The 72,089-nt window shown below is 36.5% G+C and overlaps 1 protein-coding gene and 1 long non-coding RNA gene across 2 annotated transcripts in view; both read right to left on the bottom strand.

Annotated features, from left to right (window-relative positions):
• The window catches only part of LOC149796802 (uncharacterized), a 6,930-nt gene extending 5,204 nt beyond the window's left edge, over positions 1-1,726 (bottom strand). Inside the window, exons 1-2 of the long non-coding RNA XR_016421461.1 lie at positions 1,705-1,726; positions 985-1,080 (exon numbers count right to left, since the gene is read on the bottom strand). This is a non-coding gene — a long non-coding RNA (uncharacterized LOC149796802). The remainder of the gene's footprint in view (positions 1-984; positions 1,081-1,704) is intronic.
• Positions 1,727-23,532: 21,806 nt separating this feature from the next.
• LOC149796801 (cyclic nucleotide-gated channel alpha-3-like) lies at positions 23,533-62,844 on the bottom strand. The gene is made up of 4 exons (XM_089960280.1): positions 62,626-62,844; positions 43,981-44,123; positions 43,054-43,265; positions 23,533-25,013 (listed from the first exon to the last, which is right to left on the bottom strand). Exons 1-4 carry the CDS (start codon positions 62,842-62,844, stop codon positions 23,629-23,631), a joined length of 1,959 nt encoding a protein of 652 aa, XP_089816406.1. The 3' UTR covers positions 23,533-23,628.
• Between the last annotated feature and the right edge of the window lie 9,245 nt (positions 62,845-72,089).

Raw genomic sequence — 72,089 nt, 5'->3', positions numbered from 1 at the left:
AATATCAATATATTAAACAATTATTTCAATATAAATGTGGATAATCATGTTTCACTAGCTTTAATATTTGCAAAGTTAATAGAGTCAGATACAGATACAGAGAAAATATTGCTATATTCTCAAAATAAATACATTTCATGCATATAAAAAATTGGTGTGCATATAACGAGGTAGAAAGATTGAAGACTGGATTTATCCCATTCCAGAATGGTACATATAAATAAGGGATATAGCTTTCGCTTGATGTCTACTTTTCTAATCTTTTCTTGCATAAAACGTGCATGTGGAATCAAGAATAAGAAATTAAATAATCAAATCAGTGAATACGATCTTTATGAAAAAGATTATATGTGTTTGGGAAACATATTCCATGTAGAAACAATTCTTCTCCTAGAACAATACTGTATGAAAATGATGAATAATATATACATATCTATTCAATACTTGTATTGTTCGTATTGGAGAAAGAAAAAACTGAATCGATAAAATAGAGTTAGCAATCATACGGGATCTATATGCTGACATTTCGAAAGTCAATTTCACAAATAGCAGTTTTGTCTTCTTTTTGTTGATTTGTTTCGTAAACTTCTTTCTTAAAACGGAGCAATGTGGTTATTTATACTTATATGCACCGCTCTGGTGGCCTAGTGGTTAGAGCGTCTACCATGGATGCGTGAGGTCGCTGGTTCAAACCCCGGCCGAGTCATACCAAAGACAAAAATGGTACCAGCAGCTGCCTCGCTAGGCGCTCAGCGTTAAGAGGTTAGTGTTAAGACTGGTCGGCCTGGCATCAGGAAAATATGACTGGGTGGTATATCATGCTACATGTCTGCGGCATGATGCCTGACCACTAGACGTAGCTACAAACTGCCCTACTGCAGACATTGTAGCTATATGCCTGAAAACTTGTCAAAGATACGTTAAAATTCCAAATCACACACAAACAGAGAATTATATGCATAACATATGTTTCAACCGACTTACCAGATATGATTCCAAATCCTTGACCACCGAGGGAAGACACACAATCAAACGCACAGACAATCATGAGGATGAAGACTGCTAGCAGTTTGTACATGGCTTAAATAAAAACAAATATCTTAATTAATGAAACTCCATAATACAGACTTCCCGATGACTAATTCTTCAAGTTCTTTCTTGAGGAAAAATGTATTTTCTGTGAAACAAAACATAATTCCAGTGATTTCGTTAAATGCAAATTAACCCTTCAAACATATTTGTATAGGGGCGTGGTGTATACGTGTTGCACCGCGTTAACAGTTGCTAAACTTGGGTATCTCTATCCATGACTATGTGAATTATCTCAAGTTTACAATGATTAAAGAATAAGATAAAAATAGATCATGTACGTTTGTTTCCTTAACTCATATAACTGCTAATAATTACTGAGGTCCGAAAATAAGAAATAAAAAGGAGGATATATTATATTGTTATTTTAAAAAGCAATATTTTCCTTAGAGATAAAAAAGGAAATTTCATTCCAATCTGATAAGAAGCTCCAAATCTATAAAAGAACGTGATAAAATCTGTTGAATGTGTTACTTGTCTAATCTTCTAAATGTCGCAATAAGTTAGCCAATAAGCTTCAAAACATTTATCAAATTATTCGTGAGGCATTTTTATGTTTGGAACTCCAGAGCGGTTTAATCGATGTATAACCTCTCACATTTGTATTAAACTTACCTGTTAATTATCTAAGACCTTGAAGAGTACCAAGCAACTGTAAGAAACCGCGACAAAATCGAGTATTTATAGACAAAGACAACACACCTTGTTCAAACACGCGCCAATCAAATAAATTATATCTTCGGTCTCCTCCTTTTCCCTGTACTGACACATGACTCTCTAGTCTAGACTTATTTACGAAACTGACCTTATCATACCACGTTATATACAATTTCATAAATAAAAAACCGATGCATATTAGTTTGATAATTTGCTTGTTTGTCTTTAATGTAAAGCAGGTACCTAATCTAATATCCCGCCTTTTATATTGCAATTTTACCTGTGTCTTTATAGATGTGGTAGTTGGAGAAATTCACATTGCAAATGATCCCACTTACAAAATGGAAACTGCCGAAAAGATTTTTAACTGGTGAATACTACAAAGTACAAGTGATACATATACAGACGTACAAAACATTCTGCATTACGTTGCTACACCATACAAAAAAGTTTTTTTTTAATGATAGTATCATGTCATAAACCAGATGATAAAATAGTTATTACTGAGGCTTTACATTCAATATTATTAGTTTGTGATGAGTATCGTCACTGTGAAAACAAACAATACCTTTCTAAAATATTGAAGTATGTGGGTTTCTATTTTCAAACATTTTATTCCATATATTAGAAAAGCAAAATGGTTAGGCAAAATATCTTCGATTTTAGAATAGGCCTTCCACTAACAAGTACAAAACTCGTGATATTTCACTCATCAGGAGAAACAAAGGAAAATTGAAATCATCCTTGATTGAATGAAAGAAATTAAAGTGCGCTAAAACAATTGTAATTTGAGGAGCGAATATTTAAAGGAATAACGGCAAAACTGGAGTATGGATCGCCCACAAACATATATCTGAATGGTTCTTACGTTGTTGGAACATTTCGTTGATATTTCTGGACTAATAAATTTAAAAATATTTCAACTCTTTCATAGTAGCTTCGAATAAATGTAAATATTTACATCATGCATTCATATATAAAAGCATTTACAGACTCAAACACAGGCACACGCCGACCCGCATATACACACGCACACATACAGGCACATGCGCACATACATATACACACATACATGGATATTAGTATATTGCTTAGTCAAAAAATGCTCCGAGGATTTAAAATAATATTAGTGTTCACGATTTAATATCCTTGACAAGAATATTCGAAATTTTGTTTTGATTTAGCTTTCTTGAAATCTTTTGCTAGCTGTTTATAGTACGTCGGAGATAAAGGTGAACCTGCTCTACAGTCATAAATATATCATTAAAAGTATCGTTTTCAAGCAAAAACATGTATAGATCTATATGAAATGGAAGGTTGAGTAGGTTCTTAAACAGGATAATTCGTTGATTATCGTATAGTACATTCAAACAAAAACGTGTTTTGTTGTTTCTTTTGTTTCAGAGCAATTTTCACAATGGATTGGAAACGATGTAGTTAAAATCTAGATCAGCCTTAATCACTGAATTGCTTATTCCTCATTGTAGCATGTAGAAAGATGGCACTTTCTTGCTCTCTTATCCTAGTTGTGCATACTGTAGATGATGCGAGAAAGCAGCTTAGATATAGAAAAGGCGCCCAAACATACATTTATATCTTTCTATCATTCTGTTTGGTTTTAGTCCATACATTTATGCATTTGTTGAGGTCTTCTTCTTGTGTCAAGCCGTCCTTTATTTGTTTTAAGTACTAAATTATGTTTTTTCATTGATCTTTTGCAACATAGCATATCATTGTTTAATTGTTTTTATTTCCTAGAGTATGCCTTACAAACTCAATAGACATGATATTGAAGCCTTGCCTACTGTTCGTTTTCTTTCTGATTTGGCAGGACCATACTCGACAATATATTTAAACTCTAGTTTTTAATTTTTATAAGTGCTTATTTTTTCGTCTGTTGTAGGCTTTGCTGTTTTAAATGCTTTGAATTCTTTTCGTTGGTGAGGATGTTTGCTTTTGAATTGTCCGGAAAGATTCAACACGCCCTTTAAAACTGAGAACAATAAAGGAACTGTTCAGGAATCTAATTTATTAAGGCAGGCGAAATTAAGTACCCCATACTAACTGATGGATGCTGACTAAACATTCTTTATAGCTACAATATGTCGCTAGGAAAAATCATTGAAAAGCGTATTGAAATTAAAAAGCACCGACATATATCTTAGGCTTGTCTTAGTAAAAAAGTTTCTAAGTTTCATCGGCAAAACAATTTATTTATAAATTTAGATATTAGAAAGAATGATCTAAGATATTAATGTAAGAGCTACTTGTATTTAATTTCTTCAGCCGTATTCTTTATTTTCACGTTTTTCTTTCTTCCATTTTCTGCAGTATTTAATTTAAAAGAAATTATGCTAACATGTTTGTGTCGCCATTTGATTTATTGCGTCATCAGCCTGACACAAGTCAGAACAGTTGAAAGAAAACACATTTTATACTGATTTATATTATGTTCCCTTTGACATTCATTTTCTAATTTTAAAAATAAATTGTTTAAATTAAAGTCTACGATGGCTTTAATTTGGTTACACAGCGGACATTTTTGTTCAAAAAGATTACAACAAAACACGCCTCAGCTGAGCCGAAGCGCAATGAAACTTTGCCATAAAGCAAATACGTAACACGAGATATGTAAAATCTCTACCCCCTGAAACAGAAGTGTTTATTTCATTGTCTTCCGGTGTCTCGCTAAAGCGCCATAAGTGAAAAGAACTTCCAAAGAGGAGTAATAACAATCGTAGGCTGCTTGTTTGGTCATGGGACTTATTCACCGTAAAAATCATATGATCTGTACACTTGTTTCCATTCCACGCCTGTATGAAAAGGAACATTACTCTACACAGGAAACGATCGTGCTCAAAATGCAATAGCGTTGTAACTTGTCACACCTACACTCCAGATACAAACAAACCTGTCACCCCAAACATCCCCAAATCTAACACACCCCAACACAGAATTAATACAGGAAGTAATGAACCTAGCAACACGAACCATAATGCAAGATCTCAGTAGCACAAGACTAACAGATAAAGACAACGTCAAAAATGAATAGTACAAAAAATAATAAAATCACCATCTGGCAATGGAACTGCAGAGGAATCTTTAAAAACCTATGAGAACTGCAGAACAAACTGAATAATACGGCCATAAAACCAGACGTAATCTGCATACAGGAAACCCTCATAACACAAGAACACAAACGCCTGCCCAAACTACAAGGCTATATCCAGGGACTCTTTAAAAACAGACCCATGGGGCAGAAAGGGGGTGGACTAGCAATTTTTTTAATAGATACACTAATCTACTATGAAGTAATAGAAGTACCCCCTAACCTAAACATCAATAATAGCATCGAAATAATATCAGTAATGATAAATATAGGAACCACAAACATTCAAATAATAAATGCATACGACCCAGGGGGTACCTTCTGCCCTACCAAACTAATCTCACTAAAGGCAATCACTAATAACAACAACAACAATCTAATGATCTGTGGCGACTTCAACGCACACAGTGAATTATGGGGAGGTAAAAAAAAAGATCAAAGAGGAAAAATGGTTGAAAAATGGATAACTGAGAACAATCTGGTCATCTTAAATGACGGGTCGAACACTAAATTAAACCCTAAGGATGGCACTCTCTCAGCCATAGACCTAACCATCACTACCCCAAAATTGGCTCAAATCACAAATTGGTGGGTGGATCAGGAAGATACGTTAGGAAGTGACCATTTTCCCATCACAATCAATATTCAAACAAAAACTCAACACATTCCCAACGAAACCCCACCTAAATGGAGGCACCAACAGGCAGACTGGGACCAATTCCAATTATTACTAGCTAGAGTAAATCCAGATAACTTAGAAAGCCCAAGTATTGACATGTATTATGATAACATAACAGACACAATTATAGAACCAGCTAACCGATGCATACCAAAGACAACTAATATCCAAAATAAAAACCCTGTACCATGGTGGACTAAACAGTGCACTATAGCACATAAAGACAAAAAAGGGCCTTAAATAAATATAAACGCACCAAAAATTCTATCTACTTCCAGCAATATAAAGATAAAGAAAAAGCACTAAAACAAACTATAAAAACTGCTAAAATTAATCTATGACAAAGCTTTTGCTCTAAACTGAGTCTAAAATCAAACTCAAAACAGATATGGGACAAGATAAAAGCCATAAAAGGGAAAGCAACTACCTCAGCCCCAAAAATTAAAAATGCCATAACAAATAAAGATAAGGCAGACCTCCTAGCGAAGCATTTTTCGAACATGAGTACAACAATAATCACACCAAAAACTTTCAAGAACACAAAAAATCTAATGGAGGGAACCCAGCCTCAAATGTTTCAAGACCAAGGAACAAAAGAATCTCACCTAAATAGCGACATCACAATACATGAATGGAAGATAGCCCTACGATCCAAAAACGAAACATCCCTTGGTAAGGATAGGTTAGGTTACATTATCTACAAAAAACTACCTATCAATATAACAATAGCCATAATCAAACTCTTTAATAGGATATGGGATAAAGGCCAACTACCCACCAAATGGAAACAGGCCATAGTAATACCAATCCCCAAGCTAGGTAAAGATCCCAACAACATAAATTCGTACCGACCCATCTCCCTTACAAACAATAATTGCAAAATAATGGAGACAATAATCGCAAATAGGTTAAAACACTACCTAGAAACCAATAACCTACTCTCCATAAATCAATGTGGCTTTCGGAACAAACGGTCCACAACTGACTAGCTTCTCAGATTGGAAACAGACATCAAACTCGCTTTTAACGCACATAGGAAAACCGATCGCAACCTCATAGCGGTTTTTTTAGACCTAGAAAAAGCGTTCGACCTAGCATGGACAAATGGACTAATGGCCAAATTAAACGAATTTGGAATAACTGGACGCTTGTTCAACTGGATTGGCGATTTCCTCACAGGCCGGAAAATTACCACAAGAATAGGCAACACCCATTCGGAAGAATTTTCACTTGAAAATGGAACACCGCAAGGCAGTGTAATAAGTCCGTTACTATTTAACCTAATGGTAAACGACCTCAATGTAGCCTCCACAAAAATAAACTTGTCACAATTTGCAGATGATAGTGGCATATGGAGGAATGGAAATCCTGCCAATAACACAGTAGTTAAAGAAATCCAGCATAGCCTAGACAACATAGGGAGATGGGCGGACAAATGGGGTTTCAAAATATCTCATGAAAAAACTCTGGCAATCATATTCACCCCCAAACGAAATAACAACCTAGTCTATCCAAACTTCTATATACAAAATCAATTAATCAAATACGTAACAGTAGTAAAATTCCTAGGAATGTTCTTTGACAACCACCTCACATGGAAACAGCACATTGAACAGCTCACCCAGAATTGTAACAAAGGTCTCAATTTACTCAGGAACATCACAGGGGCTGACTGGGGATCCAACCAGGAAACCCTCCTCACGATATATAAAAGCCTAATTAGATCAAAACTGGATTACGGTTGCCAACCATATAACTCGGCTAAGCAGCCTGTACTACAAAAACTTGACACTATCCAGAGAAAAGCCTTGCTATTATGCACAGGAACACTCCCCTCAACATCATTAGAAGAACTACAAACACTAACAGGAGAACTACCCTTAAAATTACTTAGGCAAGAACTGCTCCTCCGATACTCCATTCGATTAGACACCCACCCAGCCAACCATCTCACCAAAATAGCTATAAATAAGTGTAAAGTTTTCTTCAAACACAAAATCATACCTATCACACCAAGTGGCAAAGTAATCCTTGAACTAAGAGAAAAGATACCTCTACTAAAAAAACTGGTAACAAACAATACAGACCAGAACAAATCACCATGGTTACAAAAACCACCAAGGATTAACATTGAAGCTACCAAATTAGGCAATAAAGAAGGACAAGAAAACTTACTAAAACCTGTACTGGTAAACGAAATCAACCAAAAATACCCGGACTATGTTAAAATATATACCGATGGATCAAAAATAAACAACCCACCAAGAACAGCAGCAGCAATAGTCATCCCTGAATTCAATATACAAACGGGATCCAGATTACCTGACTATTGCTCCATTTACGCCACTGAATTCTGGGCTATACTTGAATCACTACAATGGATAAAAGACAACCAAATACCTAAACCAGTCATTATAAGCGATTCCCTAAGCGTTATCAAATGGATCCAAAATCGCAATACACACTCTAGGGAACAATTCCTCGACACAGCATGCCAATTAATCGACGATATCACCACAGCACATCAATTAGTCGAGCTCATGTGGATACCGTCGCACATTGGAATCTCTGGCAACGAAACAGCAGACAAAGTTGCAGAAACCAAACTAGGAGATCGAAACTCTATCAAGCTTAACTATAGCTCTACAGAAGCAATAAGTTTAGCACAAACATATATAGACCAAATATGGCAAGATTTTTGGAACTCCTCCACAAAAGGTAAAAAGCATCATGAAACCAAAAAAAAAAAAAAAAACGTAGATAGGAACATACAGCTACCTAAGGGTATCTATTTAGAACAGAAAACCATAAACAGGATAATAACTGGAAAAACTAAACTAGCAAGCAGTTTTGGAAGGTTTACAGGACCCAAACCAGCAACCATTAACTGCTTTAACTGCCACACCACCGAAGATCTACACCACGTATTCAATATATGCCCAAAATATCAACCCGCTCGGAAAATATTTATCAAAAACCAAAAAGAGATTGGATCACCACACACATACCCAGAGTTACTTATGGACTCAGCAGGACTTAGGAACAAAATATAATTACTATCCCCACAAAACCAAAAGACCCAGTAACTAGCTAAATAAATTTAGAAGCCACCACATAAAAACCCATAACATATCATTCAATTTTATAAAACTATTAATAAATAATTCACTTACGAAGCACCTATAAAAAACTAAGGAAACCGCAAAATCGGATGTCCTAGATGTCCTTAACGAACCGAGTAATCAGCTAGGATTCCTGTCCTAGATGTCCTTAACGAACCGTGTAATCGGCTAGGACTCCGGTCTCTTGCTAAATAAAGTATAAATAACATTCAATCTCTAAAAACATCAATTAATAAATAACTTAAAGAGGTAATATCTAAAAACTTATAAATAACATAACGTAGGAAACACACCCTAAACACCTCCACTAGTAATCCCATGATAACCTTGAAAATCTCTCTTCATACATGATATCTACTAAGAACCTCTATAAACAGCACAGAACATCCCCCCTCCTTTTAGAACATTTTGAAGAATAAAAAAAAAATCTCGAAAAAAAAAAAAAAACACCAGGCAAATGCAACAAGAAACCAGCGATGTAAAGCAAGCAGGACCGTTCCCGAGCTCTCCTTCCTACTAATGACAGCCAACCATTCAACTGTAGGGACCTTTATGGACCCACAGATTGAGGCCAAACTATCAGGGTTCCTTGAATCCATAAAAGCCTGGGGGAGGTGGCACCATTCCCTTCCCCAGGAACAACTAGCAGGCTGCGGTGCAGTCAGAAAAAAGTGGCACATGCACAATTGTGCGCACGCCACTATAATTAAACTCAACAACACCAACCTATGAAGCCAGCTATGCCCGCTACTTCTGTGTATCTCTCTCTCTCTCTCTCTCTCTCTCTCTCTCTCTCTCTCTATATATATATATATATATATATATATATATATAGTGCATACATTGCATATGTATAACTGTCTACTAATAAGATATTGTGGCATTGACGGAAAGCTTGAACCGCAATAACTAATGGGAAAATTTGATCAACAAACAAGCGGAAGGAAGTTTACCTGAAAAAAATCATATAACTTGATATCTGAAGTAATACGACTCAGTTAAAGGTCTCTAGTTCAAGTGAGATCGATTTTATAAAAAATAAATCTTGCATGCCAAACAAAAATCAACTTGTCGATCACATTATTTAACATATAAAATCGTATATTTGCACTGGAGCAACTGTATTGAATTGACCTCAGGAAATCCGCAAATATTTTACTTCATAATCCAAAACAATATATTTCCAACGAAAATATGATTTTATGTATAGGCTTATGATCATATGAGCTTAAAACATAATCCGGTAATTCTTCATAAAGAAATCTTACACATATAAGGGAGGCAATATCTGACGTTCTCTCAAGAATGATTAAATATATGATATCGTCTACAGGTGTTCCAGGAATGACGGAAAGCAGTACTTCTGAGTGTATATATGTTATGAAACCCATCTGAAACCATTGTGGTTTTAGCCGGGATGTTCAAATGTATTTTCAAACTGGTTGTCATATGCTACAGAGTAGCTGATCCATCCTGGTCTCAATGAAATCTCCAGGAGCACTATGCACGTACTTAAATCGGTGCATAGCATCTATTCTAAAACCAGGAACTCAACTGGAGGGATCTTGACGTGTACGTGGGGGATGACGCCGCATTCCAGATCAATACGTTTCTCGACGTGTTACCGTATGACACGTAGAATAATAGTGTGATTCGGGTGAACTCCATAAATGCAGACTTTTAAATGAGGTTTTGTCAATGTCGATCAGCTTTGCCTTCTGGTACACGACCAGCGGCTGTGTTATCGACGTTCTCGTCCACTTATTGCCCGCAGGGCTGCTAGATTTGGCATGCGAGACAACTGCACCAACAAGCAACATGCAAATTGGACAGTAGTGAAAATCCAAACTCAGCGATGCTTAAAGATCAGTGCTAGTCGTGCAGATATTGAATTGGGGAATGAGATCATCATGTTTATGAGATCCTGAAAGGAGTCCATGCTCGTCGAGGGGTAACCAGACAGACGATGGATAAATATTTCCATGGGACTTAAGTGTGCCCTTAAAACACTCGTAGAAAATGTTATCAGGGGAAACTATTATGGATGAAGATGTAGTAAACTTAAGGAACGGTGTGCATTTCCAGAGGTTCAGTCTACTCATATGGACGTTCGGTGTGCATTTCCAGAAGACTTACCCACAACATCCATGGAACACTATATCGATTGCCAGGACCAACATATATCTCTGGTAAATGGAGGCCAGAAAGACCCCAGAATTACAAACCGGTGTTAGCACTGCGGGAGATGGTTCGTTGCCCTATAGTACATTTACCAGAGCTGTAAAATCGCAAACTGCCAACGTGGATACGGAGATTTGTTCGTTACTCGTTGGCTGTATGCAGCTGGCTATCAAATTCCCCCACCTTAGACACGAGCCGGGTTTGTATGTAGCTGCTTGAGATCCATTTCATCTTGCGCTCCTTCTATGGATTCACTCAACGCGTAAATGTCGCTTTTTATTTCTTCAATTTTGGCTGTAATATTTAACACCTTTTATACGTTTGGTAAGATTAGGTCTCTCTGCTGTTATTGTATTTATGGTTATAATAGCAAAATGGCAACTGATAAGAACGATCATGCAATCTGTGAATTATTTAAAGCACTTGTGATGCATATTAAAGGGTCTGAATCATTCTGCATTACTGTGCTAAAAAACATATTAAGTTTTCACATTTCATTTCTTTATCTTTAAAAAATAACAAAACAGTTTAAGATGTATATATGCAATGAGTGTTTGTATTGCTTATTAAAATGGTGCTAGGAGGAGTGAAAATAATATCAATATTTTCCCAAGCATTAAAAACCACGATCTGGATATAGAGTTTAAATACACAACTGGATTTAACTTTCTTGAATTATATTGATGATACATGTGCATAGAAACAGTACATTTCTGATAAAAATGGACTTACTTAACATGTTCAGTATTCATTGTGTCATTAAGACTTATCTTCGCCAAATTCAAACATGTCTAGATTAATATGAATTAAATGTTTAGGTAGGTTATTGAAATTAGTATAGTCCTCGCCATTATGTTGACCGCCAAGAGCGTAATTGTTCCTGGAATACGTTTATATATATATCTTATGCACGCATGCGAATTACATCTAGTTAAATGTACTACATACACAATGTTTTTTTATGCACCTTTGCATAGTTTGTGTAAATTCTTCCTTACATCTCGATGAGATTTTTATGTCTGTGTTCTTTTCTAGTTCTAATGTTAGAAAAACAATAAAAGAGAGAATAAACGAATGTATAATTTGCCCTATGTGATTTTATGTTTTTAAAACTATGTCCAGGGAAGCTGATTTTGTTTTTACAATTTACTACCAGGTTGCAAAATAGTAATAAAATTAATATTCACTGTAACATCTATATATCTATTTATCCTTTAAATCGCCTCTATTTCATTATGTGCAGTTTCGCGTCTTTGTGTATAAGTTTCAAAATATAAGTTTTGGTGCGATAGTCAAAGTGTTAACAGCAGGTAAAACTAAAAATGTAAATTAGGATGCATTACAGTGAAGATTTATAAACTAAAACGGACCATGTCACAAAACAAATAAAGACGTGTGTTTCATGGATTTAGACAAAACGTGACAAAACTAAGTATTATGGCATAGGTCTAATAATAAGAATGAAATACATTATAGATGAGGAAAACAGTATCAGACCAACGATTTGCATCTAAACAGCTTCATAAATTCAATATTGTCTGTAGGTCGGACCCATTAACGTAGTACAAAGGCGAGAAACTAGGAATGAAAGGGAAATGATCGTACCTACATTTTAGAAGAAGAAAAAAATCCCTGATACTTGAAACATACTGAAATGGCTTCTGAGTACTCTGAAGACAACAAAAACGAACAGGAACATTAAAATGTTCAACAGTGTCAGCCTTTATCTGAGGTGGAGGGGATTTTAAGGACAAGAATAAATGAACATTTTCTGATATAACAGTGCAGGGTGAAAACCTGACTGAAGATCATTTCTAAAAAAAAATCATTGTCAAGAAGTCGCAAAAGTAAAACTCAAAAGTATCGCAATGAAAGCATGGGGATTGAAATGAAAAGTAATAAAAGATGTACCTCATAGACTAAACTCCAGAACGAAAGTTTTACTGTCTTCATTTACGTATTAATCGGTTACAAGGAAATTCAGTAGCAAACTATGCCAAATTGTGTAAAGATTAAAGGCCATTATCACATACTCTGCGAATTTGTTGCCCTATTTATGACTCGTAAAGCCACATCCCTCTATCTTTTTCTCCATTTACACTTTTATGCTGTCATATTTACGTTATTATATGGTTCATGACGTTGTAAGCCAGACACAACCTTTATTCCTCGGACTCTTCTGTCGATACGATTAAGTTTATACTGACAAAATATATTATGTCTTATATGTAAGACTTCCTGTCAAAATTAAGTTTATGTATATGTGACACAGTTATGTAATTACACTCTAAATTGAAAGGTGTTAAAAGGTGCACAGAGATGAATGACGTCATACAGATGCCTTTTTAATATTCAAGTTAGAAAACTGAAGAAAATGGGACTGATTTTGGTGGCAGATAGACGTTATGTGGCCTATTATTTGCAATAAACGTGAAATATAATTAATACAGTGTTTACTTTGGCATTCATTTTAATTGCAATATTAAATGTGTTAAATGGTGACGACGAGGCACTAACTCTTTTGCGAAACGGGGTTCTATTCTTAAATGAATATAGCACATGAAAGCTTCACTTGAGCCAAAGGTGTAGTGAGCTGCTTTGATAAATCGTACATGCAACACGGTGTATTTAAAATCTCTTCGCCTTGCAATCTGCCAGTAGTTTGACCGGAAGTATATAGTATATCTGCTATTGACTTCCGGTGTTTGGAATACGCTCTATAAGTGAAAAGAACGACGGAAAAGGAGTGACGTCCATCAAAATTTGTTTTCTTTTTATCAGACTTACATCTTGCAGATTTGTACTCTAGTTTCAAATCAGCGGCAGTATAAAAAGAACATTTTCGAAATATCATTACCCTGCACAGACAAGGATGGCTCACACGATGCAATGCCTGTCATATGAATGACTTCAAGCCTGAAAACTCGGGACAAGTGGCAATAAAGTAAAACATGTCTTGAAAGACTAATGGCATGTGAGGCCACCTGTCTCGAGAGGCCATATTCTCAATAAACAAATATAATGATTATTTAGTGTTATGACCTGTTATGAGAGACCAAGTATGCATATATAACGTGGGGTTAGCCGTGCCTGAGACTTGAACGTGCACATACAGAGGTGAGATGGTAGTGATTCGTAACGGTGAACCCTTTAGACCACTCGGACACTAGGGGACCCAATACACAAAGCTAGCGCATACCTACTAATTTAAAGAAGAGAAAGGGGATTATGGGGGCTTATAAAGGGGTACGTGACAAATGCTTGAGGGAGATCGTGCCGCAGATAGGTTTACACGATGAACATAAAACATCCTAGCCAATAAAAGCAAGTTGTGGGTGCCCATCTAGTGGAAAAAACCCAAGAGACCTCGATGAACTATCTCCTATCTGAAGATTACACAATAGGTTCAGTATTGTTAATCACACGTGCCCGAATGGTAATAATTTGTCTTCTTTGTCTACTCGAGAAAAGTCAAGGAACACATAAATAAATGCTAACTATTACCCGTGGTACGCTTAATATTTAATTCCTATATTGTTATAATATATAAAACAAATCACAAATGGGCATTCACTCAAACTACAAAAAATGGTATCCGTAATCACAACTCGTTAACAGAGAGAATAGAAGAAAGTTTGAGAACTTAGGTCGATTAAGCTAAAGGTGACACAAATTGCTCTAAATCTTATCAATTGACATACATGCAAACTCATCAGTAATCCAGTCTTTTATTTGAATATATATGATGTAAGACAAAGCACGCTTATACTAAAGGTCGGAAAGGTGATATGTGCCAACTGTTTTCTTGGGATCATTTCAGGACTGATGCACGATATATTTTCTGAAAGAAAACAAAATACCAAAACGTGACCATTTATTGCAGTTGTGCTTTGGAGTTATGTTTTGCATGGCAAATGACTTTCAAATAATGTTAGAAAATAAGTATCAATGGAATACTGTTCAAAATATACATGTATCAAAATAACTTTACAATATTAGTCCATCCATTAAATATGTTACTAGATTTTTCTTTACTATAAATTTTCATCTCGTTTTATTAGAAAAGAAAAACTTTTAGGCAAATATTATTTCAGTCTTGTATAGGCCTTACAATAACAAATACCAAACACGTATTATTTAATGAATCAGGTGAAACGTTCAAACAAAACTGAAATCATACTTGAATGAATGAAAATAATAAAAGTGCGCTAAAACAATTGTTTGATGCAAGATGTTGTAAAAGAATAAAGGCACTACGGGATGATGGGTCTCGCGCTAAAATATATCTACGTATATACAAACATATGAATAGTTCTTACGTTTTTGAACGTTTCACTAGTATTTCCGGACGAATAAATTTGACGGTGTTTGAATTGTTTTATAATAGCTTCGGATAAATGTAAAAATATGTTTTACGCATACATAATTAACAAGATATGTACACACACACAGGCACACACACACACACACACACACACACACACACACACACACACACACACACACATACATACATACATACATACATACATACACACATACACACACACCTTTTTGCCCCGGGATTCCTCTATTGATTGTATTAAGCTGACACTGCCATAAGATAATATTTATATATACATATAAGACTAAATTCCAATATTCAGATTATGTATATGTTACACTATGGAGTTATTTGCACTCTCATTTGAAAAGGTTAAAGGGTCACAGAGCTGAAAATGTCATATTGATGCATATATCATTTACAAATTGGAAAACTCAATTAAACTGGATTGATTTGGAGGAAGATAAACCTTATCAGGCCGAAAAATTGAAGTAAACATTTTAAATATAGTTAGTCGGATGTGCCCTTTGGCATTCATTTTGTATTTTTGGAATAAAATTTTCTAAAATGCGTTCATCTGACATTAATTCAGTTACATAACCGTCTTTAATCTAAAATGATTATAGGAAAAGAAGCTTCAGCCAGACCAAAGACGTAGGGAGCTCTTTAGATAAATCGTACATATTTCACGAGATATGTAAAATCTCTAGCCATAGCAAATTTGGTAATAGCTTGACCAGAAATTGTTATTTTTTTGCCACTGTCTGCCGGTGTCTCGTATAAGCTTCCTAAGTGAAAAACAAAAAAGACGAACGAAGAGTTCGCAATAATAATCACAGCCTAACTTTTGTCCTGAGATTTACTCACCGTAGAATATTTCTGTACACTTGTTTCAATTAGGCGACGTTATCAACAAAATTATTCTAAGAAACATTACTCAATATACACAGGCACCCAGCGTGCACACACACAGACACAGAGACACACATACATACATACCTATATATATATATATATATATATATATATATATATATATATATATATATATATATATATATATATATATATATATATATATATATATATATATATATATATATATATATCCCCAGCGGAACCTGAAATGAGTATAACTATCCTTTGATATGACGTGGCGTTCACGGAGGACGTGAAGATGATACGAAAGGCTTTGCTTACCGCAGTAATCCATGTAAGTAGTAGATCAACAACTGGGCAAGGACGTTTGGCTGAAACAATCTTATATTAAGTAGTAGGACTCAGCAAAATGTCTAAAGTTTAAAACAAATGAATTTAATATAAACCAATCTTTGCACGCAAGACTTTGAGTAGAGCAGCTACATAATCTCGCCCTTGCAAATCCAAGCATGTTCCACGTCATATTCCGAACCACATCAACCTCTTGTTTAATCTTGTACTTCTCCGAACTTAAAAACATGAGCCGGTGAATCTTGATAAATAAATATTACACATATGAAGGTAACAATATGCAAATGACTTAACATCTGAAATTGCCGTTGAATTTCACTAAGTTGCAGTCCACAGATATTCCAGAAATGAAGGACTGCATTACTTTTCTGATTGTATATATGTAATAATACCCATTCTGATTGTTTTAGCTGGAAGCTTCAAATCATTCTTCCTGTCAAATTGGTTGTTGTCAGTTTTTGAGTAAATGCATATCACCTGTTATAAAACTAGAGAACCACATAGAGGGTTAGTCAATACAACACGCAACCTCGACGTGTACGTGCGGGATGACGTCTCATCCAGGAACGATAAACTTCTCTCGGACTTGTGAGCAACTTTCTACCCCTAGACAATCGCAGACACGTTGCGAAGAATTTAAATATGATCCGCTCATCTGGATCTCTTTGAATGAACATCAGCAGCCACTTCTGCCTCTGGTATGGTATTGTACTGGCAACAATTATAGATGCTATGATAAGTTAAAAACATGTTGTAAATACAAAGTCAAAATTTAAAAAAATACAGAGAAATCAAATATCAGAGCCCGTACTTCCAAGCCAATACGTCGCGGGTAGAAACCATTTCATTGGCAGTGAATATCATGATGCCAGTGCCGAAGAGGATCGCTTGGCTCACAAATCGGTCCCCACTAAGTGAAAACCTCCCAGATTCTGGCGACGTTTGTCTGGCCGGGGAAAGTGATAAAAGGCTGCCGATAAGCCGACATAATAGCCATGTAGACGGTACCTGCTATGGTCTTATCCTAACATTGTTGTGTCGGGTGCCACCAGAGTGTATTTTCCGCCTTTTTTATTTCGAACAAAAGTTGTAAACCAACTAACTATCCAGTTTTCAGGTTCCTAAACCTTTGGGCACAAATGCCGCTCTTACATAAGGACTGGTTCTAAACACCTGCAAATGTTTTGGCCAGCGTTTGAGTTGTGGACCTGGTCCAAAATTCAAAGGTGGAGTGGAGGAGAGCTATATCGTATTTCACAGATACTGGTGTTGACGAGGGGAAGATAAATATTCTGCCATTGGGCTTCTCACCATTCTCTTCGTTTGCCAAGCTGGTCTGCATAAAATGAAGTAGACCAAACTTGCAACATTCTTTACAATAGACTGGCTCTGAATGTTTTACTTTTTACTTGTAGCTGTAGTTAAATATATATTTGTATCTTTAATTTTATATTTTCATCTTTTGTCTCCACATGGTTTTGATTTTCCTTTTGTTTTTCTTTGAGGTGAGAGCAGCTTGTTCTTTTCCCTTACTGGAATGGTTGTCATATTTTGAAATAATCGTCCTTTGTTTTGTCACGCCCTTGAAAGAGTGATCAGAAAGTGCTTTGTCTAGGTTCTCACCACTTTTGCAATATTGATTGTAAATTCTTGCTTGATCTCATTATACGTGTTGTCGACATTTATGATCCATACGGCCATCTGTAGTTGATCAACTATGCTGTTATGTACTTAAAGACTTTAATGAAAACGCAAAATTATTGGATGAAGACGGTAATGATATCATTAATTTTATCACCGATGTTGATGAAGCCCCATCCATAGACGACCTCGATGGATATTTTAATAATCTCGTAGTATATGATAATGTAATGCTGGAAAAACAGTCAAATTCAGCTGGGATATTTTATCGAGGCAGACATAAAAATACTGATGTGATTTATGTTACTCAGCGACCTCGACTTGTCGAGGCACAAATACCTAAAGTGATCAGAGATAACTGTAATATTTTAGTTGTGTTAAATGGAGTTGATAAACATACTCTGCGAAATATTCATCAGACTTGGTGTTCAGGATTTATAACAATAAATTTACATGAACCTCGGTCGCGATATCGTATAAGTTGTTAAAAAAATCGTTAAAAACAAACAGCAGCAGAGTGGGCGCGACCTCAAGTAACTGTCCGACAGGTAGACAAAACACACTTACAAATTTGAAAACACGAACGAAAAAGATAAAGTATCAAAATGAGCTAACCCTATTAGAGAAAATATTGGTCAGTTAGAGGTTTCGGATTGACGTTATTGACCTTGTATCATTTTTTTTCGTACGAAGTTTTATTTTCAAAGAAGACTTGCTCTAAAATTGGTCTTTTCACCCTCCCTGCTGCTCGTCGTGCTAAACACAGAAAGAAGCAACATAATTCGGCAATATCTTATAACGTTTTATTTCAAACCAATTTAACAATATTGTCAAGAAAGACCAATTGATAACGAGTAAATAAGACTTTTTGACGCGAACTAAAACAAATGTACAATATGTCACGGGAGACAACTCGCATACTTAAACTAAAGGTGCAAAGTACAGTTGTCTCCTTTCTTTGTAGTATTGCAATATGTGCAAAATAACAGATCAGTTTTATGTTCATGTTATTTTGGTTTATTTAATTTAATTTTTACGTATGTGAAGAGGATCTATTGATTGGTTTGTGGCATTGTAAAATTCTGTTTGTCTGTCTGTCTGTCTCTGTCTCTGTCTCTCTCTCTCCATGATGAAAGATACATTTAAAATTGTTTTATGCTAAATTTTCGTACCTAATGAAGAAATTTGCGCAATCCTTCCTCGTTGATTACTCTGTACCCTATTATATCGTTGATCTTTGTGGTCTCATAGAGCTAGAATGGTTGTCATGCGCGCTAATGTATCTAGAGAAGGACAACTAATCGAGGCAGCCTCTTTACCGTGGGATCCGTCCGTGATTATATTCTAACTAACGTATAGGACTTTTGAAAGAGCGCGATATATATAAAATCTTTTGACCATGTGTTTTAAATTGTTTAATTTGCTTTTGACTTCTATCTTTGGTATACATTAAGGGAGTCTCTGCATTTTTCATATTTTGTCCCATGGTGCATATGTACATTTGGTCGGTATAATATGTCTTCCGCAGGATTTTAGCATGGGTTTCAATTTTACTGCTTTTCCTACTAAATTTTCATTAGCAAATGTAATGGTGTGACTTTAAGCCCTCTACAAACATGCATACATATTTATTCAAATCTTTGAATTTATAGATTGAATCTTTATATGAATGAAGTATTGATCAAAAGGGTCTAATTTCTGTATTTTAAAAGTGCTCATGCTACATGCACTTAATAAATGTATCTGCAAGTAATTTATTGCGTCTAAAAATTTATGATCAACAGATGGCCAGCCATAATGAATAAAGCTCTGTCAAGAATTAAACATTGAGATTATAACTTGGATTGAAACTAACATCAGTCGGACACGTAGGTAATATGCTTACAGAACAACGTAATGTATCATAATGTTTGTGTTTGTGTATGTGTGTGTGTTTGATCGAGCGTGTGTGTGCGTGTGTGTGTGTGTATTTCTACCCATGTACCCAACAGAGAGGAAGACGCTTATATCTGGACCACACATATTACCTATATATTAAATTATTAAATAAAAACTAAATTGTGTAGATAATATAGTCACAAATGATATATAATTATAATGCATTCCGAGCAGGAACTGAACTGTGACGCAAATAACGGAAGCTATCGCCTAGCCCTCATAAACAATAATTATACTATTATAAAATATATATGACAATTATGGCTGGGCAATATGTATTGCGTTTTAAAATGTATCATGGGCTAACTAATAAAGGTATCCTGGGCTAACTAATAAAGGTATCATGGGCTAACTAATAAACAGATCAAAATACAATTAGTCGTATAATGATTAGCAAAAATCGGATGATTTTTTTTTTCAGTTACTTTCTCGCACTCTATTGCCCTAAATCATTACTGATATTTATATTATATTCAATGAATAAACAAGATGTATCTTTACTCATCCTGGCAAATTTGTACATTGGCAAATTTGTTCATTGGCAAATTTGTACATTGGCAAATTTGTACATTGGCAAATTTGTTCATTGGTCATCAATACATTTACACGTATCAAATAAAAAGTTTTTCCTCTGGTTTTTCTCTTGAAAAAATAAACAATTCTGTAGGAAATTCCAATATAAAAACCCTTACTCCCAGAACAAAATAAGGTGTAAATGGATGTTGCAAGCAAAGGATAGTACTGAGTAGCATATCAGTACCAGCTGAAACCTAGTTTACAATTTTGTCATTTCAACAATCAACAAGAAGATGCACACATGTGAATGTCAAACATGAATTCCTCAATCGTCTTAAACCGTTCGGTATTGCGTGATAAAAATATAAGGAAATACATAAAGTGGTTCACTGATGAAACCGCTGGAAATATACAATTGGAATGCATATAAAATAAAAGCATCCATGATTTTAATTATCATGATTTTAATTATCATGATTTTAATTATCATGATTTTTTCACTTGTGCTTGAGAGTATTGACGCAGTATTATACCAGGATTCATCTTGTTCTCAAATTTTCACATTGCGAATAAATAACTGCTTTAAGTGAAAAAACTCAGACACTTTTGTAACCGTAATAACAATTATCTTTTTAGACAATGAGCTAACAATGTCAATGTTTCTCATTGAAAAGAAGGGACAAAAGACGAAACCAACCTAAACAAAACATCAAAGCAATATAATGCCCCACAACCCACTCCCGCACTTCCACACCCATTCATTTAGGCCAATTATGCTTTAAACTTTTCCTGACCAAAATCCGTTTTCGACATTTATATGTGAAAAAAATCTCTGCGGCTTTTTCTTTAAAATTGTTTTAGCAAGGTATATTAGTATGGTGGTAACGAATATAACATATATAGCCAAAATATATGTAATCTGTATTAATATCATTGCTAAACGTACCGTATACTCTTGTTAAAAGTTGAGTTCAACAGAAAACTGTACAAACCCATATCTGCCGTACGGATCCGCTTGTAGATCTTACCTGGAGATGCTTGATCCGATTCAGTTTGTCAAGGTGCATTTAGAACTTCCATTCGGAAAGCCTATAAGTTCAGGCAAATGAACTATCGCTTGATCTCACTCGAATGAAACTAGCACTTCTATATGCTAACAAAGTAACTTCTAATCCAACTACTCGCGCGCATAATTTACGGTTTATGCCCAAATACCTAACCTTTTATGTTCAGAAACCAAACTTAAATACACCTTTTGGCATTCCAATTCGTCCGCACATGTACGGAAAAGTTCAGTGTTAAAAATATTGCAAAAGTCCGTATTCCCGAATCAAGAACGCGAATATGAAAACCTCCTAAAACAATAACTGACCTTTCCGAAATCAGAAAATCGTCAACAATTTCTCTTCTTTGTGAGACTAAATTAAATGAAAGCACAGTACCAATTCCCTGTATACAGACGGTTCGAAGGACGGTGACAAAGTTAAAGCTACCATTGTAACACCGCATGACACCATCTCGAACCGAGTAACAGATAAAAACTCGATTTGTACTGCACAAATTATAGATATAGAAAGTTCTAGAATGACGTCATCAGTAGCAATAGCTATGGTAAGATGGTAGATTTACCCTGCGTTCATAAGGTGTTTGGAAGTTGAAATAAATTCTCTGAATCTCAAGATAATGTTACCAAAAAAATACACGCATAAATATAACGCAAATTAGACTTCCTGCTATTATCTATATTTCTAATTTATAAGTTGATTTTACTTCAGTGTGCTTTGTTAAAAATGTTCACGTTTTTGTGGTCGCATATAGGAGAAACTGCCAGGTTACCCATCGTCCAGGTATAATGGGAAGAATTTCGTCTGCTAGTGACCTTATAGGGATGCATCCATACTCGACGTTTTGAGTTACTCTCTCGATATATCGAACAACTGTTACTTCAGCTTTTCGGACTCCAAACTGAACGCTTTGCAGAATCTTATATCTGACAACCCGTTAATATCCCAGATATTACAGAAATATGATGTTCTCATACAATATGGGAAACCTAATCTGTGTGGCCGGTTGCCTAGTAACATTGGCCTAAAAGAATCGAAAGTGCTGATAAAGCAGTTAAATCTGCAATGTAGCTACCCAATTCCGAATGGAAGAATTCATACACTGATTTTCAGCCCCGTATAAACCAGCATGTTTGTCACACTTGGCAAACTATGTGGAAAGAAAGCATCACCAAAAGACCTATAAGCAACAAATACATTATCGTGCGGAACAAACTGGAGAGATGAGGTGATATTGTGTAGATCGTATCAGACACACCTACCGGACTCACTGATACCTTTTGCAGGTTGACCCTTGACTTTATTTTATACATGACCAATAAAGAATATACTGAAAGTTTTTGCAAGGTTTAATGCCATTTTTCATCACAAGATAGGCTATACATGGCAGCCAGTATAAATGGTGGAAGAAGTACCCAGGAAAATCCCGAAAAGAACCACCGACTCACTAGAACCTACAGGCAAGCTTTCTCACATACCCACATTGACCGAACCCGAGAATCGAACCCACGCATACAGAGGTGAGCGCTTTAGACCACTCGGCCACTCGATGCCCCATTGATAGATAAACAGTAGAATTTTAAAGTGAACTGCTTACAGGAACTGATCATTGGAAATGTTGGAATTTAGAGCGAATGCAGTTTATACAATAAATTGTAATCACGTTTAAAGGATGATGCATGTGTTACCTTTATCTTTTTATTTTATACATTTTACTGATTTTAATATCTTTTTGTTTTTTTTTATATTTTGTCTTGATATACTTAATTTTATATTTATTTGGAAGAGTTTGTCTTCCTAACGTTTGTGCAAAACGTTTTCACTTTTATCGACCTCGACCTTTTTCGACACTACATAACCAATTTTGTACCGAGGTGCCGTAACATACATACATACATACATACATACACACACACATACATACATACATACATACATACATACATACATACATACATACATACATACATACATACATGCATACATACTTATATACATACATACACACATCCCTGACCGTGTAACAGCTATATGCTGCAATGAAAGATCAATGAACTTCCTGGGTTACGATCCTTCTATCAACTATCAGGAAAAGAGAAATCGGAAATGTCGTCACTCTCTTTGATGCTCAACCTCTCTACGCGTGTGATTCGTTGTTTGAGCTTTTGCTGAGTTGTATTAAAATCAGCTAAAAGTCTCGCGAATCGTGTTTGGAGATTATCGAGACTTGCGTCAATCCTTTCTAATTTCTGGTCGGTCGTTTCTTGCTGGGCTTCCACTTTCTTCATCAAGTTTTCGTCGAGGAGGTTGTCTTTCCTCAGTATCTTCTTTCCCTTTTCGATGAGGATCTTTTTAGCATCAGGGTACTCCATCAACACCTCCCATAAATCTACCTTGGATAGGCAGAAAAGGTCCGTATATCCCACGCTCCTAATATTTGCTGTTCTTCTGTTGCCATTTCTGTTTCCTGGAATATTTAATATACTTATTTCTCCGAATACACTCCCCTCTCTTAGTGTTGCGAACGTTGATTTCCCGTCGTCCGAAACTACTCCCAACTGTCCGCGCTTTACAATGTACATTTCCTTCCCAATATCTCCTTTTCTACAAACATAGTCACTGGGACTGAATACCTGAAGTTTTAGCTTGAGGACAAGTTCTACCAAAAGCCCTGGCTCACAATCCTGGAACAAGGCTACCCTTTTTAGCGTATCGAGATGAACATGTATCGCAATCTCTGCCTTCAGTTTATCAGGAAGGGCGGAGAGTACCTCTTCTTCATTTAAAGATTGTTTATTTACCCAGAGATAATCAAACCACTTGATAACCCTTTGTTCCAGCTCCTTAGTAACTTTTCTGAACTCCATATATTGTTTCACTCCATCCATTTTCTGTTGAAACTCAGCTCGAGTAGCGTTCATGTTGGATATCATGCTCCCAACGTTGCCGACAATGGTGGCAAATATGAGCACTCCAATCAGAAAGTCAACTACAATAAACAAGAATTCTATGTCTGTCTCTGGTTGAGGTGTTTCACCGATTGTTGTTAAGGTCAACGTTGACCAGTAAAAGCTATAGATGTACTTTCGCGTCAGCGTTTGATATTTGGGTATGCTAATATTGGGATAAACCCAAATATCCGTTCCGAATCCTATTGCGTTACTTATAGCAAAATATATGCATCCATTCCAGTGTATTATGATCAAAATGTACAAGACCAAATTCAAAATCCTTATGATATTTGTAAAACTAGTTCGTGTGGCTGTTCTATCAAAGAATTCTAACAATCTATTAAAACGGAAGAGCCTATTAAATCTCAGTTCGGGTGTGTTTACGCCTGTGACAATGTATGCCAGGTCCGTCGGAAGAATACTTAAGATATCCGTTTTAAAGCATGTGGTTTTGATGTAGTTCTTCCTAAGCTTGGAGTGGTCTCGGACTAAAATTCCTTCTTCAAGGTAACCTTATGAGAAGAGAAAGAAAAACATCAGTCATCAGAAGGTGAAGTTTAAAATATGTCAACGGTACCAGTGAGGCCAAAAAAAGAATTATATTACTCATGGCATGGACTTTATTTGATATTTTTGCTACATCACACTAATGAAAAAGTTGAGATTCTTCTCTTGATGTCATATCAAATCATAGCGTCATCGTCATCATCATCATCATGAATATTATCGACATTGTTATTATTATTATTAGTAGTAGTATTATCATTAATGTTGTTGTTTATTTTTGTGTCGTTGTCTTCGTTTCATGAACGTTAATATGAGTTGTCTTTAATAGGATAAGATCTGTATCTAGTCCTATTTAAGATATAATTAGAAAGTAATAGATTGTCAGAAGCATCGTGCTACGAATTGCACGTACCAGTGAAAAATACTATACTTATAAGCAATTATGTGTTAAACACCCTGTTTGAGTAGCTGGAGTCACCTCGAGCATTTCCTTAAAACGTGATAATGGAAATCACACTGCCAACCGAACGTGAGCAAAGTCCACGGATTACATGGAAATCACACTGCCAACCGAACGTGAGCAAAGTCCACGGATTACATGGAAATCATACTGCGCAACCGAAAATGAGCAAAGTCCATGGATTACATGGAAATCACACTGCCAACCGAACGTGAGCAAAGTCCATGGATTACATGGAAATCACACTGCCAACCGAACTTGAGCAAAGTCCATTGATTACATGGAAATCAGCATGCTTTATTATGTGACCTAAGCTTGTCAAACACCGAAACCCTCTGGATCGTGACCCAGTGGTCATATTCCAAAACATATGGCATATATTTCGCGTCCTTATACTGCATGTATAAAGTTTGATTACAATATTGAGACGGTCACAGAAACTGCATCGTTTTTCATGTTGAATTTCAATTTCATCTTATCTTAACCAGGGAATAGTGCCGAACCTTACAGCCATACGGATGAACAGACAGACGGAGCGTGGCACAATATTTATTACATTAAAGAGCATGGTTATATATTGCTCAATTTAGAAAGAAGGCCACTAAAATCTTAATTTAGTAAGGCGAAAGCGAGAAGACGATTGTTATAAGCACCCATGTCGCTAAACAAAGATAGGTTAATAGAGATAATAAGTAGCCAATGCAATATCGGATAGCACGCAAAGGGTAAGGCTGGGTAAGTACCTTATATCATGTACTTACAGAAAATACGACGATAACGTGGGAAACTCTATGAGCTGTTTTTACTAATATGACCATGAACGATATTAACGTTTTTATCTCTGTAGTAACCATGACAGATAAACAGCTGATTTATATTTCTTGATTCTGTGATTGAATTAGTTGAGAAATTGCAGAAATCATCTGGCACCTCGAGGCACTGGGGTATGATTAGCATCGACAAAACATAACAAAGTAAATATATATTTTTTGATAAAAGAGATTGGTTTCATTGAAGCGATCGTGACATAAATAAAGCCCATGATAAAAGATTCATTACATCCAACTCTACGAGTCAAATTATGTGACGATAATGTTTGCTGAGTTTGATACGTCTGTGTGAATAAGACGACCAGACAAGGGATTTGAAGAAATGAGGGAAAGCTTTGGTAAATTAATAGTCATAAAAAATAGCCTTTGGGGATTCAAATATTGTACAAATAACCAAACCCATCATGAATATATTTATACTGCAAATCATATGTCTGAGCTCTGAATATTCAAAAAGAAAAAAAGAAAAGAAATACTAATATATATATATATATATATATATATATATATATATATATATATATATATATATATATATGTGTGTGTGTGTGTGTGTAAATATCTATATATATGTATATATATATGTGTGTGTGTGTAAATATTTCTCTCTCTCTCTACATATATATATATATATATATATATATATATATATATATATATATATATATATATATATATATATATATATATATATATAGTACGTTGTATTAATGATAAGCCATGACATGTATATATTTTTCATTAATAGGAAACGATGCTTGCCGAGTTTCCTATTTGAAATAAAACTGTATACAACGAGTGGTATTTCAAAGATGCAGCGACATAATATAAATATATTTTATTTATATCACACACAAATGCAGATATCTTCCCTTTGAACCTAGTTAAGATTGAGCAGCAGAGGGGGCGAATCGGACATTTTGTCCAATCGTTATTTTGCTTAATTAATACTTTCTGCACTCAACGATCTAGTGTCGTCAGCGCCTGGTAAAAAAAAAACGACGACGTCGTTGGGGGATCGTCCAAACGTCATTTGGTTTAATTAACACCTTCTGCGCGCCGATCCCCAGCGTCGTCAGCGTCCGGTAAGCACATCGACGACCGCGTCGATGTCATCGCCCCCTCTGCTGCTAAGGAGTTGTTTACAATGAGGGTCTTTATGATCTTACAAACAGAGTGATCACTAACTCCTCCTCCTGTAGATCAATTAGGTTATTTGACTGATCGGTGAGTTTAAAATTAATTCTCGTTAAAAACCGATCATGGCATCGCATATAGACCGGATTAATCGGGCTCTCAACGATTAAGAATCCGGGAGGGGCTGTTGGTGAAAATGAATAAAGGATATACCCCTGTTGAGCTTGATTTGATCGCTTGGTATCTACCTGGTAACTCCCTTCGATAACATCGCACACTAGATTGATTGCTATCACCGATGCGATATTTACGTTGTACGGGGCAATATGCCTACCACCATCTCCGTTATCGTGTTTGAGGAAATAAATTGATGAACCGAGAAAATCATCAAGAGACTTTCTTAGTTCTGGCGTGTTGTATCCTGGAAACTTGAAATAGGGTAAATCGGCTTCTGTGATATTATACTCGGTTAGGAATTTTTGTTTATTATCATCGCTGTTAGAGAATATTGTCCCGACGATTTGTTCATTGATATATTCCATGTCTGATATGAGTTGATTTAACACCTCAACGTGTTTTTGTGCTTTTGTTTCCCGTAGCTGTTCTAGTTGTGATTGGTAAATACGATTAATCTCGGCAAAATACCTATTAATATCATTTAAACTAACTGTGACCACGGCGGATGATTCAGGAGTTTCCTTATACGGAAAATACCATTGCATGGTATTCCTGTTTTGAAATATAAACCTTCTGGGTAATAACGTGTTTTTTATAATAGACAAATCATCTCGATACCCGGGATTAATATCGTGATACGATTGCGCATTCGTGTGCAAGTCCGCGGGGATTTCATGAGGTGGATTCTTAGGCCATCCTAGTATGGTTCTTATTGAACTGTTATAAATATCAACCATATACCCCGGTGTGCTTATTTCAATCGTCGACGATAACGTCGGTTCATGAACCGTAATAGCGATTTTTGATTCTTTTCCTGTGATCGATTTTATTCTGCGTTGAAATTCTTTATTGATTTGTTCTATTTGGTATGACCCAGTTGGTATTGTAACCTCCTTCCAGTCTGGGGTCCCATCGGGCTTATTTGTCCATGCAAAAACCAGCGAGTTATTAGGTTGTTGTCCGTTAAATGCGTCCGCTCGGATATTAGGCCAACTGTGATATACTCGCAATTTTGCCAGCGCTATTTCCTTCACTGGAACCGGCGACGGGAAGTTCACATTGAATTCTGGCTTCGTTGACGTTATCGATATCATATTTGTTTGTACCGGAGTGGTGTTCTCCGCGATCCGCTGAAGTAATTGAGACCCTTCGGGGTTTAGCGACATTATTATTATTTGTTGTCTTTAGTGTTTAATATTAATAACCAGAGCCCATTGAGGGGGTTCCGGCTTCCAGTTGAAAATCCTCGATTTTTGACATCGCGGAGCTATACAACTGGACCATCGTGGAGAATTCAACATCGGATATGAACAAATTATCAATCGATAACGAGATCAACCCGGATAATTTCGAGTACGCGTCGGATACTATTTGATGTTTTACTGTATACTCGTTGAGTTTTTTCTGAAAACACGATGATATCTTCCTAGTGATTGCGTTGGCAACTCCAGCAACTGTTGTCATTGCGGAGACAGCGATTGGAACAGCGATCGGGGCTATCGTGGTCACCGTGGATAAAATAACACCGGCGCCAGCTACTATACCCGACACCGAGTACACGACCGCGTCGATTGTGGTTATTTTTCTGCGGTATTTTTTTATTTTTGCACGGTATTGTTCGGAAAGCGTTTTCAAGTTCGCGGAAAATTCTTTTGCGGTATCGAATCGATATTGATGTGACGTCGGTGATACCTCTGATTCAATTTCCTTGGTGGTCATTTTTATTTTAAAAGAGCTAGTGTTTTTAATTACTTAGATTCGCTACAAATTCCACATACCATGTGATGTTTGTTCTAAATAGACTGCTATCAACGGCTTTAATTATAAACTGTTCGGTTGTATTCTTGTCAATAATTGTTGATATTGTATTGTTAAACCCGGATGAACTCGACGATGATATATTGAACTGCATCGCCGAAATCAATGTCAATCGATAAATACCCTTAACAATTGCGGTGACATCTATTGCATTACGCGTAGGAGTCCAATCGAATGATCCGTATTGAACCGTGTATACGCCACTGCCGATGATCCCATGAGGTGTTTTCATTTTTTCGAGTTGCTCTGTCATTCTAGGTAGTCTGTCCTTAATCGCTTTAACATCAGTTTTGATTGTTCCTATTTCATATATATTCCCGTTTATGCTTTTTTTGTTCTCTTCAACATTAGTTTTGATTGTTTTTATTTCCTGTCCATACGCAGTGATATCATTTATAGTTGTTGTAATCTCATCCGGCTTGGTATTTTTTTTACCAAAGAATTTATCAACGTTGCCATCGATCCTGTTAACATTTTTCCGTAACGAGATAAATTGACCCGACAGCGTCGTAAACTCCGAAATAGTATTCTTTATTGTTATAATATTTGGTTCGCTTACCGGCGGGGTTCCAAAAAAACTATTGACAATGTTTTGCATTTCGCCGACGGGTGTTATCATCGACATTAACTGTTCTTCATACAATTTAATTTCACCACGTAAACTTTTTAACGAATTCGACACGGATATATAACTGTTGCCAAGTATACTTATTTTTCCATCTATCATCGATATATCTTCACCCGGTTTGAGTCGTCCGTCGCTGGTATATAGCGCGATAGTGTTCTCGGCGGCATCACGCTGTCGTATTAAAACGTCATTTAGTGACACATTACTGGATTTCAATTTACCCTGGCGGTCTTGAAATACAACTATTTCACCTGGGTCAACACTTGTTAAATTCAACGTATCAGCGATTTCATCCTCAATTAGTTTTTTTATGTCATCGGTGGCGGGCGTTTCCGTGGGCTTTTTCAGCGCCGAAACCGGTCGTCCCCAAATATCAATCATTATTATTGTAAATGTTATTCTCTAAAATCCGTTGAGCTTCTACGACTCCACTAGTGTATTCGTTTACAACCACATGAGGTGGTTTTCGCGATGATGAAATCGCCGCAAGTACGTTTAATACCTCGCGGCCACATATCGGTGGGTCACTTAATTGCTGTGTTGGCAGCGTGGAATAAAAAACCCGGGCTGAACACGCCCGGGCTGAACACGCCCGGATATACCGCATAAACTCTTTCGGCGGGGCTAACCCGTATGAATCAAAATAGACGATCGCACGCGGATCAATCGCGTATGCAACCCAATGAGTTCCCGCTCCGGAGGACCCATCGAGGTTAATTATACCGGTTTCAGTATTCCTTGGGGCCGCCGGTAATTGATCCCTCATAAAAACACCTCTGAAGTTTTTTATCGCTAACGCGTTTGCGGCGTCTATTAAATCAAAATTAGACATTGGAGTCATTGACTCAGGAGTCATTGACTCAGGAGTCATTGACTCAGGAGTCATTGACTCCCGAGTCAATAAACGGTTCCCGGTAGTCTTAGACCCTTTCCCGAGTACCATGAATACGGGGTTCCCGGTAGTCTTAGACCCTTTCCGGCCACGGGTCGTTTTTTTTTGTAGCCTTTCCCGGTTGCCTTCTTCAATGCCATTCCCGCCGCGGTACCAACGGCTCCTAACGCCGCCGCCTTAGCCACTGCTGGTGCGGCCGCGGCAATCAATGCCGGAATCGCAGCTAACAGCGGAAATATCCCACCGGTCTTTTCCATGTTTTTAATTGCTGCGGCTGAAAAATCTATTTGAACACCCTTTCTGTTCTTCATCGCATTATTGAAATGTTTTATTTGACGCGCCGTCAACGATATCTTATGATTACCACCTGCCATCTGCGACGGCTTCAGCGTTATTGTGGTCCCGCATTGTTTAGCCGACTTTGATCGTAATTTCTTGACTTGACCATCAGTCAACTCTACACTGACGACACTATACGACATTTATTGTAAACGCGTTTTGTGCTTTCAATTACATGTTTTCCACTGGCGCATCAACGATTCTCATTCGTCCACCAACACCTTCTAGCAGCATTGATTTATCGCTGAGAATGACAGCGACCGCTCTATAATTAACACCACCCGGGGCTATACGAGCTCTGAAGTGTATATCAACAACGGATTGTCTCGTTAAATCAAGATGTTCCAGCGAAAAATAATAAATCGGATACAGGTTTTTAAAATCAAGTTGTGATATTTGCAAACCAGTGTCGACGTTTTGATCACGGCTCATATATGACAGCAATCGATGGTATACACGTGCGATATGGTTGTTGTCGTAATTAAGCTGTATATCCTCGGATGGTTCCTGTTGTCCGTTTATTCTCAGCGAAACATCCCTGACTCCTAATTGATCAAATATCATATGGCTGTGTTCTTGACTACCCAATCGATCCCTATTCTGCAGCGCTATGAATATATGACGCGGGGCTGAAACACCTTGTTTTGATGCCAGGTGCCATGTAAACGTATCGGCGACGTTATCCTCTTTAGCATCAGTTGTTACCGCTAGCCAACTCAACAACGATTTCCCTCCCTGTTCCATAAATGCTAACAATCGTGCTTCCGTGGTAACTGATGGAGTCAGCACCGGCATCCACAATGCCATTTTAGTTAAAATGACTTTACCGGCAGCGACGCCAGCAGCATGCCATATTGCATTGTTATCATCGCCCCTTCGCGTCAGCGCGATTGTATGCTTAGCCCCATAGATAACCTTCCTGACATTTCTGCAGAATCCAAATATGTGATGGAGTGGAATCGCGCATGAAAACTTTCGGCGTGGTCCTTGCAACATTCCTACTCGTGCTGCGAATCCCATATTGTAATTATCGTTAAGACTTTTTATAATATTGAAATTAGCGCCTGGTTTTACTCTGCGGTCTGGGTTATTTGCTTCAGCCTGATCAATTGCGGTATCTTTTTCCACCAGCAAGTTAACGTACTGAAGATGATCAGCGTTATTAGTGGTGTCCTTTGCGAACATTATAGATGGGCCCGCCGATCTTGTATAATCATCCGAGTATCTCGCCAACCCAATTATCGTCGTTGCAACATCAACCTCGCGTTCTATTGATTCAATTTCTCGCCCGTCAATAAGATATCTGGCGCTCTCAAATAACGCCATGATACCGTTGTTGACGAAGCCAACTCGAACACGATGGTCATCTGCGTATGGTGCATTATCGGCGGCATTTGTCACGAGTTCTCCCTCGATTTCGATAAACGCTTCACACGGCAAAAAGTATTTACTGGTATCTTGGACCTGAAGTTCAATTCGCGATCGTAGGTCGGGTTGCGCTGCATAATAAGAATAATATTGATAATCGCGGACAGAATCATCCCTGCGCACTGGGGCGTCCATATCAAACGCGGGATCAGCGGTTCGCGCAAACATTCTATTATTTATCATGTTGATGTTTTCAATTGCGATTTTTTCGTCGTAAATTCTTTGAATTTAAACCACTCCCCGCTATCGCGTTCATGAGCGCGTTGGTTGCCGCATCGGCGGATGGCGAAGTCGCCAACGACTGAGTCGTCGCCAACGACTCTAGTTTTTCTTCCACGGCGTTATTTATTACTTTACTGACATTTGCAGGCATCACTGTCGTTGATGGCATTACCGGTGGTTTCTGTTTTTTTCTCCTGGATTTTACCAACGACATTAGTTTGTCTCGTGCGGCAGAAAACGCCCTTCCGGCAACATCTCCAATGGCACTAATACCCTTATCACGAATAACATCAATAGCCTTCATTCCTAATTGTTTGGCTAACGGCGCTACTTTTGGAGCCATTCTTGTAAATAACCCCGCAATGGTGCTACCGAGACCATCTCCATAGTACGCGCGGTAAACAGGCAATCGCGAGTTTACCACGTAGACGAGTACTGGTTTATCATGGTTGTAGTGTATGATCATCCTTATTAAAAACACCAGTTTTCCAATTAATCATCCACGAGTTCGTCTATGAGCGTTCGATATGCATTAATGTCCATAATACCGCCTGCAAATAAACGCTTGCAAATATCAGCGGCCTCATTGATTATTTCCGTAGAGTTATTTCCGGCTCGTTTTCCTCCGATTAGTACTTCCAGCCGTGATATATCACTGAGAACACTATTAGGACAGGTAACGCCATAGGATTCTTTACCAACAGAGTATCCTTTTCCTTTTTTTGGTGTTCTACTCTTAACTTTCTCGAGGAATTCATCGTAATCGGGATCACCACGATGTGGTAATGCGTCTCTATGTTTACTCGCTAAATACACTATTCTTGCCCAGTTCTCCGTCGAGGTTATTTTTTTCTTGTAACCTTCATTGATATACTCATCTCGAATGTTCTTAGTTGATGTTGTAGCAACAAAATTAACTAATTCTTCATCGTCGTCGATGTCTCTAATTTGATCTATTGCGGACTTTTTAAGAACATTACGGGGTATATTCCCCTCTTTCTTTTTTTCTTTCGATGTTTCTTCGGGTATTTCTTCCGGTATTTCTTCTTCTGGTTCTTTCGCAGTAGCACCTAGTTCTTCCTCGTCGGCCATTGTAACATAAGGTTCTTGTGGTTCCGTTATAGCGAGTGGTGGTGGCCTCCGTGTTGTAGCAGCCGCTATTTTTGCAGGGAGTGTTTCTAAAGACCTTTTTGTTTGTTTTGTCTCTGCCGCTATCTTTTCAAGCGCATCGAGGACGGGCACAGTTGCCGCCGTAACATCTTTGGTCGCTTTAGTTACCGGGGCAAACAGTTGTTCGCTTCCAACAGTAAAATCGGTTTGTAGTTGCTGCCGCGTTTGAAGTTGCTCTCGGACCCTGTCTCGTAACGGTATGAACTTTTTAAGCGCTGCTAGCCGCTCTCTGGCTAGTCGAGTAGTAAGTGATTCGCCTACCATTATTGCAATTGCGAAGCAATTTCTAATTTCTCGCCGGAGGCTCCGTCTATAATCCTTCTAATGTTTTTGATCTTACTAGAAATCTCCCGGCGTCGTTCATAAACACGTCCGAGTTTTTTTCGTATTATTTCAACGGCAGTAAATAGTCCAATGAATGCATTTGCGTCATTGTGGTACAAGTTTTCATTGATCGTATGTTGTAATCGTTTTATAAAAAAGTACTCGCGGGCCAGGGTAAAACGCCCCCGTTTCGATTGTTCGTTAATAATTTCATAATCGGATAATATTTTTTCACTGTCGAGACCATCAGATAATTCAATTCCTTGATTTTTTAATTTTGAAATCTCGGCTAATATATTATTGATGTCTTCGATATTCATTATTCTTATAGAACATCTTGTTTTTAAATAAAAAAAAATGAAACCCCGTGTATCGATCCCGAGGTGTTCATACTTTGTTTTCTTCCGGAATGGACAATTTATTGTCATGGCGACTTCGTCAGCGCCATAGGCGCCGGTGACTTCGTCACTCGCTGATATTTACATATGAAAATCGAATTCTATGCCCGGTCTTTTTTGAGATTGCTGTTTGATATACTCGTTCTGCTACTTTTCGTATTGAGGCGATACAAATGTCAAAGTATCTACTGGCTTCATTCATCGACTGAAATATTTTTTCCTCGTGAGTTGTTGTATCAAATGACTTTACGGGTTTTGCTTTCTTTGGGTATTTACCGGTTTGGCCTTTTTTGGTATTTTGACTTTGAGAGATAGCTTGCAAGTTTATAAGACAATTATCAGTCTTATTATTATTAATATGATCAATCACAAGTCCATTTTCGATTAATCCGTGAAAACATTCATAGATGATTCTGTGAACAAAATATGTCTTCTTTCCAGCACCAAATTGCAAATACCCGTGATTATTTACGGTACCAACCGGCTTCTTCAGTTTGCGGTTTCTAACAATGCCGTCGCGAGATGCCTCGTAACTGACGAGCACAGGATGCGGCTGGAATTCTTGGTCCATTTATATAATAATACTATTTGTCTAATTTATTATTTGGTTTAATTATGAATCTTTCAACATAGTCTTGGGGGGTTTTGATGACGAAATCGGCGGTGGGGTCAATGACGGCGTTTTTAATTCGCTTGTCATAATAGCGTTTTAGTTCCCTGTATCGCTTTCCGCCACAATTAATACATAACTGTGATTTTCCTCTTACACCGACGTGGCAAACCAAGCACGGGAGGGGGCCAAGAGAACCATTACGAACGCTTTGTAAATGGTACCCGCAGAATTCACCTCTACATGATTTATTGCACGGGGTTGTCGACCCAATCATCAACCATTTGCAGTGATTCATTATACTATATTCTTTCATTTAAATACTTGTTTTAATTATATGGATGAGTTCGAGAGATTGGCAGCAATTAAGCCCCGGAAAAATATTAAGTTCAATCTCGATAGAGTCCTCAAGGACACACCAAAAGCGTTAATAAACGATAGAACCCTGTTGAATAAAATACGCGATTGTATCAATGAATTCAAGCGTGATGGTGCATCTCATAGTTGGTCAACATTTCGAATTGATGGTGTTGTTGATGCTACCATGAACGACAACCGCGCAGCAATGATAATATCACAACTTGACGGTAAAAGGTATTTCTTCAGAGTAAAATTCATTGTCCGGGTGGAATCAGGCGATTGGATCATACGTGATAAATTTGAACCAGTTCTCAGCGACAAGAAAACAGTCACTGTCAGCCGCGACTCCAAGCCGGGGTTGTTAACCGGAATTGATAGACCATACTATGAACGAGCGTATCCTGAAACAGCAGTTGTTTATGGAATATACCCGTTAAATAAGAAACCTGATATCGGAAAACTGAAACCGATGAAACAGTCAACTGGGATAAATTGTGTAGCAGAACGAATAATAGAGCATTTTACAAATGCATGTCGAGGAAACAAATTGACTGATTTACGACGTAGCAAAATCAACCAGTGGGAACTAACCGTAAAAGAGCGTGGAGCAACCATCAGCGACATAGCGAGATTAGAAACGTCGTTGAGATTTCCAATAACCGTTACAACGATAACCGGTGAAGTATTATACGAATCGAAGTATAAATCGAAGGGAGCCCCAATCAAAATTATCGATCATAACGAACACGCATGGACGCCCGTGATCACAATATTTCCACGGGATAGAACAGTAAAGTATATACCCAAAGAATTCCTGGGAGAACAATTCTCCAAGGATGGTTTTCTCGCGGAGAGGAAACTATTTGATGCTATTGCCTACTTGTGTAAAAACGACCCTGTATCAGTGTGGTTACTTCGCAGCGCTGAAAACGACATGGATACCTTTGATCAGTTTGTAAGACCAAACGGTGAATTATATCGCACTGAAGCATTTCACAACAGGATGAAAAAAACCGCCATAGAATTTGAGGAGCATGATGAACAACTGCTAACAAATTGTTTTACGATTCCATCGGTTGCAGCTCATGTTGCAGCAAGGAAAAATGCGTGGAGACCAACGCGCAAGGAATTTCTACCGGATGTACAATCCAGTTGTTTGGAGTATTATCACGGTGGATTATGGAACACTGAATACAACCGCGACGCTATGATCTCGGTTGATATGGTTGCCTGTTATCCAGCGAGTTTTCTCGGGTATGGATCCGCCGCTGAGTATTTCAAACGATTTGGACACCCCAGACATGAAATGACTCGTGTTGCTATTAATGGACCACTGCCTGATTTTGATTTAACCGGATTCGCTCGCATAGTATCATTTGAATTCGCGGCAGGACTTCATCGCTGTTGCTATATTTGGATCGGTAGGCACATGTCTGAAAAGAAGTGGCTGCCAATAGCGCTGCTACGGTATATGATTGATTGTAGCATGCTTGTATCGTTGATTGTCAGCGACGCGATTATATCATACCGGGCGCAGACTGAAGTCTGGTTACCAGAACCGGAGCGTCTAGATAGCATAATTGACGAGTCCAGAAAACACATTGATGCCGACGAGGAATATATCATCGAATGGTCCAAAAAGATATTCAACCAACGAAACCGCGAGGCAAAAGATCTCGGTAGAAGAATAATCGGTAAGTTCACACAAGGTGGAAAAAACTGCGACTACAAACGATATTGCTCACGACTGATTATAGATGACGCAGAATATGATTTCGTAATCAAGGACGCAGTGGCAAAAAATAGATACGTGAACTGCAAAACAGCTTTCTTGTCCAATGGAACAAAGTTGGGTACAGTTGTTTCCTACAGCGATGGAGACAGCCCAGCATATCCACATTTGAGGGCGTCTATGCTGGGTTACGCCGCTATCAATTTATTCTCGATGATAAATAGATTTCCCGATACCGCGGTTAGAGTAGCCGTTGATTCATTTTATATAGACGCGAAGTATAAGAAAAACGTAGCCGAGTTTACTAGTCCGGACGAGAGTTGGGGTACATGGAGAATTAAAAATGAAATACGACGCGATTATTCCCCGTCAGCGGATGTCACCGTTGAGAACGACTACTTACGCGGTGATAAATTGTCAGAATGGTCTAATGCACCACCGTGTTCTGATCCAATTTGTAGACACAAGACGGTTTATTTAAGCGGCTGTGGCGGGTCAGGAAAGACGACTCGGGCAATTGAATTATTTCGAACGCGGGCAAGTATAATCGTGCTTACACCGACCCATAGACTAGCGCGAGAGATAAAACAACGAAATGTTGACGCCGTTACTTATCATAGCTTTTTTCGATATAGCGGTGGCGAGTGGACTCCTGATCGAATGGGTGAAAAATTTATTCCTGAAGTTATCATCTGGGACGAAATATGTACTGTTTCGTTAGATACTTTACAAATGTTTCTTGAGTGGTTGCTGCGCGCGAATACAGCGGTAATCATGTGTGGGGATCATGGCCAACCACCACCATTTGTCGGCGAGGGTCCACATGATTGGTTAAGGGGTTTTGTGGACTATTATGAAGAAACCGATACTGATTACCGAGCACTTGATGAACAACTGCGCGGGCTTAAAAAACTAATCAGATTACAGCCGGATAAAATTCAATGTGAAATAATTCGCGAGGTGATTCCGGAAACGCCGTTAAATGAATTCTGGGAAACATGGAGACCAAACGATTTGATTGTAGCGAGTAGAAAGATAGTCAGAGACACACTTCAGCGGAAGTTGTTTGCGTTGCATAAGGAAAAGTTTCCAACGCGTCCAGTGCCGTTATGTTATAGACCCGCGGACACACGGCGGCAGAACATTGAAGTTGAAATCCCGGCCCCGACAGCGTCAGGGACAAAAAAACAAATTCTCGTGCTGAATGATATCGTGCTCGTTGATATCGGTGTCGTCGAGGACGCGCTACGTGCTGATAAATCCCCGTGGACGCTAGGATACGCAACAACAATACATTCCTCGCAGGGACTAACCATCACGGACACAATTGTTTGGATAGTTGATAATCGCATCGAATGGTCGAATCTAGTCTATCTTGCAGTGTCCAGAGTACGAAGGATAAATCAGCTTCGAAGAATTGTTATTGACGGAGTCAGTGACGAAGCCAGTGACGACAACGACATCATCGATGTAACCGTCATTGATAGAAAACTCTCGGGTTACCGCCAACAGGATAAAAAAAAACAGCGGCGTTTTGATATTGATGCCGAATTAATAATTGCGTTACGACAACAACAGAATAATCACTGCGCGAGTTGTAATTGTGTAATGCGCTGGCGTTATTCGGATAAAGACGCTCGCCAATTTACCGTGGATAGGATCGATAACAGTCTCGGTCATGTCAAAAACAATGTGAGGTTGACCTGTCTTGAGTGCAATAGACGCAACGGCGCTAGTTAAGACCACGTGGGGGCAATTGAGTATCGTTAGGTATCACTTGTAGTTGCTCGCGTGTAAATCCGCGCTGAGGAGCAGTTGAATCCAGTCTGTAGATCGGTGGTCTACCAGTTGATCGTGTTATCGTTGATATGTTATGTGTGGTAACACTCCAAATAGGATCGGTAGCCCTTTTTTTACCGCCTTCAAGCTCTCCTGGTTCATATAGATATCTCACGGTAACATCGCCGAGAATCGGCTTGGAAACGCTATTTATTTTTGATTTTCCGGGTATATACTCGTATTTAATCGCGTCGCTGGGTTTTATGTTGATTGCTCGGGTAATCTCGTTATTTAACGCTGCAATTACACCTGGCAACCTTTTAACCCATTCACGAGATCGTTTTTCTTGGATGAATTCCTTCGCGTATTGATATCCAAATAACCGTTCAGCAAGAGTCCGATTGAATCGTTCAACAATTGCCTGATCACGATGTAGCGCAGTATGACCTCGTCGTATCGCGACGCTATGATGTTTCAGCGTTGATAAAACAGCGCCGCGAAATTCACTACCGGGATCAACTTGTAATAGATTTGGCCAGCGCAGAGGGCCTCTTCGATAAATTCTTTCAAACGCAGCGGCTACTTCAGTTGCCGACTTTGTTTTTAACGGTTCCGCTTGTTTGTATCGACTCGCAACATCAACTACGGTTAGCGCGTATTTGTAACCGTTGTCATGCGGCAGAAATAGTATATCAGCCTGATGAACTTCATTAGGCACGCCGACATCAAAGCGAGAGAAGTTGATTTGTTTAGGCGGTGGTAGATAAATTTGCCATATAGCCTGTTTGGATAACCAATTAGCCGCAGTGGTCTTTGTTACCTTTGCAGCGCTTGCAAGCTTACCAATTGCGGCCTTCCCCTTCCAGTATCCTCTCGGAGAATAATAGATGGAATCCATCGTTTTTCTTGGATTATTGTTATTAATTACCAGCGCCAATCATTAATTTACCTTTCATAGCCGATTTTACCAACCATGAGGCCAATTTTTCTTTGACGGATTTATCAGGAATAGCATTTAGCGCGTGAATTAATTTTACATCCGCGATATGACGCTGTTGCAGATCGCTACTTTTGTAAGCAACATCATGAGCATGACACGCCTTATCGATAGCGTTTATTGGATACTCACCGGGTTTGGGCTGATTTTGATCATCGAGTCTAATATCTAATCGTGTTCCGGGGCCACAGTAGTTATATCCTGGGAGGTGTTTTTCTCCTGGATACTTTGCCCACGGTGTTCCGGGGAGTTTTGCCAATTTGGCTGCGATGTCACCTCCTCGCTTTTTTTTAAAACATCTCCGGGTCTAATAGAAATAAATCTAAATTTCTTTGTACCGCATTGTACACACTTACCAGTAAGCGCCGATCTGTTATTTCTTGTCGTAACGGTTGTCATATCATTTGTGCCAGTACGCACTCTACACTTCACACAATATAGATCCATAATTTATGTATAGAGATATGAATATAATTGATTTTTCGGCGACTAAAACAAGAGAACCAGTTAAGCATGTTGCAGCGTTACCAAACTCGATCCGGATGATTATCATCGGACCATCTGGATCCGGCAAGACGCAATTGTTACTCAATTTAATAATGAGATGGATGAAGTGGGATAAGTTGTATTTGGTTGCTCCTAGCGTAGATGATCAACGATGCTACGAGGTGTTGAAAGATTTCAACGAGAATGCATCAGCGATCGCTAAAAAGAATGTTATTGAGTTTATTACGGATATCAATGATGCACCGGGTATTGATGATATTGATGGCGACGTTAACAATCTAGTCGTGTACGATGATGTTATGTTAGACAATCAAAAGAACCCAGCTAGGATATTTTCCAGAGGCAGGCATAAAAACACTGACGTGATATATGTCACTCAACGATACACTCAGATTCCAAAAGTAATTAGAGACAACTGTAATATTCTTGCTGTATTCAACGGCGTTGATACACACACGCTACGAAATATTTGGCAGACATGGTGTGGCGGTGACATGGACTTTAATGGTTTTCGAAACTTTTTTAGTCATGCTCAGTCGACCCCACATGGATTTGTAACGATAAATTTACATGATCCTCGGACACGATATCGTATCGGACTTGACCAAATATTCGGTTAGTTGTAAATAATTTTCATTGTAAATAACCACTTAGCAGCAGAGGGGGCAATGACATCGACGCGGTCGTCGATGTGCTTACCGGACGCTGACGACGCTGGGGATCGGCGCGCAGAAGGTGTTAATTAAACCAAATGACGTTTGGACGATCCCCCAACGACGTCGTCGTTTTTTTTTTACCAGGCGCTGACGACACTAGATCGTTGAGTGCAGAAAGTATTAATTAAGCAAAATAACGATTGGACAAAATGTCCGATTCGCCCCCTCTGCTGCTGATTGGCAAGAGGCAACTGTCCGTTGACCGAGCCAATGAACTCTTCACAACCTTTCCCATTGTGTCCGCAACAAAGTATAGATCTGACACTTTTGTAGCTTTTCACAATCACCTTTGCAAATTGATAAGTTGATTATTATTTTCTTTTACTGAGCTTCTATTTGTATTTACGCTGATTGAATCCATATAAGACTCGTTTATGTTTTAAACATCAAAGATGGTTTTAATGAAGAAAGCAGAGCACTACAAACATAGTTATCTCATTGAACACTGGATGCTCGGCTATTAAAGTAAATCACACGGTAATGAGTGTGGAATAGCAACGAAGCACAATGACGAACCAACAAGAGGTAATTAAAATATTTCTAATGTATTTACAGTTGAGTAAGTAAATATTCTGCTTTAATTATTATTACAAACTACCATAAAATAGTTTTTTTTTCTCTCTCTCTCTGGTTGATTTCACTTTACTGTTATGATCATTCACATGTCCAGAGACATCGTCACATTATACAAGCGAAGATCATCTACGCTCATCTTTTTCTCCTATATCTTGCTACGATGCTCCTGAGAGAGAGAGAGAGAGAGAGAGAGAGAGAGAGAGAGAGAGAGAGAATTACGATAAGTGCATTTTTGCTATTGTTAATCCCTATGCTTATCTGTTGGTGGATTAGTTTGCTTGCCTGACAAACCAACGCAGTGAGAGAAGGAAGGGGTGGCCTTTGGACATTTTCATATTTAATTAATAATAATCAATTCTTAAGAAATTATTACAGGATTAAGAAACAACAGTATAGCATTAAATACGTTCCAGTATGAGTGACTGGTAACCAAGACATTTACCGTATAGTGTCGACAGGTTGATGCAACTTTGTATCATTAATTTTATGAACATTGAATATAAATCCCGAGGAAAATTTACTCATATCACTTCGACGAACCAGGTTCTTGTAGGTTGCTAAGTAAAAGGTAATTTTCAAGGTTTTCATCCATCCCTAATTCTTTTCTCTCTCACTCCAGATTTATGCGTCTTTTGTCACTTATGCATGAGAGGGGAGGGGGAAGGGAAAGTAGAAAGGATTGCGATGATATTGTGTAGCATGTTGTATTCATTTAGAAATCGGAGATTATTAATAATTTGTATTGTTATTTTCATACGTCACCAATAAAAATGAAAGGAAATTCATCATTCATATAAGGAATCGATAACACACAGTTGCAACAAATATTATTGGATGCGTTATAGCCAACAATGCTTGTTTATCACATATAAGTTAAAATGCGAAAACCCAGAATGAACGCAATCGCATACATCTGTAAATGCACCGTTCTTGCGCGATTCTCACCTGTCCGCATGGAGACACACATATCCAGTATGTACATGAAATCACTGATGTAGTCAAGGGTAAGCCATAAGGCCGTGTAGTTGTCCTGCAGTTCCCAGAAAACAGCTCGCACTATTATGAAGATAACGTTGTAAAGCACCGCCGTTGAAACGAACATTAACCAACGGTAGTACAGGTTGCTGGAAGGGTCCATAACAAAACCACGCCAGTACCTATTGAATAAAACGAAATATTGTGAAATCATCCAGTACATTCATATCATTCAAATGTTTTTAAAGAAACCAAGTTTCCAATTTAGACGGATGTTGTGGAAAAGAAATATTAATTTTAGAAAGGGTTCCAGTTACTGACGTTTCAGTTATCAACTCAAAAAAGGTAAATATGTCAGTAATCATCTAACCCTGTCTGACGAATAATACTGGGTTTAATTGGTTGTAATACTGCGAGAAAAAGTGTTCAATGGGATTAGATGCATTATTGCATTGTCAGGAATTACAAGAACTCTAGCATCTTTCTCTGGCTTTTATATGCTAAGTGCACATCATCTGTAAAATAAACCAATAATTACCATCAAAAATGATGTGTTTCGTGTTAAACAATATATCGCCAGCAACAGGCACTACGATATGCATAGTACATGATAGTCAAATACAGACTTGCCTTTGTTTGTGTCGCAACCACCGCTACCGAAGCTCTGGCCGTTCGATTAAGTACGATTAAGTCGTTCAATTGTAAAAGTACAAACTTGTTGGAATATAATAGCAAACAAGTGAATCAGTAATTTTGGCAAGTCCGCCATGCCGTTGCCAGAAAAGTGATTTTAGTGCTTATAAACGCAATCAAAACATGTAGCAGAGCTATATATATATATATATATATATATATATATATATATATATATATATATATATATATATATATACTCACTTAATATCTGATATTTTCCTTGCCCTCCTGTCCGCCCCATGTTCTTTGTCGTTTCCTCCCATTGCAACTCGCTCCAGGAAAGAGTCCGGCCTTTGGGGTAAGGGTCGGGTCCGCCATGGCCCAGTTGCCCACGCCTTTATTAACTGAAAAAAGCGAACGAACGATGGTCAGTCTCCATATCGACAAGTGAACCAATTCATATACCATAGTTGTCAATATATGTTCATATTGACAATATTCATTTAGTATAGTTTTAATCGAGCTTTCAGGCAACCTTAGCAAGAAACGCAGTGATACCAGGATTGGCAACGTTCAGAATTCTCAGCTGGTATTGCAACGATAAAAGAGCAAAACAATGAGCAAAACACGAGCATTATAATGGAAAACGTCTGTTATATCCATGTAAAATAAATTAATTCAGGAATTATTAATTTTTCTATTAATTGAAAACAGGAATAAAATATGGCTGTTAGCCATTTCGTATGTTCATCGTGCTTCATACAAGTCAGTAACCTAAATGAGAGTAGAGACAACCAACCAGACACTCTTTTATGTGCTTGTATATTAGTCACCGAACATATTTCTAAGAAGCTCTCTCTTTCTAGATCGATCGATTGGTTATGCTCCAAACTGTAAGGGGCTGGGGTCTTGCCATCATTATCACGGTGTGTCTGTAATGGGAGGTCAGACGGTATTATGAATATTTGATCTGCATAAAATTGTCATTTATGTTATTCACAGCACAGAGAGCTAATTCAATTCCCGCTGACGATTGTGTTAAAGCAGCTTTGCAAATTACCATATTCTCGTAGTAAGATATACGTGTGCATCCTATTCATTACCCATCCAAGAGTAAGCTTTAAAAACGATGCGAATAATATTATCCACGGGTCGGTTTTAAGAACGAAAATCATCTTGAATGTGACCGTTATCACAAAGGACCAGCTGGAGTTAGCTATCGTGTTGTGTTCTTGGACAAGGCACTTTCTACCAATTGCCTTGGCACTAAATAACCTAATTGTGTTGCTGTGCCGAAAGGCACTGAACTATTCCAAACCAAACCATTACCAAAATAAGGATAGATGAGATCTCGCCGTTTTTATTCGTACCATACAATAAAAAATGCTTTTAAGTTCTTGCCTATTAATATACTTATACCCATACTTCTTTCCAAACAGAGAGCATCTAATATTCCGGTTATTCATTTTCAGCCCATTAGCGACCTTCGTTCCCATAAATTGTTTGGTTCGTGCCTCGCAAAATAGTTATCAGTATGGGAACAAAAGATGACGTGTTTTCAATTAAGATTACGTTATTTATTGGCTCCACGTCGTTTGCATAACGATATTGATCATAATCACATCATAGCTCAATTTAAGACTCTGCCAATCGGTAGGAACCAAAACACCATTTAGTTACGCGGCCAAGAACAATAAAAGTGTAAGTGAACTGGCATTCAATTAAGTGCTACTTTTTTCCCCAAAGAAGAAATATCCTTCCCATATTCATGCACCCTATCATAAAACTAATAGAACTTTATATGTATTCACTTGAGATACTAGACATATGTATGACATTATGTTGGTTGTAATGGCGCCGTCACATTATATTTCACAACCTGTCTCTTCTGAGAAAAGACTCCAAGTATTTTACCCAAACCTTTTCGCGAGAAAATCACAGAATGTTTGAATCAGTTACAGTACACTGGCATCAGTTTGACTCAGTTGCATTTGAAGCAAGGACTCACAAATGCCTTTTAAAATGCTTCAATTAATTTAAGAACTTGTTTGTGGATACCGGCTAAAGTACGATGGTGAAAACTCTCGTGTCAATAAACGTGCTGATTATAGCAGCATATTGTAATTTGAACAATGCGAATTTATGTATTTACAACTGGAAAATAACAGTTAGGTTCAAAGCAGTAGAAACGAGTTTTGAATGATGAAATATGGTACTACTAATACCATATACTACTGAATGCATTTACAATGGCTTGGTAGGTGAACACACTCATGTCGATATCTTACGACACAATAAATGTTTAAAAGAATCAATATAAGCCTGACTAAGAGCACACTACTTATCTGTCAGTCAACCTTTCAGGCTGTTCCAGATTAAAGCATTCAGTACTCAAATGAAAGAAAAGATAATATAACTATGGAAGGATATATTGACTCCTAAACCCCATAAGAGGAAGGATATTTGTCTGACCCTTTAACCGCATGCTTCTCTGATTTCATGCATTCATCATCCATCGGCACATCCACACGTACATACATACATACATACATACATACATACATACATACATACATACATATACACATACATACACATACATATACGCACGTATACATACATTAGCGTGTGCGTACGTACATACATACATACACATACATACATACACACACACTTACATACATACATACATACACATACATATACACACATATACATACATGAGCGTGTGCGTACGTACATACATACATACACATACATTCATACATACATACATACATACATATATACATACATACATATACACATACATCAATGCATACATACATACATACATATACACATATATACACATACATATACGCACATATACATACATGAGCGTGTGCGTACGTACATACATACATACACATACATACATACATTACATACATACACACACACTTACATGCATACATACATACATACATATACACACATATACATACATGAGCGTATGTGTACGTACATACATACATACATGCATACATACATAGACACACACACACATACATACATACATACATACATAGATAGATACATAGACACTCATACATACATACATACATACATACATACATACTCACATTTATATAATAACTTGTTCAGATGCTACCTTTTAGTTTGTGCAAATATAACTGTTATGTTTGCTTTATTGCTTTCATATATCTCTTTGATTTATCACAGACTATATGTTTTTTTATGTAGGTCAATAGTCTTCGTTTATGGATATTTTGTGCTTCGTGCTTTTCAGTACCTAATGCTTTTTAAGATATATTTAAATATGAAAATAAAGTTGTTCACACACACACAAATATATATATATATATATATATATATATATATATATATATATATATATATATATATATATATATATATATATATATATATCATGAGATATGATTGTAAACCATGATCTAGTTTTTATATGTAACGTTTTAATTCTTCATACATTCATCGTTCTATATACCCACCTATCATCCGGCAAATAAGACACACACTTCTGTTTCTCTTCTCGCCTACACACTTGCTGTAATGGCCCGACATTCAGATCTAGCTACGTTTGGTATCGTTAGTAATTTCACGTTGATAACAACGTGTTTCAGATTGATATTGTGTTTTTTTTATTCATCACTCCTTGTTATTGTTGTTAATTCCTTTCTAATTTTTGAAGCGATTATCAAGAAAATCTTTGTTACCCAGTTAATATAGGCTTTAAAAACCACAGTATTCATTGTGTTTAATTAATGAATTTTTAAGTTGCAATTTGGGTATCTTTGTTTCTAAGCACTGTGGTAGTTTGTTTCTTCCTTTATAACTTCTCACGTAAATACCACTGTAGTCTTTTAAACGTTTTCATTTTCAGATATAAGTAATCATAACTGGTAGAAAACATTTTCTTATACAACCTGGCCTTGAGAATCTCACTCAGGGAGAAGAATAACCATCTGGAAACTATAAATGCTCACCAGCTGTTTCTACACCAATTGCTCGGTGATAAAGTATATAACAAGGCTAAAGAAAATGTAACTTCAAAATGTGAGGCAGAAACTCAGACATTACTAGCTGATATAGTGCGTATGGGCAATCATTCAAATGAAACACAAACGGAAAAGAGGGCTAAAGCGATAAATGCTCTGGACTCTGATTATATCAAACGGCGGAAGCATTTATCGGATCAAACTGAATATACGGCCAAGTCAACTGACTCAAGGGAAGGAGTGACGTTGACACTGTCCACCATACTCAATACCTCCAACGAAGAACCTACATTAGTTAAAGATAACGGTGTACGTGATTATCACCAAGATCAGAAATACTCGGCACGAGTACACACAAGGAACAACGATAGGGAGAGAAGGTCACCACTAGCAAACAATCCGGGCACCTCATTGAAGGACACGGATAAAGTAAACAAACCGATTGAAGTTATCACAACCAACAGAAACTACAGACCACATAAACGAATGAGAGACTCTTATGAACGTCGAGTTCTAATGTCAAGAATACCAGTTGATAGAACAAGAGAGGAGATAAGAACCTGTATTAAAAAACACGCTAAAATTAAAGGGGTAGAAGTAATTGACTCTCAAATATTAAAGCATTGGCGAGTAAAAGGAGGAAAGGACACTTTTACTGTTTTAATCACGGTAGATAAGTTAGACTTTGAGAAAGTTTTAGAGGAAGGTTTTTGGCCAAATTTTGTATGGGCAAGAGAATGGTATGAGGATTATGGTGATAAGGACACCCAGCAGTACTGGCGTAAATAAATAAAGGAGTAGTAAGTAAAATACATATATTATGGTAAATTGCTATATAGTCTTTGCAATACTTGTGTTGAAAATCTATTTTTCGTTAAGTCAACTAATGTCTAGTCATACATTTCGTTTGTTGACGTGGAACGTAAAAGGAGTCATGTACGGGTCACCTTACTTGTATTCTTTGCTAAATGAGGTAGATGTTGCTGTACTTACTGAGCATTGGCTTCTCCCGGAGCAGCTCAATTTCCTAGATAATATACATCCAGATTTTAAATCATTCGCACGCTCTGACAAAAGACTAGCAGTAAATTTCGAAGAAAGGCTAAGGCATACGGGGTTCGGGGGAATAGCAATCCTTTATAGGAAATCACTCCGCGTTAATCCCTTGTCGAGTGCTGGCAGTGACAGAGTTTTAGGGATAGAGGTAAAATGTAATGATAGACTTAAATATTTTATATTCGGGGCACTTTTGCCATCAACTAATTTTCCTATTGCAAGTTACTCCGAAATAACAGAAGAACTAAAGGATCAGTTTGATATTTTCTGCAAAGAAGGCATTCCCGTACTTGCCGGAGACTTCAATGGTCAGCTAAGTTCACTGTTTAGCTCCAAAGCAAATTGTTTAACATCAAACGCTAGAGGCACTATTCTGGAAAAGTTTCTGAGCGATAGACATTTAATATCTGTTAATAGTCAATCAATTTGTGAAGGACCAGATTTTACTTTTTTCTCAACCGATGGCAAATCAAAATCTTTGATAGACCATATACTATTGCAAAAAAGTAAATTCGATTTAGTGGTTAAGGCAGAAATAATAGATGATCATCCTTTGAACATTTCAGATCATCTTCCTGTAAAAATAGAGTTGGTCACACCTTTAATACATAAGGCAACAATGGCTGACGAGCATATCATTCATTCCATAAATTGGAAGAAATCCTCAGCAGAACAAATAAATAGATATAAGGAAGCAACACGCAATGAATTGTTAGCGCAAATGCATAAAGCAGAACTAGCGACGAATGTCGATATTGAAATTATTATTCAAGACACAGTAAAGATTTTACATGAAGCAGCTTCTAGGTCTCTCCCCATAAAGAGGTTTTGCCCATACGCTAACCCCTATTGGAAACTATTAAACGTAAAAAAGTTTCACACGGAAATGCGGCTGAAACGCAGGGTATGGATTTCTAATGGTAGGCCAAGAGGCTGGGAATATATATCATATGCGAACTATAAGAAAGCGAAGAAATTGTTTGCAAAAGAATTATTGAAAGCTAAAGAAATATATGATAGAGAACAATTTAGTGAGCTTGAAAAGGCTGCAGAGCTCGATATTTCTACTTTCTATAAGTTTATACGGAATAAAAGAAATAAACGCGATTACATTCACGAAATCGAATCAAACGGAAAAATTGTACGCGATCACGACTCTATTAGAGAGTTATGGGCAAATCATTTCTCCAGTTTATCACTGCCTGACAATACTTATCTGTACGATGAAAATCATTACCAGATGGTCTTAGCAGAGGTCAGAAAACAAACTAAAGAAACCTATTCACACTTTGATGAACTTGTTGATAAAATCCCCACTAGAGACGAAATCAGTAGTGCAATTAGCTCTCTCAATAAAGATAAGGCATGTGGCCACGACGGTATTGTTGCTGAGCATTTACTGTTTGCGGACCCTCCAAGCAGTGTACAATTACTTGAAATTATATTCACAAAAGTGTACGAGGCCGAGAAGTACCCGTGCCACTTTAAACAAGGTTTGGTTATACCAGTATTCAAAGGAGGGGGAAAGAACAAAGTAGATATGAATAATTACCGCGATATAACTATAATTCCAGTGCTTCAGAAAGTTCTAGAACAAATTATATATAGTAGACTACTTATATTTTCTAAGCAGATCTCTTTTCCAAATCCGTTGCAACAGGGTTTTAGAAATAATTGCGGTAGTATCACTGCAGCGTTCTGTATCAAAGAATCTATGTGCTACTATTTGGATAAAAATACTCCTGTCTATGCTACATTTCTTGATAATGCTAAAGCCTTCAACACAGTTTGGCATAACGGGTTATTCTACAAGTTGTACAGACTTGGCATCAAAGGGAAGACCTGGCGCATCATGAAAGATTCGTTTGAGAGAGTAACAAGCTCTGTTTTATATGCGGGCAAGCTGTCCAAACGCTTCGATATTAGGCAGGGTGTAGGACAGGGCCGTATCTTGTCTGCCTGGTTCTTTCTTGTAATGATAGATGATTTGATCACGGAATTAGATCACACTTTGCGAGGTCTAAATCTTGTTGATCTCCACCTGCCTTGTGTCTTATTAGCAGATGACACAACTGTAATGTCTAACTCGCATCATTCAATGCAACAGCTGCTTGATACAATTTCCGACTATGCGAAAAGGTGGAGATTAAGATATAATGCAGATAAAAGTTGCACCATCTTGTTTACTAACAAAAGAACGACTGGTATACCTTCTTTTATGCTCGACAAATCTCCAATTCCGGCAGTCAAAAGTAAGAAGTATGCCGGCATACCTCTAAAATACAACTTAAAACCAAACGACGCGATAAAGGAAGCATGTGATAAAGGCAAACACTTGTTAAACTCTTTATATTTTATTGGTATCAGAGATGGAGGAATCAACCCTCTAACAAGTCTGAAGATTTGGAAAAGAATTATTCTACCCTCGGTCCTATATGGATGTGAACTATGGTCAGGTATCACAAACTCAAATATAGAAGAACTTGAGTTATGCCAGAGATATGCAGCGCGACGTATGCAAGCTTTCGATAAATATTCGCCTATGGAGGCAACGAGTAGTACCTTAGGACTCGGGTCAATGGAAGCATACATAGATAGGATGAAATTGCTCTTTTTCAACCGATTGTGTAAGGGCGATTGGACTTTTATCTGGAAAAAGATTTTCATTATGCGCCTATGTCAGTATCTGAACAATCCGCTAAAACAGACGGGATTTATACCTGATATTGACAAAATAACTAAGAAATATGGTATGGGAAGTGTTCTTTTAGACTATGCTGAAAGAGTACAAACTGAAGAAAAACTCATCTGGAATCGACATATTATTGATATTATCCAAAACCATGAAGAAACTACCTGGAGAGCAAATATGGAACTAAGGGATGATTTAATTCACTTCAGAAACATTCATTTGGACTTAAAACCAAGTAATATATGGTTTCTTGGACGTAAATTTCTATCCATGTTATGGCCTCTCTCTGAAGTAATGAAACTATATATCATGCCTGTTGGTAAAATTATGGTATGCAAACTCTGTGGAAAAGAGGCTGACGACAGAGCGAAACATCTTATTTTAGGTTGCGAAATGCTGCTTGAGGAACGAAACGTTTTCTTTGAGAGAGTGATTGACTCTTTAGAAGTGAGAGACGGGGTTAACTTATTCAATCAAGAAGACGATATATTGTTGGAGACACTTCTTGGAAGCAGGGTTGACTGCATGTCGTCTATTGACGATGACGTATCAGATACGCTCATGTTGGTGACCGCAAACAGCATAGCTTCATTCTACAATAAAATGTGTGCCCTGCTATCAACTAACATGCCCTAACATGATATTAAAAGTAAGTAGTAAATTAACATTAAATATAAACAATTAAAGGCCAAAGTCTTCTTGTCAAATCCGCAAATTTTGTTGTATGACAGCTGTTTGTGTGTGTGTTTATGTATTTGTTTATGTTTATTTCCAAGAGATTTCTATATGGTTTTCTGTATTTATATATCTCATTTTGTAAACACATTAGTTGACGATGTATATATCATGCTTGCGTTCTCGTCTATGATGGGTCTCATAATCCTATGATATGTATAATATGTATCTTAGCAACCTGATATACTCTTTGTTGTAGAGGTAACTAAGTCATTTAGACAGTCAGTCATATATAAATGCATGCACGCACGCATACGCGCAAACAAGTATATATATGCATAAATACATGCGTCATATAAAGAAAAAAAATTACATATAGAATTACACTGTTAAAAGTTTTTCATTTCATTTTCGTTACTATCTCGAACTTAATGTTAAGCACATAACACTATAGACGTATTAACTTTTCGAAATATTATCATCATCAAGAAACTGTTAAAAGATTAGTGCCTTGCTCCGCCAAATGACTGCAGATTTGCATAATTGCAGGCAGTGAGATATTTAGTTTTGTCAATACGGTAGCTGACACAGTATTACTATTGTATTTTTGTCAATTTTCTGTTTTATTTTATGATCTTGTATTATCATGAATTTGTTTATTCTGATGTAATTTCTTTTTAAAGAGGAAATAAAGTCAGTCAGTCAGTCAGTCAGTCAGTCAGTCACATATACATACATGAGCGTGTGTGTACGTACATACATACATACATGCATACATACATAGACACACACACACACATACATACATACATACATACATAGATAGATACATAGACACTCATACATACATACATACATACATACTCACATTTATATAATAACTTGTTCAGATACTACCTTTTAGTTTGTGCAAATATAACTGTTATGTTTGCTTTATTGCTTTCATATATCTCTTTGATTTATCACAGACTATATGTTTTTTTATGTAGGTCAATAGTCTTCGTTTATGGATATTTTGTGCTTCGTGCTTTTCAGTACCTAATGCTTTTTAAGATATATTTAAATATGAAAATAAAGTTGTTCACACACACACAAATATATATATATATATATATATATATATATATATATATATATATATATATATATATATATATATATATATATATATCATGAGATATGATTGTAAACCATGATCTAGTTTTTTTATGTAACGTTTTAATTCTTCATACATTCATCGTTCTATATACCCACCTATCATCCGGCAAATAAGACACACACTTCTGTTTCTCTTCTCGCCTACACACTTGCTGTAATGGCCCGACATTCAGATCTAGCTACGTTTGGTATCGTTAGTAATTTCACGTTGATAACAACGTGTTTCAGATTGATATTGTGTTTTTTTTATTCATCACTCCTTGTTATTGTTGTTAATTCCTTTCTAATTTTTGAAGCGATTATCAAGAAAATCTTTGTTACCCAGTTAATATAGGCTTTAAAAACCACAGTATTCATTGTGTTTAATTAATGAATTTTTAAGTTGCAATTTGGGTATCTTTGTTTCTAAGCACTGTGGTAGTTTGTTTCTTCCTTTATAACTTCTCACGTAAATACCACTGTAGTCTTTTAAACGTTTTCATTTTCAGATATAAGTAATCATAACTGGTAGAAAACATTTTCTTATTCATAATTATTAGCACATATATTGCTAAACTGAACATTTAACAATGTATTTTATACTAACTTTACATTGAATACGACTCGGACGCGCTAACCACTTAGGTCACTGGAGCGGTCGCACTTCATATATGAATAAACTGTTGCATAACACACATTCGAAATAATCACTGCTAGATCTGATACCCAGGTAGGTGATATTCTGTATCTAATTGCATTAATCAGGTATTGTTGATGGCCGAACAATAGTTTGTACAGTCGAGTAAGGCATCCTGACACTTTTTGCGATATAACATAATCGGTTTCCGATCTTAATAACTCATTTTGTGGTCAATTTTCATGCAATAATTACAACGTCGTTAGATGCATCCTGTTAATAACATTTTTTTTTCTCTGAATGATTTAAGTCAAAGACATGTTTTCCCTAGGGAGTAAAGAATTCTCTTCAAATCTGAAAAGGTCATTCTAACATTTTGTTACGATCGTAATGTACACACTAGTTTTCTGTCTCCAAACTCGTATTTAAATTTAATCAGAAATATAAATGATGAAGTGCCTGTAAATAAACGACGAGGAGGTGACGACCGCAGGGTGATTACCCTAGAGATCATCAAACTTTGATTGTTTGAACAAAAATATACGTTCCCATGGAAATGAAATTAAAACCATTTGTGCTGGATTACGATTAATTGATTGCTATAATCAGAGAACCGTTACGTGCTAAGTAGAAATACTGGATTCGTCCTACATTAGGTCACTAAACGGACTGTACTAGGTTATCATCCTTTCATAATAGATATGTTTCTGCACCTGGGCTGACATTTATCCGTCTCAGGTCCGCAAATAGGATGTCAGAACTAGGAGAAAATACCGAGGATTTTTTAAAAAAAAATTGTAATTCACAGGGGCCTACTGGAGAGCTTTTTCTAAGGCTCAGCGATCCTGTCCGCGGGCATGGGCCGTCAAAATCCTTTCATACAAGATCCTTGCAACAGCCTAATTGCTATAGCAACGCTCATAAACACGATTCAAACATCACATAAACAATACACGGGAAAGCTCACCTATTTGTTAATATATAAAAGAGATACGGAACGTACAAATATTGGAACAACTACTAAAAAGAAAGGAATCTGTTGCTAAAACAAACAGATTAACTCGCAAGTTTTAAGCTATTGCTCTCAGGCGGAGCACGAAGTCAGAAATACTGGCCATCTTTTAGACCCTTACTAATGTTTTTATCATAAAAACTCATTACACTACGGCAACATGATCAGCTCATTTCTGATTACCTGTATGTGGCAGAGATGGTCGACGATTTCTTTATAATTGCAACTAAATACATAGGCAATTACCACCTACCAACGACTAATAGCCTATACTATACAGGATATCAAAGAGAACATGCACATGTACACGATTGCAATTTGTTAAAGTCCATGTTTTTAATTATTTGTTTTGCAGCTGAATGCATATCAAATATCAACACTAAGAAGTGAACTATAAATGAGCTTGTCTCGTCCAAATGATTAAAGCTGTTGAAGTCAATCAATGACTGGTTCAATAACGGAGCTCATTACTCACAGCCTTCATGACCACATCTTCCCAATAATATTCAGAGAAGCCTAAGTTGTCCCAACATATAAGATCGATTATCCACTTGATAAAGAAACTATCGTTGTGTTAAGTATAACAAAACACTTTAAGCTCTTTAATAGGGACCGGATCAAATATTCCTCTGACAATATCTTACACCATTGCTTGTCTGCTTTCAAATTGGTCTCGTGTTTCATTTTACCATCATTCGAATATTACAAATATTGTGCCTAGCTATAGACCAAAACAAGTAAGTTCCAACAGTTTTCATGGATTTATCGAAAGCATTTGATTGTTCAAGCACAAACGCATCCTCCATAATAAATTAGCAGGCAAACGGACTTTTTAGTTTGGCAGTAACCATAATGACAGATTGCCTATCACACAAAAAATAATATATCAACACAAGTATTCACCTAGTTTAAAATATTTATATAGAGGTATCGCGTAGATCAATTCACGATCGCAAACCTTTTAATATTTTCCGTATTTACATATTTTAATGATTCTACTTTCTATAACTGGGGGACAAAACAACATTATTTGTGCTCACAACAAATTTAATCTTATGAAAACCGAATTAAAATACAAATTTTACTAGGTGCTTTTCAGAAGGCAACGTTAATAGGAAAGAAAACTAAAATTGTTATTTGCTTCCCCACGAGACGAAAATATCTTGCGAAGATTTAGTAGAATTACTTGGTTTCGCTTTGGACTTTATTACAAACCTTACTCAGGCATCTGCATCTGTCTAGCTGTCTAATTCTTTCTGTATCTTCGATGATTTATGTGGGCACAGGTTGTATAGAAATGTTGCATTCACCTGTTTATTCATGTATGTAGCAATGTATTGTGTTTGACTCATGTACTGCATTGGAGATACGCTTTTTTGTATACGTAAAATGAATTAAATTTTTATTCTATTCTGTATCAGAGGTTGGATCATCGATATAAAATTAAAAGGATATGTAATAAAACACAAACCCACGCGGCAAGGTTGTTTTTCAAACGTGATGCTGTTTATTGTACTGGAGGGGCTAATCATCCCAGATACACTGGTTCGTTCGATATTAATTAGCCTTTAATGTTTGAACTGGGACCGGATACCAATACCGTTTGACAGTGTGTCAATATATTAAAGTAAAAGAGCCTATCGTTTAATAGCAGGCAAAGCTTAGCGAAATCTTTAGATAACTCGTTTATGTATAAATTATAGAATTGGCTGTTCGAAAACACTGGGACATTAATTGTTTCACGCATTCTCCATTGTCGAAAAGAACGAGGAAACACTACCAAGTATTTGTGTATTTAAGTTCCTCCAACAACAAAAAAATCATGGTCATGGGACGTATTTAACGTCAATACCAATAATGATATCTTCCAACTCAAATACGTTAATTCATGTTACTTGACAAAATGAAGATCATGCGTTACATGACACATGACGTCACGTGACATAAATTAAACTACACACATATCTATCAAGAATTGCTTGCTTCCAGAATAAACTTAGTTCATGACGTACATACAAAAGTTATCAAGGGACTTATACATTTGACCGTTTACTTCCAGTACCAGTCTAAACGAGTCCCACCTTATTGATTTATGCTGCACAGCCTCTAGTAGAAGACGTAAATTGCGGAAATCGCAAATTTAAATTGTGTATGTTTGCAAACCATTGCGTGATCTTGTCTGCAATGCACTGTGGTCATATCTAGTCGGTGGTATTTCGACAAGACAAAAAAAAAGACATGAATTGAAATTTTAAATATGTAGGCTGACTTAAACAGTGATGGTCGTATTTAGAACATTAGTAATGTTACCATGTTGATCGAGTATTTCATGGATAAATGACCTTCGGTGACACGTGTATCCTTCGGTGGCTCGTGTAAATAATGGAGGCACATGACCGTGTTAGTTGACTTTTCTTTTGAAGATGATTATATGAAACATTGTATAAGTAGCTCCTTTTCCTAACTCTGATCAAATATATTCTGTACTGCCTTACCTCACAATATCGACTCCGTAATTTGTTAGTGCATTTCCCTAGAAGCGAAATGAATACGACTTTGAAACGGATTGTGCAAATTCATAAACATGAGTGTTTTTTGATTTTAGGCGCGGTACTATCAGTCTAGGCGCCAAGCAGAGAGTGGGGTTGGGTGTGGTCTGTAGGAGAGGTTAAGGGTGTGTATACGCTTTGAGAGTATGGTAGGAAGAGTCCAATACTTCCAAACTGAACACTCCCAGCACCAGATCTAAAATCTAAAAGCATGAAAAGAGTTTAGAAGATTTATAAATTAACCCCTCTGTGGCGAGAGACAAAATTCCACATCAGAGCGGTCTAAGTTATATCAGTACTTCACTATGTATTGCAAATCTAGCCTCATTCTCACACTAGCACATAACGCATTCCTACAGCAATTCATAAGGAATCAGCTCCAGTCAGAGTGCTCAAGAGAGTGATGCGAAAGAAAGTTTGTAACAGGAAATGTTAGACGCACTAACCAAACTGGCGACAACAGAGTATATCAGAGACAAATTATGTGAACTTGTTATAAGGAAAGTACATGAATCTGAATGTGTGTGTGTGTGTGTGTGTGTGTGTGTGTGTGAGAGAGAGAGAGAGAGAGAGAGAGAGAGAGAGAGAGAGAGAGAGAGAAATATCTTACAGAAACGTCAAGAAAGAACTCGCATAAATTTAAACGGAAATAACTCTTATGAATAAAGGATTTGTTCACATATCAAGCAGAACATGGGTGTTGAAGAGGACACCCGCTGCAATTAAATTTGTAATGGTTTATATCACAGTTCTCGGTATTGCTGACAGAAAGAATAAAACAATAGCGAACATTGTACTGAGAAATTTGCCGCTTTCCTTTAAATTAAAAATTGGTGGATGTCGCTAGTAATTATATCCTAGCACGTGCTAGAGAGAATCGATCAGGAAGTAGATATATAAGAAATATACACATATGTTAATAATCTCATTAATCTACATCAGCGATCAAAGGGACGATATCGCAAATCCAACTGTCGACTTCTCAGACGAAATAAATTAATAGCCAATAATGTGTGACGCATGCTTGAGTTGTTGTTGTCCAACTGTTTGCAAACCGACTAACAGCAAAATTAAAGAAATTTGATTTCCTGGTGAGATGACGGAATTAAACCACTAAACATGGAAATTACACGAACGACTAAATATGCCAAAGAAACTTAATTTGTTATGTACTGATGTGCAAAAAGTGTGCAATTTTTCGTCTTTATTTTTTATGCTAACGCAAATGATACATAGAATGTATGTTGGGGTTTGGACCGAGGCAAGGAAATCCCAGTCAAGGGGTTGTATTATTTGTGTCCCCACGAAGCTTGCCAGAGTGGGGAGACATATAATGTAACCCCGCAACAGGGATTTCCTTGTCTCGGTCCAAACCCCAACGCTGATTATTTTTCTCACCCAATATTTTCCTTTAAAGTAAAAAGAATTCTTCACCAGTGTACACGTCCAATGTTTAGATGCGGCGCATGAATATAAATATGTTAATGAGGGCTGTGGTATGACCGTTGCGTCCGATGAACACAGTTTATATGCGTGAGCAAAGAAAAATAACAACATAAAACGTCGCATAATAATTGTAGGTTAATGCATTTGTATGAGAAAATATGAACGAGTTTTTGGATGGAATACTGCACGACCATGGGGGTGTAGTATATCCTTCCGACGAAACGAATTCATATTTTCCCATACAAATGCAGTAACCTTTTTATTATATGCTCATTATTTTATTCTACCTAAGGCTTAATTATATAAACAAAATACACTACAAGAAAAAACGTAAATGAATGTATGCCGCATTCCAAACTAAATACACAAGCGCATATTCATCATTACACAAATCAACATTATTACTGCGCACGTAACTCCGCCCAAATAAATTTGAACTTAGTCGCGCGCTCGACATAACTTTCGAAAGAAAATGACGTGTCTAGTTAAAGCTGAAATTTGGAGTCATATTGTGAATGAATGTTCACTGCAACAACTTTTCCATTTGATCTGGAATGAATAGATTTTGGTATTTTTCTATGTTCTAGGAAATTTCGTGATTATGGACTGGATTTGTATGTGACAATTCCACATGAAATAACGAAGCTAGGGAGAAGCGTGTTGACATCTGCAAATGTGTTTCTGTTTCTTTCACTGAATGTCTGAAATCATAATGTGGGAATAATATAAAGTCTTTCAATTGCAATTATCAAAAAGACGCTAAGGAATTTAATGCTTATTTCATTTTGAGTGCAGTAAGGAGATGTAATTGCACTTATCATCGAAATTACAGTACAATTTCGAAATGTGTAATCCAGATTGAGAACCTATGACATGACTCATGTAATTCGGATTTGCAGAATTAAGAAAATACATTTTGAGGAAATTCAGGATGTAAAACTGTAAGTATATTTTATTTTGCCATTCTTATCACCAGCTAAAGAAGAGAGTATATGACTTGTCACTTGAATGTTGTTTGTAAGGACCTTATCTTGCGTCTGTTATTTAATTTAGCTAGCCTAAATCCGAAACATTGTATCAACGCGGAATGTGCCAAATGAGCTGATATGTGGCAGTCCACGAAACATCTGTTTTAGTTCATTCAGAAACAAATTTAAACAACCACAACGTAAAGAGCCTCTTACGCGAGTGTACATGATTTGTGTACAAATCAAAAGTGCTGGCGTCTGCGTCCATTGTTTGGTTACAATAGAAAGTAGCTCCTTTATGCACGTGAATGCTATATGTGTATTGTCGAGCGAGTTCAATATCGGGTAATACTGCACGATTCTGACCATGTAAAATTAACGGGGGAAAAATCAGCATATAATAATGAGGTATTATCAGATTTAATATATGGATGTTATATGAAATTGACAATAAATAATTAATATTTATTACAAGAAATTGTTTTATTTTCATCGATTCCAAATTTGGAAAGTTATATTGTTAATAATAAAACGATATTGGCTACTCAGCTCTACTGTAGTTATACTTAGTACATTCTGTAAAGAAGAGTAATCTCTGGCTTTAGATTATTAATTAGAGATCTGTGTCACTATCGTATATAACTATTCTTTTCTTTTGGAGGAGGTGAAACTATTTTTGACATACTTGTGTTGTCCTTAATATTGATTGCAAAATTACCACCATGTATAACAGACCCTCCAAAAAACGGACTCTAGCGGAAAACCATGTCCTAAACTTTCAGGTTCACAGGTTATGTGAACATTTATTTTTCTGTCCTGGAATTATGTCAAGTGCTACAGTGAAATATACCTATGGATTAATGTGCTGACGGATAAATGATTCCTTCTGGCTGGAAAGTTTATTTTTTCGTCGTTAAATATTGTAGGCATGTTTTTTATTCAGCCGGAGCACAATGGAGATGCTTAACAAAATTAGAATAAAGCATGTTTTATATAACACTTTTTTATCCTATCTGTAGCAGTCATTTTTTAGGTCAGCGTCATTAAATGTAGCTAACAGTATATAATTTGTTTCACACGAAGTATTTAAAACTAGGTAGGTAGCTTTAGCTACATTAATGACGCTGACTTGAAAATGTACTGAGCTAGGCCTGGATATAGGAAAAAATTGACCATGCTATGTGGAACGGACTAGCATAATACCAAAGAGCTCGACATCGTATGCTTTTGTGTCTTTTTCTCTCTCAAAATACATTTGCATGGTGTGTTCTCAGAGATGGATTTACCGTAAGTTACTATGTTTTTGTTATATATTTGTTGTTTAATTTTAGTACAACTACGTCAGGCACAGAGGAAGACAACAAGGGTTTCTTTTTTTAAAAAGTAGTTCTGAGGGCGTGGACACCTTGACCGAGACGACTGGTCTGAGATGACTAGACTGAGATACGAAAAGTAAGGTTAGCAAAGCAACTAGATTTCTTTGTCGCATGGGTGAGAAATATACATTTCTCCCCCCCCCCCTCTCTTTCTCTGTCTGTCTGTCTCTGTCTCTCTCTGTTTCTGTATCTGTCTGTCTTTCTGTCTGTCTACACACACACACACACACACACACACACACATATATATATATATATATATATATATATATATATATATATATATATATATATATATATATATATATATATATGCTCAAGGGCAGATTAGCTATTGGCATATAAAGTTATTCTATATACTTTGTCCTTCTAGAGCTTCTTTGACTGTAACATGTGACGTCGACCTCAAATAAACTAATGTAATATAAAAAGCGGAATAATTTAATCGTGTAATTATTAAGGCTCATAACTCGTATTAGAGATCAAATCCACTGAGCCGTGGCACTTAATTTGCAGGAGTAAAATGTTGATTACTATGTTTTCGTCTTCCCCAGTTAAAGAATTCGGTGCATCTTATCTTGCAGTCGTTATATATCAATGTAGCTTAGCTGCCGTCAAGAAATTTGTGTCCGTCGTATTGTGAAATCAGGTAGAAAGCCATCAGTACTGCTTTAATGTAAAACGTAATTATTTTCTTATCAGTCCCATCGTGATAAATGCATAGCAACGCTATTTAATTTATATCATCCAACTATATTCATGTTCACTCTATCTGCTGATGACACGTGTTGCACATCAAGATGTGTTATTATCCATCAATGAGAACAATGAAAATAATACTTGGTATTTTGGAACTTTGCAATCCATTGCCATATATTCCAGGACTAAATGCTAACGCACTCGATCGTCAGCTTGGTGGAATTCAATAAAAAATAAAATATTTTGTATCCTGAGTACTTGCTACGCTACTGATCCGATTGAATAGTATGGTATATGCCTTTTTGACTCAACTTCAAATCGAAAAACAACCTGACGATATTTCTAGAAATATAATATATATATATATATATATATATATATATATATATATATATATATATATATATATATATATATATATATATATATATATATATATATATATATATATATATACTATAGGTCCTCATGTTACCATTCCCATGATGAACAGTTTCAATAAGGTTTTAATAACATCCCAGTTAAAATGAGTATGTATGCAGTATATGTGATGACTAGAGTAGTACCTATAAAGTGCAGATATAAGTTATACAAAATTTGCATGTAAAATTCATAGGCATGTAGGAAAGACCCGTACCTGTAGGGTGCGCACTATTCTCTCCATTGTGGTGGTTTGCTTTGTTTCTTCCTGTACCGCCCGCTGCTCAATTCGGATGATCTCTGAGCATGCATCATCATCCAACGTTCTGGTCGATGACTGGGGACTGAAACCGCCATTTTCGATAATTTCAAAGTCGTCTTCTACACTCCGTTTAGCCACCGGCTCCTCCTTGGAGAGGCTGGTTGTAGCCATCATCCCCACACTGTACGGAAGGGATCTGTGGATAAAAATTCGGAGCTTAAAATAACATTTATAAGCAGTGTATTCCCTTGTTTGTTTTTTTAGTTTTTTTGCCCCCATTGTTGTTTCACTAAATGCTCGTTTTAACGATGAAATTTGTTTAGTGTTTTCACTAGCTTTTCTGTCCTTTTTACACTCCAACCTAGATGTATAGAATTTGTTTCAAAATCCTGTTCAACCTTTACTACTTGCCTTTGATTATATCGTTATTTCTTCTCACAACATACTATTAAGCTCTTGATGAAGACACGTCTTTTTCATGATTGCTTTTATCAGAAAATGTTACTTTTAATCTTTTTTCAATTATATATTAATGAATCATTATGTTTTTAAGATAGGTGCTAAAGAAAACCCGCAAGACATTGCTTTCGATTCAAAATAACTAGGAGACATTATTTGTGTTATTAAGCATGATTTAAAGGCACTCTACCAAAAGTGTTCAACCCGAGATAGTGTTATCATAAACGTATCAACAAATGGACACTCAAATGCGGGATTTCGTGTCCAAATTCATGCAATTTTTGAAGGGCTGAAGGCAGTGTGTTTTCTTCTTTATCTAACCCCTCGATGAAATCGTAACTATACCTGCTATGTTAAAATCTAAAATAGCAAGTAATCAAAATACATACGTTACTGCATTGACATTTGTTCTCTCTATAAAACATTTACCAAAGAAATACACGATTTGTTCTCACATTGTAGGGTACTTAAGAGGCGCCTAAAACAAATTTTGAAAACAATAAAGACATAGCGCAAATTTACGAGGGAAAAAAGCATTTTCTGTTAAGTTAACAAACCTTTAAAAATGCATGCTTCATAACAATTATAGAATCCTTTTTGTGCCTTTAACTTAAAGCGATTATGATACAGAGTCGCCAAAGCGGACAACACATCGCTTTGTCAGATGGTCATATGGTCATATATATATATATATATATATATATATATATATATATATATATATATATATATATATATATATATATATATATATATATATATATATATATATATATATATATATATATATACACCTGTGCAACAGGAAACATGAATGCTCTATGAGTTTTGAGCGTGTACCTTGTTTAAGAGTGGCACTAGCGTTTACACACTGAATTATGTCTCTTTCTTCTTTTCGATTTGTTGCTTGGCTTTGGCGTAAAAATTATTCAGCATAATTAAATAATTAATTCAGATGAAATCTAGATGAAACTCATGTTGCTTAAGGATATAATTTAGCATTGCCCGATATTCTGTTATTTTGCGACTATCTCAAGTAAGAAGAAAGAATATTTTGTTCTGTTCTGTTCTCGGTGTTAATATTATTTTATTAACAACTTATTACACAGCTAATTGAGTATCATACGTATTGCTTATTATAAATTGAGTAACACCTGACCTCTTTTATTGAATTTTTATTTCAGTACGTTCATATATATAGTACCCAAGTGCAAAGAAAACATTCCTACAGACATGATGTTAAATATTCCGTTGGGAAGTAAACATTGACGTTAGGTGCATGCGAAATTGTTAATAACAAAACAAAACGTAGCGCAGGAAGGGGTACTAGTCCATGTTCAAAAGCAAAAAAGTGGTCCGTGAATCTGCGTTCATTGAATGGTTATTAATTCTAAAAAATAAGATTGACTTTTGATTTATCAAATTATTATATTGGTGTTACTATGAAAACTGTTTGCAGGGTATGATAAAATGTTGGATCACAACAATTTTTATTTTCTTTTATTTTCAAAAGGTACTTAATAGCCTTTACATTAAAGTAATTATTCAAAGATAACAGCGTGCTGGGAGCTCGCTAAGCTGACTAAACGATTCAAAACCTTACTCATCTTTGATGTGATGATTGTTGCCTTCTTTATAACACAAAACAGAATGTTAGTATGAATTATAGGATTCGTCTCTTTCAACGTTTTTATTAGTAGCCAACAGCGAATACAGACATTCATTTTCATGCAGAAAATAACTGCATTGGAACATGGTATTGTTTTGAATGTTTTCCTAAATGACATAGTATAAAAGACAAAAAATAATAATAATGTTTTCTCTATGATATTAAAGTAGAGATACGATAATGAGTTGATCATAAAATGATAATTATGGCTTTCATTTATAACCATTTATTTACTGGGTGAAATTCAGTCTTTTAGAACAGTTAGAACGATTACTATCAGATGCAGTGCCCATGCATCAGTACTGTCCCTTTGTAACCTTACAGTTGATGACAGTTCTCTCCCTCTACTTACTTGCAAGAATAATAGACGGTCAAGTTGTCGAGTGAAAACTACGATGACATGTAATGTTCAGCTGCTACTAATATGTAAGTATGCCATTGAACAAGTATTGTCATTGCTGCTTCCAAATGAAATGATCGCAAATGGCCTTTATAGAATATATATATATATATATATATATATATATATATATATATATATATATATATATATATATATATATATATATATATATAAATAATGAGAAAATGTGTGGACGTGGATTAAATGCAAACACTAATCCTGTGCAACATACAGGTTACCGTGACCTCGGATTGTTAGGATGCAGAACTAACATAAATTAATTTAATCAACCTTTCCGCGTCAGAATAAATTTCAATCAGTGTTGAGAATCACGCTAACATATAGAAAGAAAAACTGACTAATAGTAAAAATTTGACTTAATAAGAGATTTTAAAAGATCTCTCTGGGTGTCATGATGTTATAATGCTTATTAACAAGCATCACACATATCTCTGGGTGTCATGATGTTATAATGCTTATCCACAAGCATCGCACATATCTCTGGGTGTCATGATGTTATAATGCTTATCCAGAAGCATCACACACATCCCTGGGTGTCATGATATTATAATGCTTATTAAAGCATCACACAGATCTCTGGGTGTCATGATGTTATAATGCTTATTAACAAGCATCACACATATCTCTGGGTGTCATGATGTTATAATGCTTATCCACAAGCATCGCACATATCTCTGGGTGTCATGATGTTATAATGCTTATCCAGAAACATCACACATATCCCTGGGTGTCATGATATTATAATGCTTATTAAAGCATCACACAGATCTCTGGGTGTCATGATGTTATAATGCTTATCCACAAGCATCGCACATATCTCTGGGTGTCATGATGTTATAATGCTTATCCAGAAGCATCACACATATCCCTGGGTGTCATGATATTATAATGCTTATTAAAGCATCACACATATCTCTGGGTGTCATGATGTTATAATGCTTATCCACAAGCATCGCACAGATCTCTGAGTGTGATAATGTAATAATGCTTATTAACAAGCATCACACAGATCTCTGGGTGTCATGATGTTATAATGCTTATTAACAAACATCACACATATCTCTGGGTGTCATGATGTTATAATGCTTACTAACAAGCATCACACATATCTCTGGGTGTCATGATGTTATAATGCTTATCCACAAGCATCGCAGAGATCTCTGAGTGTGATAATGTAATAATGCTTATTAACAAGCATCACACAGATCTCTGGGTGTCATGATGTAATAATGCTTATTAACAAGCATCACACATATCTCTGGGTGTCATGATGTTATAATGCTTATCCAGAAGCATCTCTTCATTATCTTTTATGATCTTCTGTAAGATAGAATGCTTATTACAGAGTTGGTTCCTCTGACAAACAGTGTATGCAGTTGCATTCTTTGTTAAATATTACGTTAACATATTACTTTCTGTGAATCTCATTGGTTAAATAGGCATATGAAATTCTTGCGGAATATTCTCATTACTGATTGGCTGCGACCGTGGGTATTTTCCTTACCCCGCCTTCTGGACCGTTTATTTAGTATTGCCCTCAATATTATGGCGACCATCTTTACAATTGATTGAGCTAGGTGTATTGAGAGTAACGATTGTAAGATTCGAAATATTGCAAACATACCATATGGTTTCGATCAGTGGTAGAGGTTGCAGAGGCAATAACATATATAGCTTGCACCCCACCGCAATGAAAAAAATTTGTTTAAATGTTCACATATAAGAGTAATAAAAGTCATCTCTGTTTCGAGAAGAATATCACCAAATGCGGGTCTTCCAACTCATAGAAACTTACACAAACACAGTACTTTTTAAAAATCAGATGATGGAAATATCCTGTCACAAACACATTTGATATTGAAGTACTGTACTCAGCGACATCGATATCCATAGTCGAGGAAGTGTGTGTGTGTGTGTGTGTGTGTGTGTGTGTGTGTGTGTGCGTGCGTCTAACTTAACTCTATTCACCTATATGACATCACACCGGACGTTTCATCGGAGATCCAGTTTTCAAAACTTTTTATCTCTATCATATAGTGTAATTATGGTGAATTACCCATCAAAAGGTATGCCAACTCCAAGTATCGTCATTCTAGGTCTAGCTGACGTATAGTCCAACGCACCCTTCCCCCAACAATCCAACTGCAATCAAGTATATCCTTGTAAATGATCACATGCATTACCAACGAAACAGCATAGCTGCTTAACCATTTCAAAAAATATGGTTCGACTCCTGTCAAATGTCATCTACAATATTTAATATGTTATTATATCTAACACAATAAATGAGAAATCTTCATTAGTATTTTAAGCACATATGCAAGCCTCACGTTATATATTTTTTATACCCTCAATGGCCTATTTATACTTTGCCACGTTCAATGAAACTGCATATTTATTTTCAGATAACATCAGCATTTTGTTTTCCATTCTAATACCATCAGCATTTATTCCAATTATTAGATTGTTTTACATGCAAGTGATATCAGCAATTTGATTTTCATTCAACTGATATCAGCATTTTGATTTTTATTCAAATGATATCAGCATTTTGATTTTCATTTAAATGATATCAGCAATTTGATTTTCATTCAAATGATATCAGCAATTTGATTTTCATTCCAATGATACCAGCAATTTGATTTTCATTATATTCGTATCAGCAATTTGATTTTCATTATATTCATATCAGTATTTACGTTGCCATTCCATTGACATCAGCAAATTGTTTTTCCATTCACGTGACATCAGCAGTTTGTTGTCTTTTTAAAACTTCTCTTAATCTAGTGGCTAAATAATAAAGCAAGATTTATCAATCGATTTGAAAATATAAATCTATAATTCTCATAAATGCTGATTTCCTTGAAACGTTTTATCGCATAGAGTTTCATGATACCAATGGAAAATGTATTTCATTTATTCTAAGCAATTTATGTGAATACGGAAATACGAGTGTTTGTAAAGAACTGTCATTCAGCAGTAACACTGTTGAGTTGGGAGTTGGGGACATATATTTCAACAGTACATGTTCTCCGTTTTTGATTGTTTTTCATTGAAGTGTGGGATTTATTCTTCCGAAAGGTATGAATTAAACATGGAAGAGTGTTGATAAAATCACTAATAGTAATAATTTCATTTTATTTCGAAATAACGAATGTACAGAAAACGCTTGCAGCTAAACATTTTGTTATTACCATGTATTCTAATACTGGATAAAAAGATGATTAAAACCCCGTTACTCATTAATATTTACAATTACTTAACGAATATGACATTTTAAACAAGGTAAAATTTGAGTTTGACGAAAACAAAATAAAAATATTCTTGAAACGTTTTGGACTCACCTCTGCCACAGATCCTTTACTAGTTATAATAACTGATATATTTCAACAAATTATCTACAAGTTTTTTTTTTACTGTACAATTGCATATCCATTTTTTGCGTATTATGTTATATACAAGTAGAAACGTATTTGTGATCCTCACGACTTTTCTGTTAAATCCTCTCAAATATCACCCATAGTAGCCGATACAAGAATTTACTGGTGAACTTAAGTTTTGGAAATAGTAACAGGACACTTTACATTAGGTTTTACATGGATGGTCACAATTTCAGTTTAAATCTCCCGTCGAGGACACATTAACCATTCTCTCAAATAAATTATATAATGTTTTCCTTTTAGAAGAGGCGCACGAAGGTCATGATATACGATTAGTTTGTTAGTTTACCTTAATATCCGTCAGTGAAAAATTACATCTTAGTTCTGGCATAATTTAATATGCGTGGTTTTAAGCAAATTAGTCTAAGCCTTAATCGTTTGAAAATAATAGATTTGGTGTTGACCTGAAAATAAGATTTATCAAATGCTCATTTTTTCTCCGTTAACGTTCATTGTCACAATCGTTCAGTATTTTACGATATTTCACACCTTTATATTGCATTCACGTGCATAAAGGAACTACTTTCTATTGTAAACAAAGAATGGACAAAGACGTCAGCACTTTTGATCTATAAACAAATCATGTACACTTGCACAGTAGGCACTTTACGTTTTGGTTGGTGAAATTTGTTTTTGAATTAACTAAAGCAGATGTTTCGTGGACTGCCACATACCAGCTGCTTTGACACATTTCGAGTTAACCTTTTGATCCAATGCTTCGCTATAATGTCCATGGAGACAAGTGCTTCCTATCACTTAACGGTCAATGACTCAGCAAACGTAAGACAATGTGTTATGCTGGCGGCACATTTCAAGCCTCATTGTGGTAGGCGAGGTTCAAAAACATGAAGCTATATATTGGTCACCACCAGATATCAAGGACGTATAAAACTCTATTCGACATACATGTTATATGTTTCATTCGTAATTATCACATCAAAAGTTATGCTATAACACCGTATACTGTAGTAAGTCGGATGTCCTTTTATATACTTTTTTCCGTTAACTGGACATTGTCAGAATCGTGCAGTATTCTACGATACTGAACACGTTTATAAAAGTAGCATAATGTACACGAACTACTTTGTAAACAGATCATGTACACTCATGTAGTAGACTTCAGGTGTCAGTTTATTAGATTTGTTTGTGAATGAACTACAACACCTGTTTCGTCTTTTTGAAAGTGGAAATACTAAAGTGAACAATGTGGAGATGTTAATTAATCACAAATGCAAATGTGAAACAAGCAGATGAACTGACGTGATATTCACAATGTCCACAGCAAACGTGAGAGACGCATCATTGTAATACCCAGTGGATCATTGAAACAGTTCTTTAGGGCAAATGTTCGTAAGTTTGCGTTAATGGAATGGTTCAGACTAGGACCAGTGCTCTCTAAGGTATATATAAATAGCAGAGAAAAGCATATGGAGGGCAATGGCTATCGCATATCTATCAGATACGTACCATTTAAAAGCAAAAGTACTAAAGTCGTGGGAAAAATTAAGTGTTTAGTAGAAAACAAAGGGCATTGGAGCCAAAAAGCCAAGGCGACGAAGAATTCTTATTTCCGCTCGCTGAATTGATTGTGACACGCCAGATGCTTTGCAATTTTCCGCGTTAACTGTTTTGATACAATGTTTTGAATTTGGGCTAGACGCCATACCGGTCAAAACAAAACTGGGGGAGCATTCACGTTACCAGGCATAAACATGTCTACTTTAGCTGGTAATAACAATGGCTAAACATGTACTTAAATATTTGCAAATGTTTGCATCTTGAATTTCCTCCGAATGTACTTTCTTAGTTCTGCATATCCAAATTACATGAGCAATGTCATGGGTTTTAAGACTTGATTGCACATTTAGAAATATACTGTAATTTCGACTACGTTCCATGTGCAATAAAATTCTCCTTACTGTACTAAAAAAGAAATGAAGTTGATATTCTCTGGCGTCTTCATGATAACTACAATTGAAAGAGTTCATATATTTCCCACATTATGATTCCAAGCATTCAATGACATAACATAAACACACATGCTGTTTCGTCAAGACACGGCCCATAGTTGCTCACATTTTGTATAGAACTGACACATCTAATAAATTGAATAGAATTGACAACAACAACAAAAATCCAAACCAAGATACATTCATTCCAGACCAACTGGAACAACTGTTGCATTGTGTATTAATTCGAAATATGACTCTAAATTTCAATTTTATATGGACCAAAAGCTACAAGGTTGAAAGTGATGTCCATCGGGCGACTAAGTTCGCTGGGCGTAGTTGAGTGCGTATGAATTTTGTTGTTGTGTATTGATGAATCTGCGCTTGTGTATTTCAATTAGATTACGCATTATTATATATGTCACAATACATGTCACGATAACGGCTATTGTTACGAATATAGCATTATGGTGGCAGCAGTATATATAGTGCCTTGTAAGAATTATTACCAATGAGTAGCCGTTAGATTCAATCATAACGCATTTTGTAATAATGTCCACATAATTCTAATGGTCTGATGTGGACCTTTATGAAATTACTGCATATGGAAATCATCATGTCATTCTGCTTTGTTACAGCAAGGATTACGAAAGCATGTAATAGTCAAAGAAAGTGGAGTGAATATCTTTGATGTACGTAGTTGTCCTATATTTGGTCGTATCTATGTGTACGTGAGCAAGCTTGAGTTAGTTGAGACCGTATTTACTTAATAAACTTTTAGGGCAAGTTCGATTAAGATGTACGGTGTCACTCCTCACCGACACAGAGCTATCTATACGCTGTATTTAGTATAACCTTTGTGGGGTCAATAATACCAAAAACACTAATAAAGAAATTAACTGAGCACTATCATTGTGCATTTTCATTATGATGGCATTTTATATGAATGCATTTTCATATTCCCTCTAATTAACTTTACTCTCAAGGGACATACAATGTTTTTAAATTGTAACACGATAGGCTAAGAGAAAGAGTAATGCGTACCACATGATGAACAAATGCACGAGAAAGAAACATGAAACCCTCATGACTCACTTTCGTCCTTTGAAGTCATTGGCTAGAAAAGTATAAAAGAACTCCTCCACAGTACCAATAACATCCAATCAAATATGAGAAAAGTTACATTCTACTGATTGAGAGACAACTGAATTACGGTTAACTTGGAATGCTTCTGAATTAAAACTAGACAGACATTATGTGTTCTTTCTCAGTACTAGATCAATTAAAACATCCAAGTCATTATCGCATATTATGATCCTAACAGCTACATCTCCAACGAGAAAGTGTTTATCCCTTGATGATCATGTGTGTGTGTGTGTGTGTGTGTGTGTGTGTGTGTGTGTGTGATTTTAACTTCTAATGTAGCTTTAACAATTTTCCAGTCATATCGCTACGATGTCTGCAGTGTGGCAGTTTAT

This window comes from Sinohyriopsis cumingii, chromosome 6 (genome assembly GCF_028554795.1).
Source record: "Sinohyriopsis cumingii isolate HCF-2022 chromosome 6, ASM2855479v2, whole genome shotgun sequence".
NCBI classification, from domain to species: domain Eukaryota; kingdom Metazoa; phylum Mollusca; class Bivalvia; order Unionida; family Unionidae; genus Sinohyriopsis; species Sinohyriopsis cumingii.
The sequence above is the reverse complement of the archived record's forward strand: the minus strand, read 5'-3'. Positions and strand labels throughout refer to the sequence as shown.

Excerpts from the sequence above, each read along its gene's own strand:
- LOC149796801 (XM_089960280.1), bottom strand. The coding sequence starts at position 62,844 with ATGATGGCTACAACCAGCCTCTCCAAGGAGGAGCCGGTGGCTAAACGG. Across the intron at positions 44,124-62,625 it reads GAATAGTGCGCACCCTACAG|TTAATAAAGGCGTGGGCAAC; the intron begins GTACGGGTCTTT and ends CGCTTTTTTCAG. Across the intron at positions 25,014-43,053 it reads GTGTGTCTCCATGCGGACAG|GTTACCTTGAAGAAGGAATT; the intron begins GTGAGAATCGCG and ends TCTTCTCATAAG.